A 72,089-nucleotide genomic window follows, 5' to 3' on the forward strand; every position below is an offset into this window, starting at 1 on the left:
GATCCAGATGACTCAGATGCAGACGACTCAGATGAGTCAGAAATAAACAAACATAGTGTTAGTGTTTTAAAGGAGGGGAGATTGTAACATTTTCAAACAAATAAAAACCAAATTAAACTCTCTTGTTTATGGGTGGACGAAACTAAACCGGAAACATCTAAAATAAGGCCAACTCAAGAAAAAATAAATAAAATGGTACCCCTGTTTCAGTGTTTTTTTTTTTGGAAAAATAGTGAAAATGCTCCGATTTCAAAGATATTGTTGGAAAAATGCCCCGAGTTTCCAAAAAAAAAAAAGTTAAAATGCATTAATTGTGAACTTTTCCATCCAAGTTAGTAAATTAGTCAATTTGGCACACATGTGATTTCACATATGTGAGAAAAAGACAATAACAACCCTTCAAGGTTAATGGTCTAGGGTTAAGGATCTAGTGTTTTAGGGTGGGGGCGATGGTGGTTTTGATGGTGAAGATGGGGCCGATTATGGTAGCAGCAGCGGTGGTGGTGGCTGCGGTGGTGGCGACAGTGATGGTGGTTATGTGGGTGGTGGTGGAGGCGGCGATGGTGGTACTGATGGTAAAAATATGGCATGTGTCGCAATGTTAAGTTTAGGAAGAAATGGTCACTTTAACAAGAATTGGGGTTAAAAATAATTTTTGTTTGTATGTTGAAGTTCACATTGTGCAAAATTGACCACTTAACTATTTCTAACGGTTCAACTTACACAAAAGGGTACTTCCACTAATTTTGAAAAATTGGAGCGACACACCCAAATTGGAGCAATTCGTCTCTTAGCCCTTTTCTTTTCTTTTTCTACTGTGTTTTTGTTTAAAATAGGGATTTTGTTGTATTGGTCACATCTCTATTTTGTCTATAACAACTAGTCAAAGGTGGGTTCATTTTTTTCTTAATCAGGGTATAATGTTGTATGTCCAAAACTGTTCTTTCTATCATTTTGTACAAATCCTCTCAATTTGGTCTTTGAGTACCCAAGTTGCCATAAATTATCAATTATCATCATGTAAATGACAAATTCAGTCTCATTCTTTGTTGTGTTGCCTTTACAGAATGAAGCCACGAGAAAGAAAAGGCCATTTTGGCATACAAACCAAGACAATAAACTTGTTGCCTCTAATGGAGATCCTAGATAGAATTAGAGATCATGCATACCATCTGTTGTCTTTCCTCTTTTGCTTTTCCAGTAGACGACGAAGTTAGCGCATGGACCACGGCACCACCATGGAAGTTAGGGCAATTCTCTAGATAGCTAGATATACCTAATCATTTTTAGATTTGTGCAACCACATTTTACATGTTACTATGTTGGCAGGAGTTTGCATGTCACTGTCCAGAGATTCCAGACCAAATATGCATGGTGTACACATAATGACAGAAATGGTGGCCAAAGCAACTAAAACTACGTAAATGTGCCAAAGAGACTAAAACTTGGCCAAGGAGATAATAAGAATCCAAAAATAAACATGAAGATCAAAGAAATGACTATTATAAAAGTTATACTAATATCAAACATAATTAGCAATTGATCACATAGTCTTCTACACAATAATTGCGATAGATAAAAATTGACACTACCTAATCAAGAAGTTCTTTTTTTTTTGTGTTTGTTTTTTCATAAATGTCCTTCACAATTGAACGAGACTTCGCACGTATCCTCGACAGTAATGGAAAAACCATGCCGATTCCTAATGAGAAACCTAGGAAGCCGAACCATTAATCCGCAAATGCACGACGTATCGAGCTCCTTTAACCATTTACAGCAGTTCAGGTTCACTGATGTTTGGTGTACACTATGATGATGTATCTGGTGGCGATGGTGACGTCTATGCCCGTCCTCGTGATCCCTTTCGTTATCATCATCATGGTAATGTCTTGGCGGAGGAGGCGCGGTTGTTAATGGCAGTGATGGCGGTCCGACATATGGCATCCGTGGTGGTCCTTCTTGCATCGGTACCATTGAACAAGCTTGGTTAACTAGAGCAAACTCCGAGATACATAATGGTGGTCGTGGCGCCAAGGGAAATGCAGGCAATGGGAGCAACTCGACGTCGGATATCGATAAAAGAAGAATCATAAGGACAATAATCAGGGGCTTTTGTATTAGTATTACGCTATTCATCACCATGATCATTGTTTGAAATGAAGTTTGAGTTTTTAAGCAGCTAATTATTCTCCTTGCATGCTCATATTTATACACCAACAATTAGAAGCTTTTTCAGGTGTAGAGAAAGAGAGAATTAGGTCACGAACCATGTGTATGATGAGCTTACTGGTTGTTAGTTAGGTGACATACTAGTTATATATCCTTCATATGTTCGTTGCCTCAACTAATAATGCGTGTATAAATGTTCTGTATAACTTGTAAAATGCACGCATGGACATCTTCATGATCTACTGGTTGGAAGTCAATTGTAATTGCAAACACACGAGGATCATGACTCCCAAAAGTTTAGAATCCCATAACTATTTTAATAACCAACTTGAATACAGATTCAAATGGGTCTATCCATAAAACCTAGTAAGAAAAGTTGAGACTCCTCTTCATTTCTTAAAGTCGGCCGAAACCATGCTTTCTCAGCCAGTTTGTTTGACTTTTCACTTACTTTGACTCGTTTGCCAAAATACAATAGAAATTTATAAATTACTATTATTGTTGAGACCACCAAAATCTATGTCATATGCCAGCGAAGAATTGCTGCTCTTATCAATTTTGGGATGCCTTAGTAAGAAATTAGAGTAGTTAGTAGTTTAAATTCTATTAATTTTGTCACTTAAGCCCTAAGTGAATTAGAGAATGTGCGGTCCTGACAAGCCCACATGTAGGGAGTCAATGTATTGTCTCTTTCAATTAGGGTTATTGAGTTGTATATAATGTCGCTTCAGTCTTGTATTGATGTAGACAATGAATGTGAAGAAGGTACTCAGCTCAGTGTGGCTGTAGTAGTTATTATCTTGGATTAAGTTATCACTTTCACTTATACTTCTATCTTCAACCATAACATTTGATATTATCCAGTAGATCTTTGGTACTTTTAAAATGACTGAGGTCTATCTATTAAAGAGGTTGACAACATAACTAAAGAGCTTTCACGTCTAATGACGCAATTCACAGAGATTCAGTTGAAGCTGAAAAAAAACGTGAAGTTGATGCTAAGGCTCAGCAAATCTTAATGAATCGTTTGGGTCAACTTTCAGAAGATACAACTCCAAAATCAACCCAGACCCCTCAGATCCACTTCTTCAAACCCCACTTCCTTCATCTGGTCAATCTAGTCATGCTCAACACAGTTACCAGAGCCAAGGATCTATCATCAATCCACTCAAACCTGGAAAGCTTGATTTCCTCAGATTTGATGAAGAGAACCTAGAAGCTGCCTACTCAAGTGTGATAGATTTTTTTTCAAAAATACACCCTATGGAGGAGTCTCAAACAAGTGAGTTTTCTTCCATGTACATGGATGGGAGAGCAGAGAACTCCTCAGGAGGGATACATTAGTGTGATAGATTTAACGAGCTACTCAAATACCACCTGAAATTCATGAGGTTATACGACAGTATTCAGATGTGTTTGAGGAGCCTACACAATTTCCACCCCCAAGAGCCTTAGACCATAAAATCCCTCTCAAACCTGGTGCGCAACCTGTGAATTTCAGACCTTACAAATATCCTCACATTCACAAGTCAGTGGCCGAATCTTTGGTGCAGGAAATGCTCAATACTGGGGTTATACATGCAGCCATCCTTTTGCTTCTCCAATACTTTTGGTCAAGAAGAAAGACAACACATGGATATTCTGTGTTGATTACAGAAAATTAAATGAGCTTACCATCAAAGATAACTATCATACTCCTATCATTGATGGACTTTTGGATGAATTTGCATGGTTCTATATTATTTGATAAACTGGATTTAAGATCTGGTTATCACCAGATTAGATTATTTGAAGCTAACATCCACAAGACTGCATTCAAAACTCATCATGGCCAATTTGAGTTTAGAGTAATATCATTTGGACTCACTAATGTCCCTGCAACTTTTAAAGCTCTCATGAATTCAGTACTTGGTGCTTACTTAAGAAAAATTGTCTTAATTTTTTTTGATGACATTCTCATCTACAATAATTCATTAGAAGAGCATGTCCAACATTTATCTATTGTTTTGCTCAATCATCACTAGTCTATTTATAACATATAATGATAATCACAGCTGAAGGGGTAGTAGCTGACCCAGAAAAAATAGCTTGTATGCAACAATGGTCCATACCAACTTGCCTAAACATTTAAGAGGCTTTCTGGGATAGCTGGTTACTATAGAAAATTTGTCAAAAACTATGGCATCATAAGTAAGCCACTTACTAACCTTTTGAAAAAGAATGCTTTTCATTGGTCTCCTATTGCAGATGAAGCCTTTCAAGCCCTAAAAAGATCAGTGTGCACCACACCTGTGTTAGTGTTACCTGACTTCAACAAGCCATTTGTAGTGGAGACCAATGAAAATAATGCTTGCTCTGTTGGTGTTGGAGTTGTTTTAATTCAAGAATGCAGAGTCATTAGTTTCTATAGCAAGCCACTTGGTCCTAAATCTCTAGGATTATCTACTTATGAAAAGGAGCTTCTAGTTGTAGTAATGGTTGTTACTAAATGGAGATATCACCTTTTGGGACATCATTTTATCATTAATATTGACCATAATAGTATCAAATACTTCATGGAGCAGAAAATCACCAATGTCCTTGAACAAAGATAGCTTATGAAGTTTCTTGGCATTGATTACACTATAAAATACAAGAAAGTCTTGGACAACAAGGCTGCAGATGCTCTCTCAAGACTTTCTTCCTCTTCTGCTCAATGCAACACCATTTCTGTATCTTCACCTACTTGGGCTTAAGAGATTATTCATAGTTATGACAATGATGAGTGGGTCACTCAGCTTATTCCACAACTATTGGTAGCTTCACAGTATTCCATCCCACATTACACTTATTCTGAAGGAATATTGAGGTACAAGAGAAGAATATATGTGGGTACTAACAACGACATCAGATACTCTATCTTAAAATATGTACATTCATCTGCAATGGGTGGGAATTCTGGTATGCAGGGTAGTTACATAAGAGAAAGAAGATACTTCTATTAGAAAGGCTTTAAAAAATACTTCTATCAAAGGAATACACGGGAACATACATTACCTGCTGGCCTCTTACAGCCACTTCCAGTACCTAATCAAGCTTCGCAGCATATAACAATGGATTTTATTTAAAGGTTTGCTCCTCTCCAACAAAAAATATGTGATTCTTGTTGTGGTTGACGCACTTACAAAGTATAGTCACTTTATTGCTCTAACTCACCCATTTACAGCTTCTATTGTGGCTCAGGAATTCCTCTCTCATGTCTTTCAATTACATGGTCTCCACTCCTTCATTGTGTCAGATAGGGATAATATCTTCACAAGCAACTTCTGGAAAGAACTTTTCAAGGCAATGGGTACCAGCTTACACATGAGTTATGCATATCACTCTCAATATGAAGCGAAAACTGAAAGGGTGAATGCTTGCTTGGAAAACTACCTGAGATGCATGGCCGGTCATTAACCTAAATATTGGTTCAAATAGCTCTCCTTAGCTGAGTTTTGGTATAATACCAACCATCACACAAGATTAAATATGACTCCCTTAAGGGCCTTATATGGGTATTCTCCGCCTAATCTTGCCTTCCCTAATGAAGTTCTAACTTCAGTAGTTGCTGTTGAAGACTACCTTCAACAAAGAGATGCCATGTTGGAACTCTTAAGAGATTCTATACACGAGGCACGTGAAAGAATGAAGGTGTTTGATGATAAAAAGAAAGCCAAAAGAACTTTTGAAGCGGGTGACTTAGTTTTTTCTCAAGCTTCATCCTTACAGGCAATCTTTTATTGCTCTGCGCAGAAAGTTCAATCCATCAGAAATAATATAGTCATTTCTCTGTGATTGCTAAAATGGGTCGGGTAGCATATAAGCTTCAACTCCGTTCTTCTTCACAAATACATCATTTCTTCCATGTCTCTCAGCTGAAGAAGCGCATTGGTAATGCTGCAATCACTGCTCCAACTTTACCATAGACTGACAATGCAGGTGAGATTGTTCTCCAGCCTATTTCCATGCTGGGAACTAGATAAATCTCTCATGGTCACCTTACTCTCCATCAGATGTTGATTCAATGGTCACATACATATGCATTTGATACTACATGGGAGGATGTTGCCAATGTCAAAGCCCATTTTCCAAAATTTTATCCTTGAGGACAAGGATGGTTTGAAGATGCGGGTAATGTCATATGCCAGCAGCGAATGGCTGCTCTTATCAATTTTTGGACGCCTTAGTAAGAAATTAGAGAAGTTAGTAGTTTAAATTATGTTAATTATGTTACTTAATCCCTAAGATAATTAGAGAATTTGTAGTCCTGACAAGCCCACGTGTATGGAGTCAATGTATTGTCTCTTTCAATTAGGGTTTTGAGTTGTATTTAATGTTGCTTCAGTCTTGTACTGAAGCAGATAATGAGTGAGAAAAAGGTACTCAGCTCAGTGTGGTTGTAGTAGTTATTATCTTGCATTGAATTATGACTTTCACTTGTACTTCTATCTTCAACCATAACAATTTATTAACTAAGCGAGATATTAATTACGAATAAATTAATAATCGCTAATATATATATATATATTAATATCTTATTAACGTACAGAAAAATTTATTCTCAAATAATTATTTTCTAAATACTGTATACTCTTCAATCTTCCATTTTGCTTCATTATTCAATGTATATCAATTAAATACCTTTTGTAATAGAAATTATAGGTGAAACAAAGAGAGATAAGGGGAAGAAGAAGGACAATCTTATTAGGAGGTGTTAGTAGAAGCATTACATATTTTCCTTTATATACAACCGTAGGAATCTAATTGGACCGCACATCCATGGGCCGTAGGCCCTGTAACACTCCCCTTGTGCGGTTCAATAACACAACTTTATACATAGTGCTTCACATATAGTTCTTAAAATGTTGTCCTCTCCTTGATGACTTGTGCCAAAATCAATTGCCTCATTAAAACTTTGACAAGGAAAAACCCAGTGGGACGAAACCTTGGTACATCTATTCACATGTAGTACTTCACATGTTGTTTCGTATTTTACATGTATTTCATCACATGCAATACGATCTTAAAAAATTGACGAATCTAAGTTAATTGCCTCGTTAAAACTTCGTCAGGGAAACCCAAAGGGACAAAACCTGAACTAAAGAAAAAGAGTACAATATTACGTAAATGTAGAACATGGCTAGACTTGAATATGTTGCCTCATTAAAACCTTGACAAGGAAAACCCAGTGGGATAAAACCTTGACGAAGGGAAAAGAGTACAACCAGACAGATGCAAGTAAATGTGATCTATTGCAGATGATCACTTTGCTTCGTTGAAGTTGACTAGTTGTTTCACAACTTCTAAGGAAGAAAATTCTAGTGGGAAAGACAATAGCCTTAGCTGGGAAATTACATTCCCGGTGTTTGTTGTTGTTTCATTAAAAACCTTTCCGAGTAACAAAACCCTATAGGAAAAAGTAACCTCGGTATAAGGAAAATAGTTCAACACATCATTAGATCCCCCCCTGTTGTCAGACAATTTTCATTAGTCTAATGCAGTCAAAAGGAGTTTATCACACTTTACTTTGGTGACTTGAAATGTTTATAAGACCATGTTGTTGATTCTAGAAGTTATGTTGCTTAACATACTATCACGTTTCATTTCTTTGATTCAGATATTTTCAGTAATATCCACGTGATCTTTATGTCTTCAATGTTCAACATACTTGATGTTTTTAGTGTTGTCTCGCTAAAAACCTTGTCGAGTAACAAAACCCTTTGGGAAAAACTATTCTCGATCGAAGGGAAAAATAGTACAACATAACTTCAATTTCGAAGTAAAATATGTCGACATCATATCCTTGGATCCTCCCTCTGATGTCGGTATCTCCCCCTGATTACTTTCAAAGTTATTCCAGACAGTTCCTTTAGTCATGTACTTTTCGAAACTGAATATCAGTAATGACTTAGAAAATAGTCTACCATATCTCCCCTTGATTACTTTTGTTGGAGAAGAGATTATTGTTTTTTCATAATCAACAACCTTTGGATTGCACTTTCATTAGCATTCCTTTTTATGTCTTTGCAGGGATAATACAAGTTTATGTCAATGGTTACCTTTAAGTACATGATTACATTCACTATACCATTCCAATGATGTTGCGTTGGCGCTGAGCTATATCTAGCTAACAAGTTCACTAAAGATGTAACATTTGGTCGAGTATATTATGCTAAGTACAATAATGCGTCTATTATACTTAGATAAGGAAATTTTATCTTCCGACACAACTTCGTCATCTTCCTTTAGACGAATTGGTCATTTATGTAAATTTGAAACTCGACTAATCATGGGAGTGCTAGCAGGATGCATATCCTTGTTAAATTTCCTGACAATAAAATATGCAAACTGGTGGAATAATATACCACAACCTCGTTCTTCTAGTACAGAACATAGATAAGATCGAGATTTCCCAGGATTTTCATCTCAAATTCAGATTTTAAATAGCTTGTAAGATCTATTATTCCATTAAGAGTACTTATCATGTCCAAATTGTCGACACAGATAGATATAATTCTGAATCAGGAACTTATTTAATAAGCATGGCACAAAAAACCTTACTTGTTTATCCCTTCCCAATCAGATAGTCACTTAAACGGGTATACTACATCCGCCTGATTGTTTAAATCAATAAGTGGGTGTTCCAGTGTAACTGAAAACACACTCCGTGGTTTAGAGTCATTCGACTTGGGAAGCAAAAGGCCATCATGCACTTTTGCAAATATCTTCTATCTCTTGATTCTTTCAGAGATACGTAACAACCACATACATATGCTGCATTTCAAGTCTTCTTGAAATTACCAAGCTAACTAAGTAGCGGAACACTATAAAGTTCATTACAAGAGAACAATTTCGGGGCTTTGTGAGAAACCTCGCGCCACAAGGCGAGTCTTTATACTTTAAGGCTGCTTTCTTCTCATTATGCTTTTTGACAAATTAATCATGTATGTCCCATAGGCTTTATACTAGGTTGGTTAGAACTACCACACCAAATACCTGTATATTTGTCAAAGAACTAAGTTCTACCTGGATTGCATAGGCCAAATACGCTATTTATTTGAAATTAATCAAAATAAAGCCTGGTTTGATCTCATTGTGATCTAATTCTTGAGCAACTATTTATGGATTATATCATCACTGTGCATGCATGATCCTTCCATTGACTCATGTGCATTCTCATTGTAGGATCCAAATATCGCACAATAATAAGATCTCGCGAGAATGTAGGGAAGATTGCGAGAGAACGTAGCATGTGTGCAAATTAAGATCCAACGTGAGCTTGCGAGAACATCGCACGGTGATTCCGAAATTAGGGGAAATGTTAGCTGTATCCCACCACATATGAGCTGTCATCCACTATGTAAATATCTATATAAAGAGAAAGGTAGGAGATAGAAAAGTAACTGGTATTATTATGATCTTCTTATTCTTCCCAAAAACCAGAGAGAGAGAGGGAGCTCCAAATACTCATTAATGGAGTCTCAATTGTAATCCATATGTAATTACAAACAATCATAGTGAAACCTAACTCCGTGGATGTAGATAAAATTGATCGAACCACGTAAATCTTGTGTCTTATCTTCTATTTTCATTATTTTTATCTTTATTTTCATATCAAATAAGTTTAGATCTAGAAATCATAGTCATGATAATACAAGGGGTGTGTTGTAGGATTTCTTGCAACTACATTTTGGCGCTATAAACAGGGACGAGTAAAGGATTTATCCTTCCTGTAACTTGTTGATTCAAGAAATTTTCATGAAGATTAGCTATTGTTCATATTTTTCTAGATCTACAAAATTCAGGTTCAAAAATGGAAATTTTATGGAAGAAATCACACTTTCAGGGAGTAAACATCATCAACAATTCAAAGACATGAAAAGAGTGAGAGAAAAAATTAGTTGTTGTGGTGAAATTTAAGGAGAAAATGGAAGTTTTAGTGGAAGATTTTCATGTTCAGGAGAAGAAGGCAAATGTGAAAGAAGTTAAGGAAGAACGAAGAAAAGATAAGAGGCAGATGCTGCAATTTCTATCACAAACATAAATTCACACAGATGGTTTGAGCTGGAGCGAGAAAGCGATATGTCACGGGCTCGAATTTCGCAGAGACACATATTTTTCATTTTCTTCTCATTTGCATGGGAGAATAAAAGAATAAGAGAAAAATATTGTGTGTTTATTTCGCAAAGAGATTCTTGAACAGTTGGTCAAGAGAACAATATGTACGTTCGTGGTCACAAGTTCGAACTTCCCTGCGAGCATAGTTTTCTTCTTTTTACAGATAGCGAAAAAATGAATAATTTCGCAATATTGTTTCATTAGTTCGCAAACAAGAGGTAGCACAGTTGGTCAAGCTTCGCTAGAGTGAGTTGTAAGACTCGAGTTCGAATCCCTCATCAAGCTTAATTTTTCGCACATTTTTGAAATCCTAAAGGCGAAGAAATGGAATAAAGTACAGCATTGTGTGTTTCTTTCGCAAGCAAAAAGTAGTGCACATGGTCAGAGAAAGAGTATGCAAACTAGAGGACATGGGTTCGATTCTCCCTACGACCAAATAATTTTTGCTTCGCAAATATTCATTTCGCAGAGTTGATATTTGATTACTTCGCACAGTCTTTGATTATTTCGCAAGAGAGGTTTAGCACAGTTGGTCAGGAGGCAGGAATGCAAGCAGCAGATCGCGGGATCAATTCTTGCTTCTCGCATGTTTATTTTTATTATGCGAAATTTATACAGAATTGCCTCTTACACAGTTGGAATTTGATTACTTCGCAAGAAATTTGATTATTTTGCAAAAGAGGCTTAGCACAGTTGGTATGGTGCGAGAAAATCTAAGAAGCAGATCAAGGGTTCAAGTCTCACTTCTCACACTTCTTTTTGCTGCGCGAAATTCATACATTTCAAGGCATTTATTCACTTCTTGGACAACAACAACGACTCACATGAAAGATAAGTACCACTTCCTTGAACATTTTACTTTATACTAAGAACGAATAAAAAGATTTTTGATTTTATTTACAAAAAAGAGATTCAATCGCACGATTACAAAGATTTCAAGGATTATAAAGATTACTAAGATTTCAAGATTACAAAGACTTCAAAATTACAAAGATTGCGAGATTTCAAAATTACAGAAAACTGAGAATATTTAATTTATATGTTTCTCTAGAATATTTCTTTTACAGAGAATAAAAATATTTTTGATTTGATTTTAAAAATGCGAAAAAATCGCAGAATTACAAAGATTTCACAATTACAAAGATTTCAAAATTATAATGTATTAGAATTTCTCTTGAATATTTACTTTGCTTCAAATGATATGATATTATGAGAATGAAACAATGGATGAAAGAAATGACAGAAATGAAAGAATGAATGAAAAAGTAAAGAAACGTGAACATTTTGCAGAAACAAAGAGACGCGAAAATTTCGTAAAAACGCGAATAAAATTTCACAGATAGGGGCGAACCTTTATGGCGTACACCCTAGTTCGCGAATAAAATTTCGCAAGAGGCAAATGTAAGACCTAAAGTACGTCATATAAGGGAGTACTTGTTGCATGGCTCAGGGAAAGGTTACACCGCCCCCGGAACCTGAGTCATGGAGATTTTGGGTCAATAAAGCCCATCCGGGAGAGGCACATTGGATTCTCAGCTTAAGCATATGACTTAGGTTTGGCGACTAAGGTAATAAGGACTCTCCCAAGGAGTGAAGAATCTGATCAAGGCGCCGAGGTACACGGTTGAGTCAAGAGTGTCAGGGGCGTTTGAAGCGTCCTTGCCATTCTTGACAAGTCTTGGCTTATACTGCACTCGACCCGAAGAAAACCCCACTTGGGGTGCAGTCTCGCAACCATAAGCCCTATAGGTAAAAGGGATAAGAGGCTGCGAAAACAACTGGTTGTTGTTAAGACCAGATGGGAGGAGTTAACCTTGTATCGTAGAAGTACGCCTCCTTGAAGGGGCAACCAGGGGGAGATAAGGGCGGCACCCTCCATTAAGGAGGTGATAAGTGTCTTAAGACGGAGGCTTTTTACTCTCAAGGGTATTAAGGCTTGTCATATTTGTGAAACAATCCTGAAGAGGAAATAATACTAGAGAAAAAGATAAGACGAGATCAATGGGTCATTACATGAAAGTGTGAAGACGTCCTGCGATTTCGTCGCAAGACGACAATGTCATGGGCCTTTATTTTCGCAAGAATATTTAGGCCTGTCATATTGTCGCAACAATCCTGAAGAGGCAATAATACAAAAAAAAAAGTTAAGGCAAGATCAATGGGTTTTTGCATGAAAGTGCAAAGACGTCCTGCGATTTTGTCGCAATGACAAGAGGTGGCAAAATAAGACCTTTAACTAGGAAGGAAAAATAAGACCACATAAGAAAATGAGTAAGCAAGTAAGCTTGCGAGAATGATTATATGTAAGCAAGCAAGCTTGCGAATATGTACATGGAAATGAAACTGAGGCAGTGAAAATGCCGCAGACTTGATATTATGATCATATTGTTATGAGATACTAATAGTGCAGGAAAAAGGAAAGATGAAACACAAGTAAGAACTTGTGAGGAACAATAACTACACGAAGAGGAATGCATACACTAAAGAAAAAGCCAGATAAATGGAGAATGGAGGCAATTTAAAGCTACATCAATTTTAGCGTGCAAAATGAGCTAAGTAACGCAAACATTAGCTATACATTGCAATAGATAAGCATTCTCATCGTACAAACATCATACTCGCATCATAAAAGCATTTCATAAGCATTTCATAGCATAAACATCGCATACACATTTCATAACATAATCATCACATAAGCATTATATTCGCACAAGTACTTTACAAAACTGTACGAAATAATATTGCAGAACTTCGCAATAATATCGCAAAATTTCGCATAATTATTCAGAATTTCGCAGAATTATTCAGAATTTCGCAGAATTATTCAGAACTTCGCAGTATTATTCAGAATTTCGCAGTATTATTCAGAATTTCACAGAATTATTCAAAATTTCGCAGAATGTGTCAGAATTTCGTAGGATTATTCAGAGTTTCGTAGGATTATTCAGAATGTGTCAGAATCTCGCAGAATGTGTCATAATTTTGCAGAATGTGATTATTTCGCAGAATGTGATTATTTCGAACGATATGATCATTTCGCTTAATTATTTCGCACAATTATAAGCAACTTGAAGAGATTATACTATCGCATGAGCACAAACCATGAGACAGCGGCAAGATGAGAATGAAAAAACAATTCGCACATTCAACATTTTCTCAAAGATTCTACCCTCATAAATAAAGAACAGATGCAACTATGGATTACCAAGAAAACATTTTATGTTCTTTATCTTCTCGGCAATAATCACCAAAAATGGAGTAATAATTTCGCATGAATAGAGGTAATACTTATTATTCTCATTCAAGGACGGATACTTCTTATATTTCGAGAGATACTTCTTATATTCTCATCAAGGATACTTCATGCTTCTTATACTTCTTCAAGGATACTTCATACTTCCGCATACTTCAAAAGATGATACTTCTTATTTACTTCGCAACGTTCCGGAACTTCACAAAAGAATAGAGGCAAGTACGTACTTTTAAAGTCCAGTATTCTTTCGCTCGTTCCTTCATCAACAAAGATCAAAGACTACTCCAACGACACGTATCTCTCTCCAACAACTACAACAAAATGGATTTTTCCTTAAAGATCGCTCTTCAAGCAATATTCAAGGAAAAAGAGGCAAGATGTAGGATCCAAATATCGCACAATAATAAGATCTCGCGAGAATGTAGGGAAGCTTGCGAGAGAACGTAGCATGTGTGCAAATTAAGATCCAACGTGAGCTTGCGAGAACATCGCACAGTGATTCCGAAATTAGGGGAAATGTTAGCTGTATCCCACCACATATGAGTTGTCATCCACTATGTAAATATCTATATAAAGAGAAAGGTAGGAGAGAGAAAATTAACTGGTATTATTATGATCTTCTTATTCTTCCCCAAAAACCAGAGAGAGAGCTCCAAATACTCATTAATGGAGTCTCAATTGTAATCCATATGTAATTACAAACAATCATAGTGAAACCTAACTCCGTGGATGTAGATCAAATTGATCGAACCACATAAATCTTGTGTCTTATCTTCTATTTTCATTATTTTTATCTTTATTTTCATATCAAATAAGTTTAGATCTAGAAATCATAGTCATGATAATACAAGGGGTGTGTTGTAGGATTTCCTGCAACTACACTCATAATTCGTTAGAATTTCATTTTTCTCTAGAATCATTTAAAACTTCGGAGTGTCATCCTATTTGATTCATGGACATAGTCAGAGACAATCTTATGAGATGATTTATGATGACATAAATAAGTCGTGCCTTACTCACCTATTTCCTTTCTAGATAAGGATTGATCGAACTTGGTGGTATCTCCGTCTTCCTTTATGGATCCACGGCCTCAACTACACTTCCACCAAGTGTAGTTGCAACACCTAAGTTTATAATGTACCCCGTAATGAGAATTTCTAACCTTGCAGGAATATTTTCAGCTGGTATGTGTAATCTTGTCACTTTAGCGACATCAGTATATATTCAGAAAATCGATTATTTTTTGTCACTTCATATTTACATTTGTGGAGTACAAGAATCAATATGAGACACAGTGGGAACACACCACGACAATTGTTGTCGTTCCCTTAGAAAATACGTTTTCTTATCTCCCCCTAACGACGGGAAGACTGTCTCATTAAAATGACAACCCGCAAATCTATCGGTAAGAGATCTTCTACCAAAGGTTTTAAAAATGCGGATAATTGTTGGGAACTCGTTTCCAACATAACTACTTAACAGTTTTGAAGACCCATCATAGTAGGATGTGGAATCGTAATGGGACGTGTATAGTGCAACCAAAAATGTGGAAGAACACAAATGTCAGGCTTAAATCCAGTTACCAACTGGTATGCAAAAAAATTTTTGACTAATATTGGGGTCTAAAAACTATTTAAGTAAAGATGCGCGTAATATTGCATATCCCCAAAATAATAAAAGGAAGGTTAGTACGCATAACCTATTCCTTAGACATCATTTGTAACATTTGATGGTTCTGTGCGAGACCAATGGGTATAAAGTTATTTACATTGATCATATTAAACATGCAATATTCATAAAATCCTTTTGATGTACACTCGCTAGCATTTACAATAGGTGGTGAGCCCTTACATGTATTTTAAGTGCTAGTAGTTTTCCATACGCAAAATTTCTTGGAAACTACAACTAGTCCAAAATGTCAAAACATCCACGAGAGCCATAAGTCACTTTAATGGTCCGCATTCTGTATGGATATTTTTATAAATATCAAATTATTTCCTTGTAATATGGATTGTTTACCATTTGCATCTTAGGACGGTCTCGATCCTGTTTTACTGAAGGCTTTATAAAATGAGTGATATGCTTTCTTATTTAAAAGGGGGGGGGGATCTAGTACTTTAGAAAATACTTACTGAGAGATATGCCGTCACTTTGCATTCTGTCAATATGTTTCCCATTTTCATTCACTCAAATAAAGTGATATTTGTATGAGTTCCTTCAAAACAATCATCATATCACAACCAAAGTTGCTTTATGGTTATGCCCAAAGCCTGTATGAGTCAGTTCCTAACATTTCATCGTCGGAGTCAATATGGATTCAATAATCCAAATATTATAGTGAATTACATTTCACTAGGTTAACTAATTAGTTTCTCTAAAATATATTTTCTTCCAAATATATTAGAGAGTATGAAAGATGCAATCAATTACATTCTCATCATTGTGATGTTCCACATGATATCCATTTGCACGGGTTACTTGAGAATTTAACAAGGTGTGATTATCTCTTGGTACATATAGAGATTTTGAGACGTCTTTGTTCTATCTTGAAAACAAATTTTTGAGCAATGTTGCGCTCGATGATCTAATCCTCGTAGTCACATTATAAGGAGATAGTTCAACAACTAGTTTAAATTCCTTAAATTAGTGGAAGAAAAACAACTATCAGGTAGACATTTGGGTCTTGAGAGTTTTAATAAGTTGTGTCGCCTTATTACGTAATAAAAGTGGGATCCAACTCAAAGTAATTTAGAGTGAATATATATTACGTTTCACCCAATATATATCAAGTGCTTTAGAGAATTTATGTCTTGTGTTTTCGTTCCATAAGTGCACACATTGGATCTAGTTCAACTCAATAAGATAGTCAATTGGCCCGGCAGAGTTCTTATTGCCATTAAAGTTGGGGTGAAAATTGGTTGTTACTATGATACACACATTACATTGCTTATACCAGTACCTATGACCAGGTGCATTTCCAACTCTTTCATTTATGATGGGAGCTACAATTACATTTTAGATAATCCCATACTCGGTTGATACTTGTGTATTGGTGATATTACTACCGAAGACAAAAGTAAATATTTGTCTCATGATACATATGTCCCTTTTCACATGCTTTATATGATTCGATACGTCTAACCCTCATTACTTCGGGGTTCTTTCCATTTTTAATTTTGCTACATTTAGCTTAATGTGAGAAATTTATTATCTCAACAGGCCAAGAGAATCTCATTTTGAATGTCAACCATTTACTTTAGGTTGAATAGCTTACTAAATATAGTGAATCTCTTGTTGATACTTTAACATATATTGGTTCATTAGTTTTGATGAAATAGAAAAAATGGAAGAGGGGGAAAAAAATCTGACTCATATCACTTTTTGTGAGTTCTTCCACAAAAATTGGGATGCATGTGTAGACATAAAGTTGTATGAAGGAATAAATTCCTTTTTTTTTTTGAAAGAAATGATTTCCACCTCAAATACACAATAATGATGCTCAAGTACTTCTGAGTCGAAAATGTCATTTTTGAGTCGAGTTGGGTCCAACTGGAAAAGACCTTACTAAAAGAAAACCATAACCCGATTAACGGCCAAATTACGATGATCCAGTTAGTAGTGTTAACTCGTTAATGTCATAACGTGTTCAGGGCCCATGAAGAGTTACATGCCAATTTTAAAAAAAAAAGGTAGTAGTGCAGTTTAATGTTTTGGTTTCACAGGAAATAAAACAAACAATTAAATGACACCATTTTTAAATAAGTGTGATATTTATACGATGTAATTATAATTATTATTTTAATTGTATATGTGCATGAATGTATTTGTGGAAACTAAATTGACTTGCATGAATATATTTTAATTATTATTGTTTTAATTGTATTTGCATGTGCATGATTATATTTTTGGAAACTAAAAGTTATCTCTATATTTAACTTTGCATGAATGCATGAATATATTTTAATTATTATGTTAATTGTATTTGCATGTGCGTGAATGTATTTAACTGAATATTTATGAGTGGAAGGTAATTATGGTTACTATATATTAGTTACCATTAATTAATCCATTTATTTATTTATTTTTCATTAACATGTATATTATTAATTAACTATATTATTATGAAAAATCTTTTAATTACCATGTATATTATTAATTAAAATTAATTCATTAATTAGTTCAAATTGTATATTAATTAATATTGTTTCATTTTTATGAAGTTAAAAAAAACGTTTCATTATAATATTCATTTTTATAAGAATACAGACATTACAAAATTAATAGAACAAAAAATTTATGAGAAAAATGTAACAACACACAATAATTATAATAAATAAATATCACAAAATCATAACTATACGGAATTAAATGAAATCTAACCTATTTGGCGTTACACAAAACAGTTTTTAAGAAATCAATTAAAACATTACATAGCATACAAATACAAACAACATCTCTCATATTAACAGTACAAACATCGTAAAAATTAATAAACAAATAATACGTACATAGTATGAATATGGCATATACATGACTAGATAAAATTTAACTTATTTCATTAACACACAGACAGAAGACTTTCATATACTGATAAAAAAAATTAAAAAAAATGTTAAAGAAATGAGTCTTTGTTGCTATTATTATTTTAAAATAATAATGGAATGAAAAAATATGATATTATTTATATACACCAGACAACATTATAGGTGAAACGTATTAATATTATTCTCAAATAATATTATTGGAATGAAAAACAGATGATATTAATATTTTATTAACGTACAAGAAAATTTATTCTCAAATAATTATTTTCTAAATATTGTATACCCTTCAATCTTCCACTTTGCTTCGTTATTCAATGTATATCAATTAAATACCTTTTGTAGTAGAAATTATAGGTGAAACAAAGAAAGATAAGGGGAAGAAGAAGGACAATCTTATTAGGAGGTTTTAGTAGAAGCATTACATATTTTCCTTTATATACAACCCTATGAATCCAATTGGACCGCACATCCATGGGCCGTAGGCCCTGTAACAATACCCATTTTATTACACATAGAATAATGTGTTGCTTAGTTGTGAGAAGATAACACCAGAAATTCTTACGATAAGAAAAAAAGATTAGAGATGAAATTCAACGTGATATTTATTTTAGCAAAAAAAAATGGAAGATAATTGAATCATTCTTCAAAGAAATCCTCATAAATCATTAAGGTATAAAATTTATATATAATGAACTATTAATTTATATTTCACATGGGGTCTATGTAGGTAATCAAAAATGTATTATTTTATAATTTTAGCGAATAATTAATTTGGCACGTTTTCCCCGATTCGGGACCAGATAAAAATATTATTTAAGAGAATTTACAAAATAATCGAGTATCAATTAATGGAGTTTCTACCGTAAAATATCACGGCTATGTAGCGGGGAGCTCTTAAAATGATGTAGATGGTCAATTTTAGACAAATCGAGAAATGGTCATTTTAAGGTTAGTCCAAGAATTGCGAAAAAGTCAAGACCTTAGAACATGGGCAAGGCTCGGTGCTAGATTATACGACCACAGCCTATCGCGTGTAGCCGAAGTTCAGTTTATGCGTCACCATTCCAAGCCCAACGTCGGAAACTAAAGTGGCCAAAGCCGAAACTGTCTTGGCATTTGTCACCGACATCTTCCTCTTATGAGCGAGTCTTTGGTCATCCTCTTATGAACAAGGCTCAGCTCGCCTTCTCATGAGAAAGCCTCCGCAGTTGCATACGATTAAGGTTCGTTACTTTTTTCATGAACAAGACTCAGCTCTTGGTCTCTCAAGACTCATTCCTTAGCACGACTCTTATTACAACAACCCCACGAAAGATACTGACCATGCCTACTCATAGCCCTCATGACACATCCGTGGTTGATTCTATGAGCATGAGAGAGACTTAAGTCTCCACCAAGCACGACTCATGCCTCGGCCTCACGAGCATGACTCAATCCTTAAGAATGATTTTTGGTAACATCCATATGCACACAATGTTCACATCCTCCCTGGGCCTTGTTATTGATTCTTAGTAACATCCACACGTGATACACTGGTCATGTCCGCCCCATCCCTCTCCCCGATCCTCGTGGCTGACTCGTTGTATATCTGCATGCGATAAACTGGTCATGTCTTCTTCATACATGAACATTATTTACGGCTAGATCTTAGCACATCCCGCGACATACGCTTGCTAATTAAAATGGTATACAATCTCATGCAAAAGGAATTATTATGCATCCAAGCCTCACTCTCACTCTCTCAAACACTTTCACGTTGAATCTATGAGACTTTAACTCCATGATCATTATCCAGTCGGCTTCATGCGACCTGAGCTCTACTATCTCATTTTAAAACTCGTACCAGACACGAGACTAAGGTACAAGCCTCACCAAAGGTAAATAATCCTTCTCAGCCTCTTAGGCATGCTCACGGCTAATAACTTGAGTCTGAATCATACAGACTTATCCAAAAACGTGGCCAAACCTCTTACATCTCCATATGCTCATCAGATAAACCCACGAGCACAAAAAAAAAAAGTCATCGCGAGCCAATCACACATAAATGAGGCCCTCTCGTGTTTTGCACACAATTTCTAAGTCATTTCTCATCTTTCACATGACTCATCCTTGTCACGGCCTACTAATACATCATCACAATAGATGACTCAACCATAGAATAACAATTAAAGTTTTGATCAAAGGTCTACGATATTTGTGAGAAATATCAGATTATATTTCTCACCACTAAAGAGAATAACCGGTCAAGATATTATAGGAATTTAAGAGCTCAGCACAGCTTGTCTTTATCTATTCCTTTAATCATGTAATGAGGGATCCTCATGGCAAGTAATCCTTATATCATCGACTTGAGATCAGAGAGATATAGCTATAAATACATCATAAGTAGACGGACATCTCCCAGAGCATCTTTCTACAAACTTAGAATTACTTTGATCTCTCTCTTTCATCAGCTTCCCACCTAAAACAAACCATAATCCTTCATTCATCTGATTGGAGCAGCCCTTGTACTGTCATTCCTTTTGGTTAAGACGAGGATTGTTCGTGCTCAACCTCTCGCAACTCACACTCAAAACCTTAAATATTAATTCTACCACTTCACCTAATTTAATATGTATATAGTAGGTGTTATATAATTTTAATGTTTTTCATAACCTAGTTCTTGACTATCCATTGTTACAGTAGATTGTAGTTGTGCACTACATCGTTATTCGGGTTATTCTGGACTGACCCGGGGGCTTTCATATTATTGAGAACTTTACTAGTAATTTTTAAACAAACCTTTCATTACCTATTTCTCTCTATTAAAGAAAAAGAAAAGAAATGTTTCGCGTATCAACCCGCATCTAGTCTATCCACATGATATTCATGGCTGACAGACTAGACGTGGATGGAAATCTAGCATCCGCCATTTAGATGGACTGGATGAAGGTGGTACCAAATCCATGTAGTGAAAACTACAGGGAGACCCATTCTCCCAGACTTTCCTACTATGAAACCCACGCTCAGAAAAACACAGGCGCGCACCAATTTTCTGGAAGAAAATTATTCTCAAACCCATAATTTCTGAAATTATGTTTTGGTCTTTTTTTTTCTTCTTCTTCTTCTCAGATTTGTATCTCCCTACATCTTTCTTTCCTATCTATCGACGGAGTCCAAAATCTCGATTGAGATTAGAAATTGCAGCAACCAAGTTGGGTCCGTTTGTCAACTGGATTGGGTGTATTCAATGGTTCGTTTGTGATTCGAATCATCTACAGTTGAGGTAATGTTTGAGAGGAAGAAGTTAGGGTCTGATCTGTTGATGTAATTGATTATGAATGAAGTTTTAGAAGATCAGATAAGGAATTTGGTGAAGTTGCAAAACTGAAATCAACAAAGAAAATGGGATCTGGGACTGATTGATTAAATGGGTTTTGGTGGTTGTGTTCGAAGAATCGGGAGCTCGAGATGATGTAGAAGTTTGGGTTGTATTTTAACTCAAGAGAGCCAGGAAAGAAGAATTTCTTACATCCCCTCTTTTCTCTGTCCAAGATATGTTGTTGTTGTGGTTGATTGTGACAGTAAATGATGATGAATGAGTCTAGTTTATAATTCCTGGAAGAAGTGGAGTTATTGGGCTGTTTTGAATGTGAAATTGCAGGAATTGGAGAGCTGAAGGAGATGGTTTCTCAACATACAACAACACCATCAGGTAGTGTATATCAACTGTTCGACAGAAAAGCTGAACCACCATCTTATTACCACCTAGTTCGCAGCTGTTACAATGGTTGATGCTATGGGCATTGTTGATTATCTGGGTCGTGTAAGAAGAGGAGAAGAAACAAATGTTGTTGCAGATGTTTGTGTGGGTGTTGTGTGCTGTTGTCGTGGGTTTGAAACCAGCAAGATATCGAAGGATACATGTTATCTATGGTGAGGGTTTGATACAGTTCTGGCAGCGAGAAAAGAAGGAAGAAAAGGGTGCAGAGTGATTTTCAAATTTGGTTAGTGCTGTGGAAGATTTGGTCAAGGCTAAACAACAAGAACATAACCAGCTGCAGCTGCTTGACCGCACTGTTTCCTTGCTAGTTTGCTATGCGTTTGTGGGATGAGTACAAGGGTTGTTTGCAGCGAATGTGGCGTTAATTAGAAGCCAGTAGGGTGAGTTAACTTGGGTACCAATTTGTTTCAGCATCGGACAGAGTTTGGGTCCTTGAAAATAGCTAAGAAAGAGTGTAGCTGCCGTCAGTTTTATGAGATGAATGGTTGCATATTGGTGGTGTTTAGTGTTTGTGTCGAACAAGGATTGTTGGAGGCGGTTTATGGTGCGACATTACAGGGTTTAGCACATCAGGTTTTGACAGAAGAAGCATTATCAACGACAGCTTGGTTTGCTGCCAGGATTTGACTTGAATCTATGATGTTTTATTCTACGTCTGCAACAATGGATATGAGGGTGTGCTTGTTGTCCGAGATTGAAGAGTATGATTTTTGTCGAGATATAGATGGGGAGTTGTGAAGTTGGTGGCTAGTTATGCATGACACGTTGTTATGACTGCATAACATGTCAAGATCAGATTTGGTTTTTAGTCTGTTGGGTGTTGTTTTAAGTTGTTATGCATCTATGAAAATGGATGCATAACCTGTTATGCATTTACCAAATTTGTTGCATAACTTGTTATGCAGTCCAGAAAACGGTTGCATCGCACGTTATGCATCAACTTTTTCGTCAATATTGAAACCAACAAAAACAAAGACTGCACAACTTGTCATGCACCTACAATAATATCTGCATAACATGTTATGCAGTCGTGAAAATTGATGCATAACCTGTTATGCATCCGAAAATATGGCTGCATAATGCATTATGCATCGAGAAATTTGTTGCACAATCTTTTATGCATCGAAAAAATATATGCATAACATGTTATGCATCCGAAAATATGTTTGCATAATGCATTATGCATCAATTTTTTATGTACGCACTAAAATCAACCAAAACAATGGCTACATAACTTGTTATAGATGCATAACTTTGTTATGCAGTCGAGAAAATGGTTGCATAATTCGTTATGCGTCTGCAGAATGTGTTATGCATCTTTTTTGGTGGCTGCACGATGGTTATGTAGTCAGTTTTCGAAATTTTGCCTAAAATTATGATCACCTCCGATTTTTTCGTGAAAAACAAAAATTTAATATTGTTGTTTGTACTCGTTGCGTAGCTCTCTTAAAAAGATTTCCAACGATATAAAATTTGTAAAATTCCAAGGCGCGGATTTTTAGATATGTTATATCCAAGTTGTGTTGCCAATTATACCCCTGATGCATAACCCGTTATGCGGATGCATAATCCGTCATGCATACATTTTTAATAATTTCATATAATTATGGGTGTCACGGTACCTAAAATTAATTGTGGGCCTGAGAATGAGAATTTTTTTTTTTTTTGGGTCTCCCCCTAATTTCCCCATCCATGTATTTCACACTCACCCCTATCTCCTAATGAATCTTGGGCTTGATCGTATGCCCCAATGCATAGCTCGTTTCAGAAAATTTCTCCAAGAATTTGGAATATAGACTTTTCACTACATTACCTAAACACCAACATAAGGTATATTACCGACCAAAATTATACATCTGGCACAGTATATTATAAATCCCACATATCAATTTTTGTGAAAAGAGTACCAAAATTCAAGGAAGAAGAGAAATAGAAAGAAACTTTTGTTTCTCTCTTTCTCTCTTTGAGTTTGAAGAAAGAGAGAAGAAGAAGAAATGTTGGCTGATAATAATGTGTTAGCCTTAATGACACATGGATTTTTACATGAGACAGAACCAATCGGAACCATAAAATGGTATACATACATCGGTATATCATGTTTGCTTGTTTTCTTTGCAGGTATTATGTCTGGTCTTACTCTTGGATTAATGTCATTAGGCCTTGTTGATCTTCAAATCTTACAATCAAGTGGTACTCCTTCCGAAAAGAAACAAGCAGGTTCGCGTTTTCCCCTCAAAAAGAAAAAAAAAATGTCTCTTTGTTGTTCATTTCCATTGAGAATCCATGAAAACATAGTTTTTCTCATTTTTGGGATGGATCTTAATGGTGCCAATTAATTGGTTTTGCATTACATGCCTACAAACTTAACAATGTGTTAGATCTTATTCTGCAGCTGCGATCCTTCCGGTTGTTCAGAAACAACATCAACTTCTCGTGACTTTGCTTCTTTGTAATGCCTGTGCCATGGAAGTAAGGAACTTTCCTGAACTTTTTCATTCACATTCATGCATGCTTGAGTTTGTCTCATTTTCCTTGAATTCGTTTTTGCTGGCATTGCAGGCCCTTCCTTTGTACTTGGACAGGGTTTTCAATCCGTTCCTAGCCATTGTGCTATCTGTAACCTTCGTTCTAGCATTCGGAGAGGTAGTGTTTCATTTTTCTGTATCTAATTGCAGTTCAAGTAAATGGACTACAATAAGCAAACTTGGGGTTCTTGATCCTTCATTTATCATGTTGTTGTATCAGGTTATTCCTCAAGCAATATGTACAAGATATGGACTAGCCGTTGGGGCAAATTTTGTGTGGCTTGTTCGTATTTTGATGATAGTTTGCTATCCGATTGCGTATCCCATTGGGAAGGTAAAGAATAATCTCTTACATTTCAATAAAAACTTCCATTCACCAGGAAGATTCAGTGAACTTATTCAAATGCAAATTTTAACTTCTCATTTCAGATTCTAGATTTGGTGCTAGGACACAATAATGAAGGACTATTTCGGCGAGCTCAATTGAAAGCACTTGTATCCATCCACAGCAAAGAGGTACAAACTAAAGCTTATTGCATTCTAGGAGTTGTACACACCATTTGTGTAACTTTATCATGGAAAATTTTCAGCCTGAATCTTTTTTTCTTGCACTTTAGGCTGGTAAAGGAGGCGAACTCACGCATGATGAGACAACAATTATTAGTGGTGCACTGGATTTAACTGAAAAGGTATTCATTCTAGTAGCTGTTTGCAGTTTGTGTTGCAAAAAGAGGACACCTTTGGAACTAAGATTACTCTTCTGGTTCTTATCATCAGACGGCAGAAGAGGCTATGACTCCAATCGAGTCAACATTTTCGTTAGATGTAGACTCGAAATTGAACTGGTGAGAGTAGTTTCCCTTGCACAACCACATCTCTGCGTAACCAGATATGGCTAATCTTTTTGATGCCTCAGGGAAGCAATTGGCAAAATCCTTGCGCGCGGGCACAGCCGAGTACCTGTTTATTCTGGAAATCCAAAGAACATTATAGGGCTTTTACTGGTTTGTTTATATTTCAATTGTTTCAGTATAACTTGAATGATTTACACATCCGATTACTCGGACCATGACTTCTTTTTGTTGTAAACTTGGGGTCCTTAGGTGAAAAGTCTTCTGACAGTACGCCCCGAAGAAGAAACACCAGTAAGTGCTGTTTCCATTCGGAGAATTCCAAGGTATGCTCATTCAGCAGTTTTATCGACTCCTCGGTTTTATTCCTGAAAGTTTAGTCATTGGTTGGGTTTTTTTTACAAGGGTTCCTGCAGACATGCCTTTATATGACATTCTGAACGAATTTCAGAATGGAAGTAGTCATATGGCAGCTGTGGTGAAGCCTAAATGGAAACGAACAAATCCTCCACCCAGTACTGATGGAGCAAAACCTGAAGAAACGAAGGCGGTTTTAACGGAATCAAGATCAACAACTACATTGATTTCAAAAAACGAGGTTTACTCAGAAACTGTTGCTATTGACATTGAAAAAGTTCCGAAACCAATCAAAGTAAACAGACAAATCTCCTTTAAAAAAGATCCGGCATCCGTTTTCTCAGAAGATGTTGAAGATGGAGAAGTCATTGGCATTATAACCCTCGAGGATGTTTTCGAAGAACTTTTGCAAGTAACCTACATTTACCTTGCACCTTCTAGCTCTTTTATAAACTTTCTGCTTCTTAAGCAGCAAACAGTTCACGCTCTTTCGTTTCGACTTTCCAACAATTACAGTATTTTCATTCTATGATTTTACCATGGCAGGAGGAAATTGTAGACGAGACTGACGAATTCGTCGATGTACATAAAAGGTGAATAACATCCAAGTATGAATTTCTGTAGCATGAGAGGTGTCTACTTTTATTCATAAACTTGAGTTTTCTTTTGTAGGATACGTGTTGTTGCCGCTGCTGCATCAATCGCAAGAACTCCATCATTTAGAAGATTTGTTGGTCACAAGGGAGCTGTAAGTAAAAATACTTCAAAATTCTGCTCAATCTAATCTCATTATACTAACTCCTAGGTTAACATAAATTCCAGTGGATCTCAGCTGAAATACTGCATTTTTTTTCAGGGAAGCACAAATAGGCTAGGGCTAACGCCAAAGGCAAGCAATTCATGTATGACAAAACCAGATAATCTCGAAGAGCCGCTACTAGCAAGAATCAGTTAAGAACGTATTGAGTTCGAACCAGAGTCTTCCCCATCCATACGGTTTCCCATCTCATCTCGAAACTGTTTCCCATCTCATCTCGAAACTGAAGCAAACGCCACAGTTGTTTTATATCCATGTTACCACTACTGTAACATTGGGTATTAAAGAAAACCCACTGTGTCTTATTTTCACGATAATACAAATTTGTTATAGTTACAAGAGAACACAAATCGAGAATACTATAATATAGTTAACAAAACAACAGCTGAGCTTCCACTTTATTCCAACTAACCATCAGGCAATGGTTCTCTCTAAGTTTACGCATAACCCCTTGATTTTTCTTTTCAACAATCAACTAAGGACATGCTAGAAAACTGATAATGACCCAACTCTGAAGGATCAGTAATGAGTTTGGGAAAGGATAAACAGATTTTCATTCTCCATATCTGCAAATGGCGATCTAAAGGATACTAATCTGTCCTATTTGATTTTCATTCTCCATATCTGCAAATGGGATATTAATCTGTCCTATTTGATCATTCTCTGCTTCATTATACCCTGTCGACGTACTACTGAACTCATCTGCCCTATTAACATCCTTCAAAATACCGACGCATATGAATATCAAAAGGTAAAACTAAGATATACTGTAGAAGAATTTACGCCAGCATCTTTCGTAACTCATCACAGCATATTGGAAATGTAAGCATAAAAATAGCATCACTTCATAATATTGTCAGGCCCTAAAATGTACTTTCTGCAAACCATAATTCATCACTGCAACTGCACAGATCATTTTTACTACTCATAGGTCCATCAATCAGATCGAAGATTACTAATGTTTCTTACTTAAAATTTAAGCTGATCAAAGATTATGATATACAGTAGACAGTATAACATCCTAACCGTAACGAATATTATACTTAACGTCCCTAAGCTTTCATCTAAATAATCATGTCAATGTCCTTCAGGAAGATAACCTTCAATCTGATTAAGAGTTTGAGGGGAAACTTCAAACCTTTACATACTGGAAGTTTAGAACTGCATTCAGTATGCATGCATGTATAGTCAACTTTTTGGCCACGTTGGCCGACTTCTTTCAACAGAACTTTAACTACTCTGACAAATTATATGACACGTATTGCTATTCTACGTAGCCCTGAACTGTCACCTAAACACACCAACATAGGAAATCTCGCTTTGAGAGAGAAATGTAACTGACCAACTCTACAGTCCAGGTAAGACAACTCCGGAACGCATTATCCGAAATCAACATGAACATCTATACATATATTGCATACTTACTACAGTAAACATGAATGCTGGCATAGGTTCCTCTATCCAGCTGTTCATACACATTTTTTCCATATATACTAGTATATAAATATATTTCGAAACTTTACACCAGCAGAATTTATTAGTTTCTATCTAATATATCCCAGATGAAGTCAGGCTCCATCATTATCGGCTCATCCAGTAGAAAATTTTCCGGTGAAAAAAAGTCGGATTCTGACTGACCGTCATGTGCAAAGTGCATATCACCAGCTTCACATGCGCTTCCTGTTTCACCACCACCCAAAACCAATGCATCGCCCTCAAGGTTCGGTGAGCTTGTGGTGTTCATAAAGGATGATGTTGATGACAAATCTGATGGAGAATTGAGCGATGCGAATCTTGAAGCAACTGCTTTAATCTCACTTTTAAAGAAGGAGGTTGACAATCCATCAGGAAATTCTGGACGTAACTCATTAGGAAAATTAAATTTTCCTTTTGAGCCATGAATACAGTAAAGTGCTGCATCATAAGCACGGGCCGCCTTCTCTGGAGTTTCATATGAGCCTAACCAAATACGATATTTGGTCTGTGGGATCCTTATTTCAGATACCCATCGCCCCCATTTTCTCATCCTTACACCCTTGAACTGTCCTCTAACCCTTTTCTTACAAATCTTACCAGTTTCGCTCTTGTCTGATGTTGTAGCCATTGAAAGCACACTTCTATTACTCTGAGAATTAGAGAGAGTGGAGAGTTGGTGAAAGGGAAGGTTGAATAGGGAAGGGTATTTAATGGCAAATTAGAGTAAGTTCTTCTGATGTGGATGGATAAGTAATGTGGATCACGTGACCAGAGATCTGCACGTGGAGATGACTTGAGCATTGAATGTGATAAATAGAACCGCATGTGGCAATGGCGACATTGTCTCATAGTGTGTTGTGGCCAGCAAATATAAATGCAATATACATCATCTAGAATCCTCAGCCCTGACATGGATCTCCGATAACGCGGAGCAGTAAATAGAGAGCCACGAATCAAATACTCTTGACGCTTGTACAATCCTTAATGAAACGTAAACTCCTCTCTTAAATGATGCTATATGTATTTTATATATGGTAATTCTACTAAATTCACTCTCAGCAATTTATAAAGGAAAAAAGAATATTTATCATAAATTTTTCCACCTTATATATTTAACAGAGTTGACGTTCCTTTGCTGGTAGTACTTGTTTTCCTAGTTGATTTATACTCGTACTAATGGCACATAATTACATCTCACGGTTAAGCAGTTTAAGGTTTACGCCACTAGCATGAAAGATATATATCATATTGAAGAGCTATTAGGTATCTATTTTTCTGACAGGATAATTTTCAAGAAAAGAGTACACTCTAGCCTTTACTCTGTTGCAACTTAATGTGCCTATGCTTCTGCGTAGCAAAAGTTATTAGGTGGGTGGACTGGCGCCTAGATGGACTACTAGGGAATTAGCCGAGAGTAGGTTGGTAAATATAAATACAGATAGAAATGTACATGTTATTGGTAATTAGCTTTTCTCATGTAAAAAATCTTACTTTATAAGGTTGTAGTCATCTTTTCAAGACATTTCTTTTTTACTCTAACTAAACCCTAGTGTCATAGGGTTCCCTTATGTTTTTACGCCGCCTCCTCTTTTGCCTCTGTCTCTCTCATACTAGAACTTCCTTTCCTTTTTCTGCTTTCAATAAATCACCGAAAGAAAAGAAAACAAAAAGTATCTTATCAATCTCCCCTCTCTCACAATTCCAAAACTACCAGCACCAAACAAACAAGTAGAATTTTAAGCAACACCGACACTTCTCATCAACACCACATCTTATCATTATAACATTAGTTAGTTCAGAGCTATAAGTAAACAGAAGAAGAAGAATCAAGATTTAAAGGATTTCTTTACAATAATCTCTCTCTTCTTCCTGTTTTTACTCACTGAAACTAAGGCGGTGCCCAGGCCCATGCTGCCTAATAATAAGGAAGGCACCCAAAATTGCTGCCTAGGTGCACGCCAAATTTTTAGGCACCCTTCAGCCGCCTGGTGCCGCATTTTACTACACAGCAATGCTTGTGATACTTGTTCTCCTAGATGATTTGTACTCATAATAATTGCACTTAATAACATCTCATGGATAAGCAGTTGGCCACTAACATGATAGTCATCCTATTGCAGAGCTACTAGGCAGTCATTCTTCTACTCAGATAATTTTCATGAAAAGAGTACTTTGTAGCCTTTAATCAAGTAGGGGAGAATCTTCTAACCTGAATAAACTTTTCTCAACGGGGAAATTTCTAACCTGGATCATTTATCTAAGAACATGTGAAGCTCCTAATCTGAAGAATATCTTGAGGATGGGGGAAGCTTGTAGACCAGAGTCAAGAATAGGGACTGTATGAAAGGCTCAAGAAACTCATTTTTAATGGGACATTCCCCATATAAGAGAGTCTGGCCAATGTTCAGTTTATCTTAGAAAAGATTAAACTCTCAAATGGGAACGGCCCACATTAAATTTCTCACGCGTCATATCTGCAGTTACCATAATGCTGACTGCATTTTGAACAGAACTACAGAACCTTGAATTATGAAGGATTTTTCTGTTTTTTCTTATTTTCTTTGAGAAACTATGAAAACAAAGCGGTTTTGGACGAAGTTTAAATCATCATGTGATTGCAAGTTTATACTCAGCAACAAACGAAGAATGGAAATAAAAAGAGAAACTTTATTGTAGGAAAATGCTAATCACATAACAGTCAAAACATTTGTCTTTTTCGAGAAAAGGAAAAAGAACCGAGTTTTTATCTCTTTGCCTCTAAACAACAGGTCACAACTTCAGCAAACCCCAAAATACTAAAGTATATATCCTTTTTCTAATTTATGCTAACCTGGATGAGAAACAATTTTCTGATAGTAGGCTCTGGAAATATTTCAACTGTTCCTGGTGTCGACCAATTCAAGAAATTTTAAGGATATCAGATCTGCTAACCTGAAAAACAACAAGCAAGCAAATGTAAGAGGATATTCAAGGATTTCTAATTGTGAGTTGTTTTAAGGCTTCTAACTCTAAGTTAACATGGCAAGCAAACAAACAAAAGTCACGATCTACTTGTATTATTTTCATTACAATTTTCATGGAGTAAGTACACATGTAAGAGGATATCAAGGATTTCCAATAGTAAGATTTTCTTTAAGGCTTCTGAAATAATGGAAAAAATCAGGGTGTACTAGCATGGCTACTGTCACAAAAAAATGGAGTATTTACACATGTAAAAGGATGCTCAGGGATTTTTAATTTTGAGTGTTTTTAGGCATCTAATCATATGTTAAACATGCCAAACAAACAATAAAAATCTGCAGGATCCACTTGCATTGCAGCCATTACAATATAGATGGAGTATGTATGCGTGCAGGATATAGAAAATACACCGATGGAGTAATTGCTAGAAGGTCATCTCTTCACTCATGACATTGATCTAAGGGAGCTCCGCATTCGCACAGCTAGGTTTGCTACCAGTCTTCTTAGTTTGATACATAAGTTAGGTTTCGCATTTTTTATCGCCTTAAGTCGTGTGGTTGTTTTCATTCAAATTTATTCTAGATTATTTCTAGTTACTCTTAAATTGACAACTTGTGAAACCTAGCCTATGAAGAAACAAATATAACTCGAGAGAGTTTTAATCCTCATACCTTTAGAAGCTACAGAATCAGCAGTAGGTTTAACATTCTTAGTGCTAGGGTCCACTGGTGGTGCGACATAGATTTGTGCTTTCTTCAAAATTTCAGCAACAGTCCAACACTTTCTTTTGCTAATTGGTCTTGATGGATCCAATCTCACCTGCAAATGGAATTCAAAATCCACAAATCAAACCCTAGTTCATACGCCCCAAAAGAAAATAAGAAATCACTGCATTTCCAATGAACCCTAATTATTTCTCAAAATCTAATCAGAAAAATGAAATTGAAAATACAGAAATGAAGAGATGAGAAAAGTGGGATTACCCTATCACCAATGTTGCATTCGTCTTTTTCATCATGAGCCATAAATTTACTGGTTCTTTTGATATACCGATTGTAGAGTTTATGATGAAAGAGACGATCTACAGCAACTACTACTGATTTCTGCATCTTATTCGATACCACTACACCTATTACTGGCTTCATCCTCTTGATAGTTTTTAGGGTTTCTTCTGCAGAAACAGAAGAACTCCGGCAACTCCCCAAATGAGAACTGGAATCGGGGGTTTAAACCCTAAAACCTTAAAAGGGGGATATAGAAGACTTGGATTTGTTTGATTGTGGTCTGTAGGTGGCCGTGTTTGGCTACGGGTTTTGTTTCGGTTTATTTGACGGAAAAAATACGGTTTAGTCTAAAATCTCAACCAAATATACTAGTTAGTCCACACCCATTCAACTAGGTACAAATTAGTCCCTTATTTATTTAAAATATGGAAAGTACAATAATAATCCTTAATATTTATGATTTAGTCCAAATATTTTCAGTTTAGTCCATACTGACTTATGATGACGTCACCGATTTTAAATAATATAAAAATAACTTTAAAATGTTTTATCTTTCGAACCACTCATCCAAAATTCACAAACTTTATATATTCGGAAAGCTCTTTTCGAGGGCTACAAAAAGAGTACCCATATGACTATATAATTTTCATTTTTTAAAAAATCTTAGTTTATATTGGTTTACAAACACTACAAAAATCCAAAAGACAAGACAAGGTGAGCCAGTTTGTACACCACATACAATTTTCCACCTAAGCATCACTAAGGAACATGCTATTAAAATCTAACACATAGCAAGTACCTAAACACATAGTAAGTATGCTACTCAAATCCAGAAAAGCGTCCCTCTACAGAACTTGTCCATTGTTCTTCTCCATTTTCTTAAGCTCCCTTGAAAAGTACCTAAACACATAGCAAGCATGCTATTAGAATCATCATGATATCGAAAAACAACAACTTATGGTTTCATCAGAAATTAGTTTTTCTATTTTTGAGAGAGCACAATGATGTATAATTATGTACACACCTACAAAAATCTAACATCCATACCCACAAAACATACCATATATTACAATGGTGTATAACTATGTACACATAAAAAAATCCAACTAATCCAACATCCATACATACAAAACTGGTCATATATAATACTGAGATTGTACAATGGTGTACACACCTACAAAAATCAACAAATCCAATGTACATACCACAAAAAAGGCCATAAAATCATGAGAGAGCATAATGGTGTACAACAATATACAGACTTACAAAAATCCATCATCTATACTCAGAAAACATGCATATAGTGTTGAGATAGCACAGTGGTGTACAACTATGTATAAACCTATAAAAAATTTAAAACAAACAAACATCCATACCCACAAACAACTCATATATATTGTTGAGATTGTACAATGGTGTAAAACTATGTACACACCTACAAAAACCCAAAAAACCCCAACATACATTCCAAAAAATCCATAAAATAATGAGAGAGTATAATTGTGTACAACTATGTACACACCTACAAAAATTCCAACACCCGTACACATTAGTGTTTTCCCTAATTTTTGGTTTGTATACATAAAATATAAGTGCACTCTATGTACACGCCACTAAGCCCTTTGATGCTTATAAGTCCCTACATTTTACTACCTAACTACAACTTGGGGTGATAATACCCGACATTAGAAGAATTCTATGTTTGTTGTGTATAGACAAGTCTAAATGAAAATACTAGTTTATTAGATTTCAGGTTCATAATCAATGTAGAAATGAAGTGCACGACTTACAACAAGTACGTATGATAAAACTAGTGCACTAAAAAGTACACTGCGCATAACTGGTGTACAAACAAGTGCACCTTGTGCAGCGGGTATAATATAAAAATGCACATAAATATTCTACCAGTATTTAACCTTTCAAAAGAATATCTTCACAGATTTCACAAGGAATAAATGGTTAGAGGGGGCACAAGTGAGGAATTTACCTTATCAACTTCACTATTCAGGGATGCAACTTTTTTTCTTGTTGACGATATCGTTATCTACAGAAAGAAAATATATGAAATCACGACAAGCCAAGATAGAACGAAAAAAATATAAGACAAATAAAGTAGAAAAACAAGGGTAACGAGAAACATTTATCAATATCAAAATGATAGTACTTGGTAAAAATGAAAGTATAGCTAACATCACTCATAACTTATTCAGTCACAACTAAGAAACCATGTCTACACAAAAAATGAGTTAAAATATCTTAAAAGTTGAAAGCATCACATTGTTTCCTATTTCTGAAATTACAGCTACATGTTACTATCGAATGTCGATATTAACGTAATCTGATACTTAATGGGAAATCAAACTTGAATAAGAAAAATTATTAATAATCAACATGTGTACAACTATGTACACATTAATAATCAACTATATGCACATTTCAACAGGTGTACAACTATGTACACGTTAACAATCAACAGGTGAACAACTATGTACACGTTAACAATCAACTGGTGCACAACTATGTACACGTTAACAATCAACTGGTGCACACTAACAGCTTTGGCTCACGTATTTCCTTACATAAAATATACTTCCAATGAACACACCACAACAAGCTCCTATATCAGTAAGACATTGCCAACATCAATTCTAATTTTACTGTTTCTTTTCCTTGCTGACTATAAAACAATGATATCTTATTTTCGTTAAATGGGCTACAAAAGATTATCAAAAGTGAACCCTGAGCACCGAAGCAGTACGAGGCCATAGACCCACCCATACTGGTGTAAATAAGAATGTGAAACCAGAAAAATTAATCAAAACAAAAATAAAAGAAAAGTAACACCCACACTGTGAGCATTTCATATGGTAAGTAGCCACCCATCAAAGTAGGCCATGTTTCTTACCTCGTTTTCACGAGACATCTAAGTGATTCAGTGAACCTAAATTTTCATTTCTTACTACATAGATCAAAATTGAAATGCTTAAATAGTTCTCCTAATTTATATAGTCTCATTTTTATCTTTCTAAGAAGCCAAGGTTTATTTTCCTTAATACCTAACTCTCAATCAAATAAACCTCCGTAATGTTTTCTACTAGCAACAACAAATAATTTGCATACAAAATAACGAATAGCTACACAAGAAAATTAATTAGAGGACTCAACTTAGGAGGGGCCATCTGCACAAAATTGATTTTTATCTATGCTGATAGATCAATTCATTAATTCACATCAAAAGACCGAAATTGGAAAATACAAGCAGATGCAATAGATCAACTTGAACCTGGAAAATCACTACATCCACAAACAAATTCAATATAAAGGTATAGAAATATCACCTTTATAACTTAATTCTCCTCAATAACCAGAAGAAAAGATCCACCTAATACCTGCGAATAAACAAAACACCTAAAACTAAATCCAATAGAGCCTTCCTCCTCATTTTAGCCACATCTCAAGCTTGAATTCCTCGACGAGCGATTCAGATACAGAGACAATCCGAAGTAAAAAAAAATGAATAATAAACGAATTTCCATATGCATTTCGGTATTAGAAAGATCAAAATCGTTTTCGAGTTCATCAATGAGATTGAAAAATGAATCCCAGCAGAGAGGCTCATCGACAGACTTAGGATTTGCAGCTGAGAAGAAACGAGTTAATCCAAGAAATCTCCTCAAAAATCTCTCTCAGTCTCTCTCTATCACTCCCTCTCATTCTCTCTAAATCTCCCCTGAACTTTGAGATCTAAAATCGAAGCAATTCAAAACGTTTTAACTCTGAAAGGGTAATTTTGGTACTGCGAAAATTTGGAAAATTTTGAATCGGTGTAAATTTGGACTAACTCGTCTAAATTTTGGACCAAACTGTTTACACGGGGATAATTTGGATTAATGAGTACTAGGCTTGAAAGCATAGGACTAGAGCGTCCAAATCCCACTAACTTTGGGACTAAACGTCAATTTCTACTTGTTTGACTCGTACAAATTGGCATGTTTCCGGTATAGTACTAGGTGTTGCGCCCGTGCATTGCACGGGTTCAAATTGTTCCATCTACCGACTAAACTGATACATGTGACATATCCTATTTTGTATTAAATAAGTTATTATAACAAAAACATTTCTATTGCATACTGCAATTGTCTGGACAAACTTCGGTAAAAATAAGCTAAATATATGTTTACTTAGTTTGAGGATTTACTGTTTGTTACAGAATAAAGAATTTTGACATATCTTAGTAGATTATTCTCTAATTCGATTCCCTCTCATGGTGTAGGCTAACTATGTCCTCGAGCTTTGTAGCTGCCTCACTATTGCACAGATGTTATGATTCCGTCATTGCTGAATTCCATCTCCTTGTGATGCTGGCTACACCTTAGACCACTATAAATTTCCAAGTGATATCGCTTTTGAAGCTGCCCGACTGTTGCACATATGTTATATTTCCGTCATTAGTGGCTTCACATCCTGAGCAACTGGCGACAGATACTGCTTGGAGTCTAAAATAGAATGTGTCCTCATCATGTATCATCAATTCTTGGGATGAGAGTGAATCCCCACCAGACAAAGAATCCACCACCCACTTTCTAGCAGAGTCAAATACCAGAAAAGACAGAGCCTGGTGCCAATAAAAAGAAAGAATTTGTTTTGATCAAATATCTCCATACATACTTGATGTAGTTTTGAAAGTGGTAGTAAAGTTCGTTCAACTCGGACTTGATAATATTGGGTTCTAGACTTAAAATAAAAATAGAAAATATATATACAAAAGGTTTGTCACAATGTCGAGAGAGACTGAGACTGAGGATTCCACCAAATTTCATTCATGTGATTCAAATAATAATTCCAATCAATTATAGATCAAATATTCAAAATATGGACTCTTATTCTTTGCCAAAAAGTAGATTTTTGAAAAGCAATGATTGTAAATCAAAAGCATGATGTATCAAAAATACATAGACCAAGCATACACCATCAAACGAAATCACACCCATTCAATAAAAATCATAAATCGATTAAAAATCAATGCAAATAGTCATAAAAGAATTATTAGAATTACCACATGCGTGAAATAGAGCTTCCTCTGTCATCCCAGTGTTTGGGTTTAGCTCCTCATATTAATCAATTGCTCAAAATACATGTTTATAGCCCAAAAGTTGATTAAAATATGAAATAGTGCTAAAGCAGTGAGTGTAAGACTGCCAGAAAGGGTCACAGAAGAACGATAAATTAGAAGTGCTGCTACGCTGTTGTTTTAAGACCGTCAGCCGCTGGTCGTTGTCACTGTTGAAGAACGACTGTCAGTGAGGGTCTGTTCTTCGTGTTTTTCAGCAACACCAGCAGCAGAAAAAGAGTTGAAAAAAAAAGATGAAAAAATAAATGAAAAAAGAAAAAAGAAAAAAAGAGAAGAAAAAATTGAGACCAGACCATTTGACCAAAAGGAATAAATTCAATAAAGTCGACCACTGGTACCCTTGTATATGCCAGTTGTGTTGACCTAGAGTTAGGTTATCGACCACTGGTTCCCTTGTATATGCCAGTGTGTTGATATTAGTCAGACTAGTATCTCAATCCATTAGGATAGGTTCATTTTGGCGGAGGCCTTCAGACAGATATGAGAAACGCCGTTCACTTAGTAAACATCAACAACATCTATGTTTTTCTCTATATCCATCTTCTTGATCTATCCATGTGATTAGTTTTGACTCCGGATATTGATGTCCATAGTGCGACTATCTGAGTAGAGCTCTGTCACTTTATATGAATTTTGGTATGCTTGAGTGCAAACTCGTGTACAACAATTGGAATTTCGCATCAGGGTACTTCTTCCTGTAGTCAATAAGTATGCCAACCAAGGAGATTCTTTAGTGCCTTCCAAGGTTCTGCGTAGATAGCTAGGGTCTGGAGTAAAGGTTTTGTGGGTATATCTCTTGTAAGCCCTCCCGAGACTATAACTCGGCCACTAGGGACACCTAGGGGTTTAAAGGCTTATTGCATACGCTAAATGCAATCGACGATGCCTGCGACAGTGAGTTAAGATTTTGTGTTTCTATTTTAGTTTTGCTCGAGGACTAGCAAATAATAAGTTTGGAGGTATTTGATAGACACATTTTTGTGTCTAATTTGTCTCGATTCTATATATTGATAGTTTTCTTTCTTGTATTTATTTTGGTATTTTATCTCTTTGTAGGTGTTTTTGGAGAAATAAGCTTTTGCGGCGAAATTGGCTCAAAACGTGGCATCTGAACCTCCGTAGCAGACGTACCAGTGATATCCCAGAAATACCTCGGAGGAACCCTGAGAAAAGTGTTGAAAACATCCCAGAAAAATTACTAAACGCACCCAAGGGACAAGTGTTATACGGACTCCAGAAGCGGATAAGGGGAGACCACTGGATAAGGGGTAACCTTTCCCCTTCATGTTAAAAAACTGAAATTGGCGGGAAAAAATGGCAGCAACGAGCGAAACTTGGTTCGAATTTCTCGGCTGTTTTAGAGAGATTCAATCGCTGGAATTTGTTGGGATGGACGTGATTAAGCATAACAGGCTTGGTATGGGCGCTGGAATGGATTGAATTGGGCTAGAAATCGATTTGGAGCAAAACAGAGGTGGAGTTATACACGGGACCCTATTGAGATTATTTTTAGAAGTTCTAGAGAGACTAAAGACCTAAAAATCTTTCCAAAGATACATATCTATCTAAGGAAGAGTTTGAGACAATCGGGAAAGCTCAGAAACGCGTGGAACGATTTAGAGAAAAGATTATTGTTGTAACTGCCAAGAAAAGAAAGAAGATATTTCGAGAAGATTTTGGAGAGATTTAATCGGCCTTTTTGATATAAATAGATTGGTTGGGTCATATAGAAGGGGTGTCGAAAGTTTGGGAACCTTAGGAGAGCCATAGAAGAAGAAATCAGAGTTTGATCAAAATATTTTTCTGCTGCTGGTGCTGCTGAAGAACACGAAGAACAGACCCTCACTGACAGTCGTTCTTCAACAGTGACAACGACCAGTGGCTGACGGTCTTAAAACAACAGCGTAGCAACACTTTTAATTTATCGTTCTTCTGTGACCCTTTCTGGCAGTCTTAAACTCACTGCTTTAGCACTATTTCATCTTTTAATCAACTTTTGGGCTATAAACATGTATTTTGAGCAATTGATTAACATGAGGAGCTAAACCCAAACACTGGGATGACGGAGGAAGCCCTATTTCATGCATTTGGTAATTCTAATAATTCTTTTATGATTATTTGCATTGATTTTTAATCGATTTATGATTTTTATTGAATGGGTGTGATTTCGTTTGATGGTGTATGCTTGGTCTATGTATTTTTAATACATCATGCTTTTGATTTACAATCATTGCTTTTCAAAAATCTACTTTTTGGCAAAGAATAAGAGTCCATATTTTGAATATTTGATCTATAATTGATTGGAATTATTATTTGAATCACATGAATGGAATTTGGTGGAATCCTGAGTCTCAGTCTCTCTTGACATTGTGACAAACCTTTTGTATATATATTTTTTATTTTTTGATCTATATTTTCTATAATTGATTGGAAGTTTTTTTTCATGGTATCTCAATCACTCTAATTCACCCTAACATTGGTAAAAACTTGAATCGTGGGCCCCACCAAATCACTTAGAAACATATTTAAAAAGAAAAATAAAAACAGAAGTGAAAAGGACTCAACGAGATATGGTGAAACTATCATGTTATTTCTAACACCTGAGCTCTGTGCTTTTATGAATAGACTCTTTAGATGTTGCCATCTAATTAGATTGGTTCCTCAACTCCTACAACCAACATGCTTCCATCCACTTAGATTAGTTAGTGCAATCCTAAATAGGCATAAATTTCTAAGCTCTGGAGTTTATTTATTCATACTGCAACTAAAAAGTTTCTCCCATACCCCCAAACTTAAATCTAACATTGTCCTCAATGTTCTAAAGATAAAATTAAAAGCATGAACAAGGAGAAACTGTTACCATTTGAAGCAAAAGAGATAAGGAAAGATATTACCGTGTTGCATGAGATTGGGTTACCTCCCAAGAAGTGCTAAGTTTAAAGTCTTCAGCCAGACTAAGAAAGGATTAGTCACCTCATAGAATCATAAATTAATAGCCTAAAATTCTGTGGGTCATCAAAACCAAATAGAGCTATCACAAGTAAAAGGAATCTGCAACATGCCAAGAAAATTAACAAATAAAGCGCACCCTTGTCTAGTTTCCTATTTAAGACAACTACATCTAGCTGTGGTTCAGGTTCGGGCTTTATGAAAGGGTCTAGATAAAATATTTTCATGCGCTGGAATTCCTCAAAGCTAAGGCCCGGTTCAGGTATTAGAGTCTGGAAAAACTCAAGTAAAAACTTAGAAGCACATAATAATAACCTGAATAATTGTGGATCCTTAAAGTCAATCAGTTTTGACTCACACAGCTGACCACAATGAGAGTGGTGGTCTTCCGTAAACAAATGTGTCGACCCTAGTCTCTTAAAGTAATTAGGTTTAGTCTCAAAACTAAATAATTGACACATCTGAAATTTATACGTTCCCACAATTGGTTGAAAAATATTTGGTGGGAAAGCAAAGTCGATCTTGGTATCATAGCCTGGTCTAACCTCATCAACCAGAGGATGGGTTTCTAACAACTGAACTTCCTTATGGACATCACTAGGTTCAGGAAAACGTGTATGAAGATAATCTTGTAAAATGGTTGAGGCAGATATGTCAAGTCCTAAGTGAGGGACCTTTGTAAGAGTTAAATCACATAGAGAATGATAATCACCCCGAAACTTAGATTTTTGGGTATCTCTAGATAGACTAGCTACAATTTCCTCAATTTCTAGATCGTTGGAATCCTGAAAATAGTCAATTGCTTCTTCCAGGTTATACTCAAGTGACGCATCCTCACTCATATTTAATAGTTGTACGAGTTCATTTTCTTCGTCTAAGACCAATGTTTCTAAATCGCTAGACTCTAAAACAATATTCTTAGAAAAACTCGTTCCTCTAAACCATTATTAGCTTCGTAATCAAAAGGAAATACTACATCGTCTAAAACTGGGGTATCTCTAGTCAAATCCTCGTCCTTTTGAATAGGTGAATAATTATTAAAATTATTTGGATTTGAACTAGAAACATTATTATTATTAAGCTCAATTGGAGTAACAAATTCATGATCACTATGCCTACTTATTTCAAATTCTTCATCAACACTATCCTCATCATAATCATCATTATAATAACATGAAAATGGTTGAACCTCATCTAAACAAGTAGTGTTACCAATTTTATCCTCGTCATCTTGATTATGTGAATAACTATCTTCATTTTCAAAGGTACTGTTGGAAACACTATATTGGAAATTAAGAGAAGTTATGTTCTGGGCCTCTAACAAAATATTTTGAGTCGACTCACATGACTTCCTGATTGAATCTAGGAAAGAAAGTTCACTCGTTGCATTGCTTTCGTCCATAACTAAGTTATTCATTTCTGCTAACTTACGTGTCGACTCAGCTAACTTACGTGTTGACTCTAGTATAGAGGAATTTTGCTCGTATGACCGGTTGGCGTGTCGATAGTAATTGGGCTCACCATGGTATGGACCATAACCTTCAAAAGGATGATGTTCCCAATTACTATTCACACTATGGTCAAAGTAATGTCCATTTTGAAACTCAGTCTGATATTCGTTGTATTGCCTATTGTAATACCAGTTCGACATTCTATTGCAGGGGTGTGAGTTGTCACACAAAATAAAACCCACTGACAGGGGATTCGTGGGTGGATAGAATCTTACCTCCCGTACCAGACGGGCGATGAACCGTTGAAGTCAACTCAGGCCACCGACTCCGATGTCAGTGTACGAACCCGAGGGGCCGAGACACTATCGTAACTGTTGTCCTTCCCTGCAAACAGTTTATATTTAATCTTAACCCTTTCGTAGGGTTTTAAAAAATAATGTCCAATCCAAAAATAAAGTCCAAAAAGTGTCCAAAAATAAAAAGAAAAATTACAAAAACTAAAACCCTATTTACAGTTTCTAAAAAAAACAAAATAACTATATACAAAATATTCTTCTTCACTCCTTTTGGATTCCTCTCTTCTTTCCTTCTTTGGCGATGCTTTCCTTTTATAATACTTTTTTCTTTCCTTGTAGCTTCGCTCCAATCTGAAAAGAATCGAAAAATACCAAAGGCGTAAAAGAGAACAAAAATTCTAAAAGAAATAAAATAAATCTAAAACCTAAAACCTAATACAAATCCGCGTCGGCGGCGCCATTTTGTTGTAGAATTTCGATTGCGGTAAATAAGGATTCGTTGCTCGGACTTGAAAAGATTTTTAAAACAAAAATATATACAAAATTTTTCACAGGATCAAGAGATACTAGGACTTAGGATTCCACCAATTCTTATACTCATGCGAATCAACTATTAATTCTAGACAATTATAACTTATAATGATAACAAATATCGACTCTTTTCTTTGCGAAAAATAGATTTTGTAAAGTATTAGATGTAAATCATAAGCATGATGCATCAAGAGTTCCTAGACTAAGCATACATCATCAGATAAAATCACAAATAATCAAGAAAAATCATAAATCAACTCATAATAGTGCAAATAGTCATAAAAGAATTAAATAGAATTACTCATGCATAAACAATGGTTTCCTCCATCATCCCAGTAATGGGGTTTAGCTATTCATAATAATCATGTTCTAAAAATATATATTTGATGCGCAAAATATGATTAAAAGAGTCAAAAGTTATAAAACAATGATTCTAAGACTCACAGAAGGCGTCCAGAAAGAAACGATAGAACTAAACTGTTGTTAAAGAACGATAGAACCTGAGCGCTGTAAACAACGAAACTTCCTTTCCGCTGCTGGAACTGTTGAAGAACGACTGTCTTTAAGTGTCTGTTCTTCGTGTTCTTGAAGCTTTTTAATGGCAGCGGCAGCAGCAACAGGTGAACATTGCTGCTGGTTCCATTTTCTCGCTCCTCCTAGCTCTGGATCGACCCCAAACTCTTGACACCTCTTCTATAAGACCCAACCAATCTATTTATATCAAAAAGGCCGATTAAATCTCTCCAAAATCTTCTCGAAATCTCTTCTTTGTTTTCTTGGCAGTTACGGCAATAATCTTTTCTCTAAATAGTTCCACGCGTTTCCGAGCTTTCCCGATTGTCTCAAACTCTTCCTTAGATAGATATGTATCTTTGGAAAGATTTTTAGGTCTTTAGTCTCTCTAAAACTTCTAAAAATAATCTCAATAGGGTCCCGTGTATAACTCCACCTCTGTTTTGCTCCAAATCGATTTCTAGCCCAATTCAATCCATTCCAGCGCCCATACCAAGCCTCTTATGCTTAATCACGTCCAGCCCAACAAATTCCAGCGATTGAATCTCTCTAAAACAGCCGAGAAATTCGAACCAAGTTTCGCTCGTTGCTGCCATTTTTTTCCCGCCAATTTTAGTTTTTGAACGTGAAGGGGAAAGGTTACCCCTTATCCAGTGGTCTCCCCTTATCCGCTTCTGGAGTCCGTATAACACTTGTCCCTTGGGTGCGTTTAGTAATTTTTCTGGGATGTTTTCAACACTTTTCTCGGGGTTCCTCCGGGGTATTTCTGGGATGTCACTGGTACGTCTGCTACGGAGGTTCAAATGCCACGTTTTGAGCCAATTTCGCCGCAAAAGCTTATTTCTCCAAAAACACCTACAAAGAGATAAAATACCAAAATAAATACAAGAATGAGAACTATCAATATATAGAATCGAGATAAATTAGACACAAAAATGTGTCTATCAATACTAAAATACCAAGATAGTGATTATTTCACAATAAGAGCGCACCAACCAAGGTATCCCAATAAAAGATAACAATGGAGCCAACATGGCAGGCAAATATGCTTGTATAAAAATAAAGTGATATTGCAGTTGCACCTGCAAATTGGTAGAGAATGCAAAAACATAATACAAAACATGAAGTTCAATTAATTGTTCTTAGCATGAAGTGTGTAAGTCCTCTAGAGAATCTTCCACTGAATTCTGAAGTCTCATGTTTAAATTACTTGGAACAAGTTTAATGAAATACCTCTAGTCTTCAAATGTTGGTTCAAATGCAGATGTTTAATCTTTCTACTCTACAAAGCAAACCACCTACAGACTATTGGTAGTTCCTTCTATTGCTATTTAAATCCTCAGTGCTAAAATCTTCTTGTGGATTGTCACCTCAGTCATAGCTACCATTTTCCAAAACACTATTCTACAGGTTAACATCTAAGCTCCCGAGTTCAATTAAGCAATGAATTTCTTTAAGTTGCATATTTTGTGTTTAGTATGAAACCAGTACATTATTTTCATTTCCTATAGGCTTTAGCTACACTTTCACTCAACTGTGGACCTTCAAACACCAATTCTATTTTGAGTTCTCAGAATGTTAAATTTATAAAATTAACCTTGACCAATAACCAATCCAGAAGGAAGGTCGAGCTTAAATGACCCTGCTTGGACAAAATTTTAATTTATTACTATTAATTGAGGTTGTTGAACCTACAACATTCGATATAAAGTGTTATAAGTAACCACTCATCTATCACCAATCAAATTTACATCTATGGATAAATTTCTATTCATTTTAGTATGCCCAGAAACACATATGATTCTTCAATGCGTATTCATCATACCTTTCAGAAGTAGGTTATTCATCATCTATTGAAACACATGTGATAAATCTGATGCCAACCTCCACCCACATCACCTATTAAGCAAAGGCACAACAATCAGGTTCATGAATGAAGGCCCTAATAGACACATATAAAATGTTCACAACAGTTACCTCTCTGTGGAGAGTCTCATCAAGTTCCTAACTATCATCAGGATTAGTTTCTTTTTCCTATAACTGCGCCAAACAAATAATCCTACAAAGCATATATATTAGAATGAAACATAGAATTGACCAAAATAAACGAAGCTCAACGCTTATCGCCAGGGCCCATGAGATTTATCTAATTAAAATATAACTATAATCAATAGGGGTCATAGCCTCCAATAACATACATATTGCCATTAGGGAGGTCTAACAACAGAACCCCATGAATACTATAGTGACCTGTAGATCATATGAATCACAAATATGGTTTAGGACCCGTCAAGATCACCTTCCTTTCTTTTCTTTTTTTAACAATGCATCATTTGATCATTTTAACTTTTGATCAGAATCCAAAAGGAAAAAAAAAATACCGCATTTCTGCACCATTAGTTTACAACCGTCTCTTCCTTCTGTTTGGGATCAAAGTCATCGAACATCAATTGTAATTCAGCAACTAAACACATCTAATTTCCATAAATGTTTTGGGTTCTATTAGATTCTACTGTCACAATTTCATCATAAGAAACATTAATACCTTTAGACTGCGCCAACCGTCTTGATTCCTGGTTATTGTTTCTATCAAACAACATAAAATCAGAAACCTTAATTTGAATGCAAAAACATGGAGTGAATATCAAATAAAATCATTAAAACCACGATATTATCAAATACCTAATTATAGATTTTGATTCTGACAACCCCTACTGTATCAAAAATCAAAAACTAAAAATCAGTCCGAGAACCCAAAACAACGTAGAATTAAAAACTCTAATTCGAATGCAAAGACATGGAACGAATAATCAAAACATTTCCTTGTTCGTTCTGCTAAAAAACCATTACCTGGTTCGAACTGGTAGACCTCATCTGCAAATCAAAAATACCGGCGAGTTAACCTCATCTGCAAATCAAAAACACCGGCTAGTTAATTAAAATCCGCGACTTAAAATCCCCCGAATTTTATAAGTTGAAACGGTAGCAGAAGAAATAGTTTTATGAGAGAAAGAGGAGGGAATGCTGGATGCGTGGAGACTGGAGAAGAAAGAAACAACAATTATTAGGGTTTGGTTATATGAAAGAAAAAATAGGTAGAGATGTGGATGTGGTGGAAAAGAAAGGCAACGAAAGAATCGGTGGTTCGGTAGAGAAGTGGTGTTGAAATACGAAATATTGGTGGTGTGAAAAAACAAAAGTTTCCTATTGACTGAAATATACTTCAGTGGGGCCAGAAGCTCTAAGAAGAAAGCTTTGTTCAGCTTTTAACCACAACCAAGGAAAATCACCTGAAATCATATTATTAATATGCTTGAATGGGTGATTTGGTAATTGTCTAGCGTGCCTTGCCAGCATGTTTATAACGAGTAGGGGTGAGCATGGGACGGTATGGACCGGTTTTCACCTTATCCGCATCCAATCTAATACACTACGGATTTCAAATTTAGCATCCGCATCCAATCCAACATCCAATGGATGGACGGATTGGATACAGATAGTCCAATGGATTTGTTATAGTTAAAATTTATAATAAGGAAATAAATCCAACATAAATAACTTCTTATAGAACCTACATATCCTATATATATATACAAATATATAAGTGTCATGGATAATATCCCAAGCAAACTCATTAAAAATTCCTAATTTATTTATAGTATTTTCTAAAACTATATAAATGCCCTTAATTTAACGGATTTGGATGCCTAACGGATTTTCAAGGTTGTATCCGGACATAATCCGTGAACTGTTGGATTTCAAAAATTTCATCCACGCCCAACTCATTAGTGAACGGTCCATGCCTCCACCCGCAAAAATACGGTTGGTTCCGGTTAAATCCACGGATTATGGGCCAAATGCTCACCCCTAATAACAAGTGGTAATTGAATACACATCCCTACTTTTGATAGGCTTTATAAATATCCTTATCACACAACAAATATATCTCTCTCGATCTATAATCCCATCATGGGTCCACTAACAAATTAGGGACTTCAAAATATACCCCAGTATATATCCGAGTATCTAAATCAAATTACAGTTATTAAACGGATTTTAAAACTGAAAGAGAGAGAGGGGGAGAGAGATTCTAGCTGCAGAGAGCTGAGATCGTGAAAAAAAATTGAATTTTTTTCTGTTAATCTACGGTTTCTGATCGTGAATTCTTCTTCACCTCCTTATTCTTCTTCATCTTAATCAACAGAATCGTCGATGTTAGCAGTGTTTTTCAATTATTATTAATCAACAAAATCTGCTAGATATGTTTTGCTGAAATAAATTGGTAATGTTGATGCTTCTTTGAAGATTCATAGAGTTATTTTTGATGATTGCATGTTCGATTCATCTATTTTATTTCAACATTTGTTTTCAGTTTTTGTTTTTTTATTTTTGTCGTTGCAAATATCGTGATTTTTGTAGGAAGCTTGATGTCGTGGTTATTCTTTTACATTGATTGGTTGGTCTTGATATAATTTGATCTTGAGATCGTGATTCATTAATTAAACAGGTACGTTTTAATTTTTTGATTTGATATTTATGTTTTTTTAGATCTGCTCATCAATCAAAAAACAGGTTTATGTTTTTCTTTTGATGAATATAGAACATATGATAATGGTGAATGTTGAATTTGACGAACTACTGATATGAATTATGTTTTTGTTTGTGATGAAATGTAGACATTCTTTTGGATCAACTTTGTTTATTGATACAAAAAAACTGGGATGATTTGTAGATTATTTGTGTCAACTATTGTTGTTGATCCAAATTTCTGAACACAATATGTTTTTATTTCTTTATTATCTGGTAGAATGCACATAACTATGCATTCATTTTTTTTTATGATGTAGCTTTTGTTTTAGGTTTTTCACATTCTACATTGAATTTAACTTTCACGAGGGGACGTAGCCCCCGAGTGAGGTGCGGCATAATACTATATGTCGATAAGGTGAAGCTTCTAAATGCTTTCGGGTGATTTCATGGATAAGGTGAAGTTGAGAAACAAAGTCTTCCGCCTTAGCATTTGGCCTTTTCAAATCCGGTACTAAGGATAAGTTAAGTGGTACTCTTGGATTGAACCCGTACACCACCATGAATGGTGAATAACCATTACTCCGGTTCACCGCATGGTTGTAAGCAAATTCCTCCTTGCATAAAACTTGATCCCATGTCTTCAAATTCTCCTCAACCAAACAACGAATAAGATTACCTAGGGAACGATTTACCACTTCGGTTTGTCCATCCGTTTGAGGGTGATAAGCGGTGCTAAAACTAAATTGGTCTTGAACAAATTCCATAAAGTACGCCAAAAATGCCCCACAAAATGACTATCTCTATCCGAGACGATGGAAGAAGGAATGCCATGTAAACGATAAATCTCTTTAAAAAAGAGTTGAGCTACCATGACTGCATTCGTTGTCTTTTTACAAGCAATGAAATAAGACATTTTGGAAAAACGATCTACCACTACAAATATTGAATCCATACCTCTTTGAGTATGTGGTAATCCCAAGATGAAATTCATGCTCAAATCTCCCCATGGACGAGAAGGAATAGGAAGTGGCATGTATAATCCCGCATTAGTGGCCGTTCCTTTAGATACTTGACATATATGACATCTCTTCACATATCGATGAATCTCCTTCCACATTGCCGGCCAAAAGTATGAGCTATAAACCAAGTTCCAAGTACGAGTAGTCCCCATATGCCCCTCATCGTGAAGATCCTTAATAATTTTCAATCTCAAGCTTGATTGCGGAATGTAAAGACAATTTTTCCGATAAAGGTACCCATCGAAAAGAACATAATCACCATTTTGGAGTGAACTTTCATCAAACATAAGAGGACCAAAATAAGTATCATTTTTAAGAGCTCCCGAATATCATCGAATCCCAAAATACGAGCCCTCATTTGTGTAAGAAGATAAGTACATCGACTCAAGGCATCCGCTACCTTGTTTTGTACACCCGACTTGTGCTTGATGGAAAAAGTAAATTGTTGCAAATAAGGAGACCATTTACCATGCCTAGTAGAAAGCTTGTCTTGAGAATTGATGTGCTTCAATGTCATGTGGTCCGAAAATAAAAGGAAGTCATTAATGATTGCACTACTTCTCTTCTTGAAAACTACTCGACCATGATTTCTTCCTATATAATTACTCACCAAGTCTAACCTCTTGTGGTGATAGTCAAGTGCACACTTAAGAAGCAAAGAAACACCAAGTAGTTTTTCCAACTTTGAATGGTGAATAGCGTTATTATACTTGTCTTCAAAGGAAGCCCAAGTTGGATCAACATAAGTTAATTTCTCATTTTCTTTGCTAATGCTTGATAAAGAGCTTGTTGTTGGGTGAACTTTAGTTTCAAATTTCATCTTTTTAATGACATCTTCGGATACGGCATAAACAAAACTATCAGAATCATTAAAAATCTTGCTTACCTTTCTTCCCATGCTACAAGTAGTTTGGAATGTGTCATGCCTTGTCCCTCGATCACCGTCGTCAAGTTCAAGCATGAGTATTTGTTTATGACACCCAATCTTTGTATTTGATAATCCTTGGTAAACTCTTCTTCCATTTCTTCATTAGGTTCTTCATCAAATATGGGTGACGACGTAGGATCAAAGTAAACATCACTACCAATCTCACCTTCCTCAAAACTTGAAAAACTATCAAATTTTGGTGGAGACATTTTATCAAATACCATGTGGTCAACATCATTACCAATTTCACCTTCCTCACAATTTGAAAAACTATCAAATTTTGGTAGAGATATTTTATCAAACACCTTATAGGAAACTTCTAGATTCTCATACCCACCAATGGAAATTGAATTCTCTAACTCTATTTCATCTTCATAATCATTAGAGAGTTCAAAGGAGTTCATATAAAAACTTTCCAACTTCTTAAATTTCTCTTCTACTAATTGATGCATTTCATCAAACATCTCATATCTCATTTTATTCAATAATCCCATCACTTGAACATTACTTACTTTTACTTCCCCATCCATTTTCATTCTTCTTGTTTATACCATAATGAAATCATCATATAATTGAAATATCCAATTTGAACAAATTATCAAGCAAATTAAACACAACCCAATGTAATTGATTATCAAATAATTAGTATCTACTAACAATTAATATCTTCACTAAACCTCCCCCAAAAACCAAACCAAAGCTCTGATACCAACTAATGTAAAGTAATACTTATAATTGAAATTGAAATGTTAAATTATAACAAAACACCATGAAATAAAAGTAACCAACCTTCAAATGATGCTTCTTCTACCCTTGGAACAAGGAAGATACAAAGATTTGAGGTTCTTCTCTAATAATCTTCAAATTTCTACCCAATTCTAAGATTGGAAACTAGAAGATAATAGATGCATCTCTTACAAATTGAAATTTCTACCCAATTGCAAATTGGAAATAACAAAGTGTTGGAGGCTCTTCTCTTAGGAAGGATTTAGGGTTCTTACACCACTTTTTTAAACAAACCAAACTTGAAACTAGTAGAGCTAGGGTTTAAACAATAAGTAGTAAACAAAAAGGACAAAGATGAGAAATAAGGGAAAAAGAGGATAAAAGAGTAATTGTGAAATAAAAGGGCATAAATGGTATGTTTGAAATACCATTATGCATCACTTAGGGTAGTTTTAGGCTGATTTCTTTTTGGTTTGCAATGAAATTCATGCTTTAACTATCTCTTATTGGATCAACTGTGATTGTTTACACATATTTATTGGATCAACTGTGATTGATGACTCAAAAAACTGTGATTATTTTCAGAACATTTTTGTCAACTTTGGTTGTTGATCCAAATTTATGAACACCTGCAACGTAATACTATATGTAGCTTAGGGTAGTTTATATTGCTTTCTTTTTGGTTTACAGTGAAATTCATGCTTTAACTATCTCTTATTGGATCAACTGTAATTGTTGACTCAACAAACTGTGATTATTTTTCAGAACATCTGGGTCAACTTTGGTTGTTGATCAATATTTATGAACACCATTATATGTTATGGTTGTTCCAGAGTTCAGATTTTGCAATCAAACCATCTCGCATCCTGTTTCGGGATCAATTACTGTTAAGGAGATGATAAGTGTGGTGAAACAAAATTGGCCTTATGTTCCTGAAGTCCTCATAATTTTTGGTTGCACTATAGATGGGATTTCAAATGTCATCAATCACGATTTGGATTTGAGGTTTTTCATTCACTACTGCAGCTCAGAAGGGATTGACTTGTTGAAGTTTAGCATCCAGTTAAGGACTTGTATTGATTCTATTTCTTCTTCTTCTGCTTCTTCTTATTCTTTATCATCAAGTTGTATTTCAAACGATGAGGTAGTTGTTGTAGAAGATTCCACTGATGATGCGTGTTTGATCAAAAAGGTCCCGAAGAAGTCTGATGCTTGGGTCAACGTCTTAACGGGAGTATGGCAGTTGTTTGAATGAGGTATTAAAGAAGTTCTTGATGCTGTTACAAAGTATGAAATATGTAGTGGTTACAAATATAAATTAGTTAAGAGTGACCTAGAACGATAAACTGTGGAATGCAAGTTCAAGGTTGAGCAAAATTGTCGCTGGAGGTTTCATGCCTCTCTCCTTGCCAAATCAAATGGGGTATTTAAATGCAAGAGATATATTGCTGAGTATTCATGTGACTTAGCGTGTTCACATCCATCAAAAGTTAGAATGAGGAAATCGTTTATGAAGAATATCTTGTTATATGATTTACGAGCATCGAAGAAGACTGCTTCTGATGTTATAGACTTACTCCGAATGGAATATGGATTTGACCTCACATATAGTCAGGCATACCATGGTTTACAATTCACTAAGCAATTTTTTTGGGGTGACGACGTCAAGTCCTATTCAGACTTTGTTTGGTATAAATATGCCATTGAACAGTACAATCATGGAAGTGTCGTCAATTTTGAGTATGATAGTGTAATGCGTCAGTACAAAGTTTTTTTCGTTGCTTTTGATTGCGGTTTGTAGGTGGTCGTGTTTGGCTATGGGGTTTTGTTTCAGTTTTTTTGACTCGTAAAAATGGGCTTGTTTCCGGTACAGTATATATGCTTGAACCGTTAATTTGGTAATTGTCTAGTGTGCCTTGCCAGTATGTTTATAACGAAGCACCACGTGATAAAATTTGAGCAGAGCACCTAACGGGTAAGCATAAAACACAACACAAGTGTTTTTCTCTCCTAATTTGAATGTAAGTCTTTTCAAGATTTTTATTGCAAAGGAAAACTCTGAACAACTACAAGAGATAAAAATTGGTAAAGACACTGAATCAATATCACGTTTTTTCTTTTCGGATGATTGTTCTTATTTTCACAAAGGAAAATGTGCAGAGTTTTAAGAATCTGTTAAATGTTCTTCATGAATTTAGTCTAGTGTCAGGTCAACTAGTGAATATCGATAAGTCTGGGGTTTATTTAGTAAAAAGACTCGCCCTAAATTAAAAAGAATGATGGCTAAGCTTTTAAAAATTAAAAACATTGACATAGAGGAATCCTACTCAGGATGTCCTATGTTTATTGACAAATAAAATTTTTAAACCTTTGATGTTATTGTGGAAAAAATGGAGGAAAGAGCAAAAGGAAGGAAAGGCATTTTACCTAACGAAACAAGTAAAATGATCCTTAATAAATCCATCGTCTCCATCTTGCCTATATATCAAATGGGACGCTTTAAACTACTAAAGAAGGTAACTTAGGAAAATAACCAATGTCCAAAGGGACTTTTGATGGGGGAAGGACTCAAACTCTAAAGGTATTTATGTTATTGCTTGGACTTTCTGTTGGAAGCTAATAAGTATGAGATGTTTAGGTTTCAAGGAGGCAAATAAAAAGAATTTTGCAATGATTGCAAAAATTTCTTGGAGAATAGTTACACAGCCAAATGCTTGGTGGGTGAATTTGGGAGGAAAATATTTCAGAAACAAATCTATTTTCTCTATAAAATATAATGTTAACTCTTCTTGGATGTGGAAATGTGTATTACATGGGGTCAATTTGATTCAAAAGTATTTATGTTGGGAGGTAGGAGATGGTCAGTAGATTAATATTTGGACTGACCACTGGATTCCTAATTTAGTTATAACTCTATATCAAATTTTTTCTGAAAAGAACAACATGTTAACACTTGTCTCAGACCTAATCAACTATAAGACGAATAAGTGGAATCAAAACCTGATTAATGTTTCTTTCCCTCATATTATATCTCAATCAATTCTAAATATTCATTTGTTCACAGATTCAACTCAAGCCTTAAAAAAAAGGATAAAACCTAGATGGACTCTAGCTAGGAATGTTATATTTACTGTTAAATCTTTATATGACATATTAAATGGTACAACCAATGCATACGTAAAAATGGAAAATTTCTGGAACAAATTTTGGAAATCTCAAATTCCACAGTCAATAAAATTATTCTTGTGGAAATACATCAATAATGCCCTTCCTGTTAGACAAATTTTAAGTTGCTATGTAGAAACAATAGACAATACATGTATTTTTTGTAATCATACCAATGAATCATTTCAAGATCTTTTGTTTGATTGTATGTTTGCAAAGACTATTTGGTTGTTACCTCATTTAAGTGCAGGAACTGGTACTAATACAATAAATATATCTTTCAAAGAACACTATGACTCTTGGCTTGCGGTGAATGAAAAGATGGCAGTAACATGTGCAACCAAATGCTGGTTTATTTGGAAAGAAAGGTGTACCATAATATTTCAGGAGAAAAAAACAACCTCTATCCAGATTTCAATTTTTGTCCTAAGATATTTGAACTTATAATTTAACTTTCTCAGAAACCTTTCTCAATGTCTGAGAAAATTACTAGGCACACTCCTTGGTTTAAACCAAATGTTGACTGCAATAAACTGAACTTGGTGCCTCTTGGATTTCTGCTACTTCAGATGTTGGTTATGGACTAATTATGAGAAATTGTGCAGGAAATGGAAAACAGGCTAAGTCAGGAGTATTCAAGGCTCAATGTTCAGAAAATGCAGAAGCTCTAGCATTGTTTCAAGGAGAAAAATGGGCAAAGGAGGAGGGCTTTCAGAACTTTTGGATGGAGGTTGATTGTGAGAGGATAATCATGTACTTACAAGGAAACGAGTCATTAGTGGTTTGGCAGAATGAAGGTATAGTCAATATGGCATTAGGTATTTTGAAAAGTTGTCAAGTTTTTTAGGTTTCAATTTCACTGTTATAAGTGGAAATCAGGTGGCGGATAAATTAGCCAAAGAAGAAAAGAAATCTGGATTTTTCAGTACGTGGAATGAGGATATGCTTAATTTCTTATGTTAGTTTGTTTTGGTATACGAAGTAGGTAGCGATAAATCATTGGAAGTAGTCTGACTACAACTTCATTAAATGTGTTGTTATTCCCCGTTTATGTAAATAATACTAGGAACTCTAATTTACTTTTTAGTTTCAGTTAATGCCAATAAAAGTATGTAGCATGAAGATCACATTAGGGAGCATGTTCCCATAGTGATACAATAACAACAAAATGATTTTTGGTTGGTTGTTTAGTTTTTGTATCTGTTTGGTTTTGTGGAATGAATTATCTTTATGCTAACAAAAATTGTTATTCTCTCTTTGCACTCCTTTACTCTATTGGGAATCGTTATTTCATATTGCTGATCTTTCAAATTTTTTATAAATATTTCATTATGATTAGAATCGGTTGGATTTGATCTGATTTTTTTAATCATCTGCATAGATTTGGTTGGAAGTAGTATTTGTATATATTATTATATTATTAAATAAAACATCGTTGATTCAAGTTATGTTTATGTTTTCTATTAACAGTTTCTATTTTAGTTTCAATATGCTTTCTTCGCCAACTACTTATAAATGCTGGTTAGATGTTTCTAAAGCAGTCTCTCATAGTCCTGAAGGTGTTTCAATCGATTGGGGCAATCTTTTCATGTATACCAATATGCGCGGTTCTTCCTGGCATGATGTGATTCTCCATTTTCTGATGAAGACCAATGGCTACCGAAAGCAATCGTAATGATGTTGTGCACATATTACTCCCTTTGGGACATTCTATCTTAATGAAGAAGATAAGTTCTTCAAATCCTCCAAATGGACGAATCTTAATTCAGTTCTCATCCCTCAAAAATCATCGGATATTTCTTTGAAGTTCATGTTCTTAGCATAATGTTCTTGTTATTGTGATACAAGACACTTGTATTTTATCATTTATCTTACTTTTTATGTATCTGAGATTGTTGTATCCAAATTTATTTTATCAATGAAACAGGGGGTTTCCTTTTCCTTCAAAAAAAAAATCGCAACACATTATGTATATTTCGCCAAAAGAAAACTTTTACTGAAAAGGAGAGGGTACCAAGTACACCACCAACTTTTTTGTTCGGCAACCTGTATGGACAAAACATAATACAATTGTAAGTAGACCAATTTAATGATCCTTGAAAATATGTATATATAGTTTATATCTTTATTCCTTCTCAATCAAAAAGTTAAGACTCAAGAATCTGTGAACCTGATTGTTAAGAAGAGTACTTAGATGATCTCAAAAATAAATATCCAAGATCAATATTGTCGTATCTAATATATTCAGATCCGAGTTTTTCCAAGTATAAAACTTGTTTTATATCTTTTAAGATACGAGTTCTACAAGAAACAAGTTTTTTAGTTGATCTTAATTATATGAACATAGTTATTAGATATGACTATGTACGACTTGTGTAAATCTTATCATAAAGATAAACAATATAATACAAAAAAGGAAAAACACAAGACACCAGAAGTTTTGTTAACGAGGAAACCGAAACCGCAGAAAATCCCGGGAAATCGTCCAGATTTGAACACCAATCTTTATTAAGCCACTACAGACACTAACCTACTATCATACTTCAGATTAGAATGTAGTTGAGACTGGATCCACCCTCCAAGTGATTCAGTTAAAGTCGTGTTCTTTACGTCTCTTGAACCTCTCAAGGCTCGGTGAAATTGATTCCCTTAGCTGAAGTTCTTTACAACCTGAGAGTTGTTTCAGCCTAATTAAGTGAAGACTTTTGATACCAATCTTCCTATGACTAATAAGCCTATTGATTTACCTTAAGATCAAAGATCAAGACTTGGAAATTTGTTTGCAATAGACAAAGGTACCAAACCTCAAAAATCTGGAACACTTACACTCAGTTAGCTGAAAAGTCTGGATTTTTAATCAGCTCTCAAGAACAATCGTGAATTAATCAACTAAGAATAGTTTTCAGATATCTATGTTGAGGATTCACAAAGTCTGAGACGAAGAAAACTTTGTAATTTCTATCTATCTTGCCTGAAAGAGATTACGAAAACCTCGATAACAGAAAATTAAGATACACAAGGTAAAGATAGTCGGACCTGGCTTCACGAATCCCCCAAGTGAAGTCTTTCAGTCGTTGACCTAATTACGTTTCTCAGAGAAAACCTAGGTCAATATAGGACGACTCTAGCAATCAAGTAGGACATAAAGTATCAATGATTGAATGAGTGTCTCTATTTATAGATGTCCAAGACTGAGGGTTGCTTAGAATTCAAGCTAAGATAACTTGAGATTCAAGCAAACATTTTCTTTGTTTAGATGAAATCTAATTATAGTTTCAAGTAAGCATGTGAGAAATTTGTCTTGAAATCACATGGAAGAATATACATCGTGGTCCGAGTATGTGAACTATGCATAATGATAGTTCTTGGGAAAATATGCCTTGCGAACTAATAAGCAAAATATCGTGTTCATTTACAAGACTATAATCAAGATGCATATACACAAAGTGCTTTAGTGATCATAGATGTCTTAGAGGTGTTTATGAGAGTCATGGGAATGCTAAACATATTTAAAAAAATAAGTCTTTGAGAGCATCTGCTAAATATTCACTACGACCGTGGTGAAACGGTCCGTGAAACGTAAGGTAGTTCACGAATTCAAGGCACTTCGGTTCGTGAACCGTTCAACGACTCGTGAACACAGATAACGGTTTGTGAACTGGGTTGCCCAATCATTAGCCTTATCACTAATTTTATATCACCACGGTTTGTGAACCAGGTTGGTGAACTGTCCCATTCTGAACTTACGATTGGCGAACTGGTTCACCAACCTTCTGGTATTCCAGAAACTTAGATATCTATGGTTTGCGAGAGGGTTAGCCAACCTATCCGTAGTCCAAATTACAGCAGTTTTGAATTTATCTCTTTGATGTTTGAAATCTTCCCAAAATACATAGATATAAATATTGGGGAATTTTCAAATGATCCACAACATTAATTTGAATCGAACTAATATTTCTAAGGTCCAATGAACATCCATTGCAAGACAAGCTTGACTCGAAATTTCTTCTTTGCGATAAATCTACTAGAAGTCTTATGAAATAGTCCCAAATAGATATAGTGGTAAAGCTTGTGAGTAGAATCGAATTTGGCTAATAAAATGTGGGACAATATGGTCCCAGACTGAAGTTGAGCGGTTTCCTGCTTGACTTTCGTCAGCCACGTAGTTTGCCAGACCGTCTGCTGCTTGATTACCTTCTCTATAATTGTGTTGAATTGTGCGGTGAAGAATTTGTCGCATTCTTTGTTTTATTTCTGTAATCATTTCAGCAACATACCACGGAGCTTCAAGTTCTTTTTGAACAAATCACATCAGGTTTTCTGAATCAATCTCAAAGATGACTTTTGGCCATTGTCTCTCCATTGATGTCCTTGAAGCTAGCAGTATCGTCCATGTTTCAGCTATTAACGTCGTAGTGATACCTAGAGGTTGCGCTAGAGCCATAACAGTTTGAGTCGTCGAATCCCTGTAAATAAAACCTGCTCCCGCCATTCCCGGATGTCCTCTAGAAGCCCCATCCGTGTTGATCTTTATCCAATCCGGATCTGGTCTGGTCCATCTCGCTAATGTCGTTGTTGTTTCTCCGGTATTTGTTGGGGGTGCTCTGGATGGTGTATCCCCAGGTAAAACTTGTTTTGCCCATTTGAAATCATGTTGTTGTTGCAAGGTAAGTGCACATAGCATTCGGTATAGCAGAATTCCATATAATTACCCATATATTAGCATCAATTATGACACATCTTCGGATAGAGATACTAACAAGAGCAGAATCGTTGTGATTGCACGTGATTATGCGGGGAGCCTTAATGGATGCAAGTCCAAGTTCATCAATTACATGCTGAGCAGATTGAGAGTTTAGCAGTACTTTGGGGTATGAGGCAGTATTTAGGGCTAGAGAAAAGAAATTTCAACAAATTCATTTGGCAATTGATAATCCAAGAGGAATATATTTCTTTAATTATGAACTAGCAAAGACGCACGTGCGATGCACCTGCCGACTTTCCTTTACTTTGCAAAATATATAAAACATTGGAGTAAGAAACTAAAGTAGTTTTGTGGAAAAGTCTGCCATTAAAAGCAACACAGTATAAGTACCCATGCACCAAAAGACCACCAAACGTATCTTTGGTAATGCACTCCAAACTATGATTGGCATTTTACCTCATGTATGTAGCTATAGTTTATACAATACCCATTAGAACTTCAGTTAGAGGCTCGTTTAAAGCAATGCACTATATTATTGAAAACTAATACTGTATATACAATCAAACATTGCAGCAGAAACAAAAGTGAAAGGGTACAAATGTTTGTGGCTTCTACATAGGGAAAAAAATGTCAACAACAGTAAAATTAACCGAGGGTTCTTAATGAAATAAAATCTCCCAGTAGTGTTTTACTAAATTTTTGTTTGAAAAACTTTGACAAAGTGTGAAAGAATCAATGTCACTCCAGTATCGATATCTGACAATGAGGACTCAAATTATATAAAACTGCTTTCGTGTTTCATACTGACGGGTACAAGATGGCTGAAGTTAGCTTCAGATGGTATGCTTCCAACGACTAAAATTGGCTTGAAATTCCAAAGCTTAGGTATAATGGGGCCGAAGACAGACCTACATATTGTTTGACATATGCTGATGAAACAACAATGGCTACATGTATTTGCTAAACTCCATGCCAGCTCATCCAGGTTACGGCTAAGCTCCTTAGCCACGCCAGCCCAAATTGTTGACGAAGTGAGGTTGAAATATTTCAGGTGAACAGAAAGAACTTGAATGGGAAGCTCATGTTTAGTTCATTAAGTTTAACCAAATATGCGGCGACTCAGAACAAATGGCTTTCAGTAATATTACGTTTTCAATAGTAATGTCAATACTGGTTCAGTTTTTTGTTGGCATTTTTTTGCCTCTTTCAATGAATGTACCTGCTAATGCTTGATGCTGAAGTTGGTCTATGATTCTTGTGCCCCAACGAATATTTTGATACCCTACTGCCGTGACCATCCGAGATGTGGCAAGTAGCTGATCATCTGCATATATAAGCCATAACATCACTTAATATTTTTCTAGAGCAACAATGACCAGAAAGTTGATCAATTAGTTTTGGTTCTTAATGAAATCGCACGCGCGATGCGCTTGCCTACGGGCCTACGATGCACCAAAAATTTAGAAAATACAACTTCATATTGATATAGTCATTTCCATTCACGGCCTGCTTAAAAGTGTGGAAACATGGGTAGGCTAAATTCATATCATAGACAATTTATTGCTATCATTCTTATATATGCTATCAAATATGCTGCACAATCCTTCTCATTTATGTACTAAATCCACTACCATTTATGTTCATATGCATCCTTATTAAAATTAGAAGAGAAAAATGATTGAGGATGGTTTCCTGAGAAGAGATATGTGGTTCGAAATGTTGAGCAAACAGCATCCCCAGAAACAGAAATTCAAGACTCTTTGATGAATCCTTTATGAGTTTGATTAAATAAAAACCATGATTTTTAGTTGAAACTCGCAGAGATGTATGATATATTACCTTAACAAATTGCTTAAATAAAGTTCAATGTGTCACACCAACTGCAACGATCTCTCAAGTTTTAGTGCCGCAACAATTTCTCAAGCTTTGGGAAATCACAAAGTAACATTCTTTGTATAGTTGGGATCACAATGAGAAGCTGAAATTCTCCCGTGGCTAGCTATTTACACCTTGAAGATGATTATGCATTTCAATTTATACCTAGTACCAGTATCATTTCACAAAAGTACACTATTTGGTGTAACATGATAGAAAACCACAAATCTAGTAGTAGTATAAAAAAGTCATTGTGCTTGCCGAATTATCAGTTGCATGAAAATGACCCTTGTTTAGGACTCCAAAGTTTAATAATAAAATATCAACTCCATTAATATCACGACAACAACTATGTAAACCTGTTGAACAACACACGACAAACAGAACGATAGAAAAAATTTCATTTACATGAACAGAAGCATTTAACTGAAAAGTGAACTTGCATATGGCATATGTATATGCAGATACATGTCAATGTATACTGCTTAAATAAAATTATGACTGGAAGCATTTCGATCAAGCCATCCTTATACAATAGAACCAAATAACTTATCAAAGCAAAAATTTCTAAAATTCTGAAACATGAACCCAGTCTATAGTATATGCGAGTTTAAAGCTACATATAATATCTCCATTTGACACTTGATTCCAACATAGCTATATTGCATGGATATTTATTCACCCATAATGCATATTAGTAACATTTTCTTATAATCAGGTTCACCCCATGACACCGGAAGCAAGCACATATTCATAAGCTCATATTCCTTGCTCTTTTATTAAACATGATAGATAATCTTCCATAAACTTCTTTATACACTCTGTGTGCCAATTCAGAACCAACAAATAGCCACTTCATTCGAATTTTGTATGTACATAATTTAAAACTAACAATAACCCAATCATTTAAATAGGTTATTCCAAATAAAAATCTGAAATTCGTAACTCGATTGGTTTAATCTTACTAACCTGATCCGGGGGAATAAAAACCTCAACTCTATCACTATTAATTCAATTGAAAAGCTGAACTTTAACCCAAACCATTTATTTAGCTTGAATATGTTCTCCAATTCTCCAATTCTGCAATTCAATTTTTGTTCAAAATATATCGATGTAGAGTGGCGAAGTTTTTAGTGTTCAAAATAAGTCAATTGAAACCCTAATTTGAGAGTGCAATTGAGAAATTTGAATGAATTAGATTGTTATTCATAGTTGAGTAATATCGATTGCTGGAGATACATTGGAATTGGAACGTAAGCTCTGACGATTTGTACTTTTCTATTACGCAACTAATGGTGGTGTTGGAAGAAAAAAGCGGAGCGAGAGAAAAACGAAGATGAAAAATGGTTTCGCAATTAGGCGATGAAGGTAGGGGTAATTAGTAAAAAAGGGGGGCAACGGTTGAGAAGTCCCCCTTTTCTTTATTATAGTAAGATGGCGCAAGGATCTCTTGGTAGAAATCCAACATAAAAAAAGAAACCAAAATATCTAACAATTTCCAAGATCGAAAAGTTATCCATACGTTCTTGTCAAGTTTACAAGAAAGTTCTTGTCAAGTTTACAAGAAAGTACGAGATTTTAAAGGATTGGAATACAAGATCAGCCAAATATTATTAAATCTACAGTATTAAAGAACAACTTATCGTACAGATCGAATATCTCATATTTTGTAGATCAAATGAATGGATAAAAAAAAAATTAAATACCTAAAGAGCAAGATCCCCTCACACTCTTAAATTCACGCTATCTCATATTTTGTAGGACATTTTTCTTAATAAAACTCGAATGGTAGCGTATTGGAATCTAAAATTTTGAGACAAAGCTCTACATATCCATAAAAATGAGCACATTCTGAGATACCTAAATAACCTCACCATCTAACAACCTTAATTTTAACGGTTGAAAATTCGTTGATTTTCGACGTGGATTTTCAAAGCAGTAAATGGTGGGGTTATACGTTTCGAAACATGCTCATTTTTTGTGGATATCTAGAACATCGTAAGGCAAGTAAATCCTCAAAATATTAGTATCTAATACATTATTGTTTGGTTTTATAAAAAAAAAAATTAGTCCAAAATGTGAGAGTGTGTGAATATTAGTTTCAAATACGTTGTCGTTTGGTTTTTATAAAAAAGTAATTAGTCCAAAACGTGAGAGTGTGTGAGAATAAAAGTGCGACGGGATCCTCCCTCATACTTAAAAACATACATAATTACAAACAAAAAAAAAAGCCTGAATACATAAAATTGCTGGCTATGGGGTTCGAACCCATGCGCACTTATGTGCAGAAGATCTTAAGTCTTCCCCCTTAACCACTCGGGCAAACCAGCCATGTGACAACCTCCAACACTTATATTCTCAAGATCGTAGTATAATTTCCCTCTCGCTACAACCTTCGCCTGCAAAATATGATAGTTTAAAATACAACAATCATCACACAAAATCTGATTTTTTTTCCTTCTAAATAATGTCTAATCTTATATTTCTGGTAATTAAAATTCCATTGGAATCCGTTAATACCATTGGAGCTGACCCTGCATGAATGCTCATTTTAGCTGAATTTTGGTTCATTATATGCTACCCATGCGGGGAAAGTGCTCGCTTATGATATTAGGTGGAATCAAAATAGAGACCATGTGTTCAGAAACTCATGGCGATCTTGCATCGTGACCGTCATCTACGAGGATCAATGGTTTCTGCTATCTTTTTAATCTAGCCCACATCTGGTAGCAGTAGCTCCAATAAAATCTGTCATGCAGAGAAAATTTGAATGCCAAGGTGGTTAGTCGTTACATTTATGTGGACCCAGCTAGTTACTCATTCCGTTTTAAACAAAGAGTATCGCTTTTTCATTTTAGCCCAAAAATAGATCAAACTGAAAACTAATAGTATCGTTCTTTAAAAAATGGAGATAGTATAATTCTCATCTCCAATCTACATGCACGGCTGGACTCTCGAACTTATTGCGTACTTGACAACACAAATTTGAATTTACTCATAAATCTACATTTGTGTGGTGATTTGATATCTGCAAACCGAAATTGGCAATTGTTGAGAACCAAGAAATGATATTTTTAGGAACTCTATTATTGGGGCTGTAGGGGATGAGTTTTTGGGGACTAAAATGCTATGTGTAGGTAAAAAATGGATAGGAGACTCAAGGTATATGAAAAAGTCAAAAATACCCTTACCTAAATTTCACTATTCATTAAAAAAATCTTAAATCTTAAATCTATAATCTTCTCCTTCTCCTCTCATTTACAAATCATGATGAAGATCATTAAAAAAAACTAAATCTACTATCCTCTCCTCATCGTTCTTTTCTCATTCATAAATTGTGATAAAGATAATGATCATAGTTTCATCACGATGAGAGCGATGATCATAAAGAAAACCCAAAATTATTATCTTCTCTTTCTCCTTCTCATTCATAGGTCATAATAAAGATGGTAATCATCATAAAAAGAAAAAACTAAGAAACCCCACCATTTATTTTTGCTTTTAAATGGTTAAAAATTATGATTGAATTTCGGGTAAAAAAAAAGAAGTTTATGAATGTGGTTACGGCTGGGAGTTCTTAGATTCCCAGCCGAAAGTAAATGTTTCGTCTTGGTTATCCCAACCGAAATTATTTTTCTGATTTTTTTGGATTTCCAGAATCAGTTACGGCTAGGAAAAACCAGCCGAAACTGTTGTTACAGCTAGGAAAACCCATCCTTAACTGGATCTAAAAACAAAAAAAATCAGAAAAATGATTTCGGCTAGGAGTTCTTTATTTCCACGTCGTAAATAAAAAATACGGCTTGGAACACCATCATTTCCCAACCGTTTTTGCGTTCTACGGTTGGGTCGACAGATTATCCCAGCCGTAACTACACTTACGGCTAGGTTTTCTCAGCCGTAACTGGTTCTGGAAAAAAAATCGAAAAAATCTTTCGGTTGAGAAAACCAAGACGAATATGGACTCTCAGTTGGGTCGATAAACTATCCCAACCGTAATCTTGATTCACGGTTGGGTATTTAAGAACTCCCAGCCGCAAACATCTTCAGAAACTTTTTTTTTTACCCGAAATTCATTGAATTGGATTTTTATAACCTTTTAAAACAAAAATAAATGGTGGATTTTCTTTTTTTTTTCTTTTTATGATGATCATCATCTTTATCATGATCTTTGAATGAGAAAGAGAATGAGAAGAAAGTAGTTTTGGGTTTTCTTTATGATCATCATCCTCATCATGATGAAATTATGCCCATCGTCTTCATCTTAGATTTTTAGTTTTTTTTATGATCTTCATCATGATGAAATCATGATCATCATCTTCATTATGATTTGACAATGAAAAGAGAAGGAGAAGATTATAGATGTAGGATTTTTTATTTTTTTTTATGAATAATGAAATTTAGGTAAGGGTATAATAGACATTAGGATTATGATGTGATAAGGGATAACTTCATTTACTATTTCATGACCCTAAAAAGCCCCCAAAAGACCATTGACTTCAAAGCCCAAATAATAGAGTTCATTTTTAGAGACCAACTTGTTTTTGGTGTTGTTTGTTAGGGTCTTAAAGCTTTTTGTATTGTACTCCTTGTGTGACGAATGCTCTTGTACACTTCAATTTTTCTACCAATAAAAATATGTCCTTCGATTCAATTTTTGTACATTAACCTTGTTATGAGTTTGGAGGTTATTTTCTAAAAAAAATATTTTTTTGATAAGTCACATAAAATTTCATTCATAATAAAATAGAGATTACATGGACTTCAAAAAAATCAAAATCAAAAATAGAAATACAATCAAAATGTACTAACAAAGAGTAATTCGTGAAGAGAAATAACGAACTACCAACAAGAGTGCCAAGCAATCCGAAGATTGAAAAAATGGTTTTGGGATTATAATACAACCAATTTGATAGGGTTTTTTCTTCTTGAAAAATAAATCTTCTCATAAAAATAGGAGAGTAATATGCCCAAAGTCTTAAATCTTGATCGCCACACTTGACCTTCCACCCAGAATCTCCATTAAAATTACAAGAAAACGCCATGAGAGCGCATAAAGAATCTCCTTAAAGGAGAAGACATAAACAAAAAGAGCAAAACACCCAAGAACACCATAAAAATCTCCTAAAAATAATGGAGATGCAAAACAAAAACTTAAACAAATCTAACCTAAACAACTAGATATCTAAGAAAACAAGAAAACTACTCAGATATAGCCCAAAATGGACTAGATATGAGTAGCAAGAGTAAGGTTTCATTATGGTGAGGGTTTTTCTAGGTTGTCAGAAGGAACTAGGGATGAGAGAGAAAGCGCAATAGAATGAACTAGAGATGAAAGAAAGCGAAATAGATTTTTTAGGATTAAGGAACAAAAAGTTTTTTTTTTTTATTTTAAGGTTTGGAGGTTATTCTGGTTTGTTGCAAATTGCAATCATTCTTTGTCAGATTGTTGTGTCTAGCGAATAATGTTGCTTTCACCTGGTCAGGTGAACGTTCCCGACACAAAAAACACATACTACAAGAACAAGGAAAGTCGGAAAGATTGAATGGTCGTTTGCTTATGGTTATTATTGGTTCGGTTCAAATAAGTCAAACGGGAAACATATGGAATGAGTACAATAGCTGGAGTTTAACGGTTCGTTTGGATTGTTGATAGCCCAATACACCTGACTCCGATATGATTTATAGGGACTGGGTCATATAGCCGACTATTCTTTTCTAGTTTTCCATTACCAGGGAAAATGAAATCAAATATGTTACTCTAGCCCTCCATCACGATGAAAAAAAATCAACCATTTGGAAATTAAAATGCATAGTTATTACTTAAAAATCAGGGGTGAGTAACAGATGGGTGGATTCGAATTTCGCCTTACATGCGTCCAATCCGTTAGTATTGATTTTAGCCCGCGTCTAGTTCATTACCTGGATGATTTGACATCCGCGGTGAATGGACGAACAAATTGAGTGAGGGTGGATTGACTATTTTTTGAGAACATGATATCTGCAAAGAAGATGTTCCCTGCACCTTAGTTTTTCCAAAGAAAACGCGAAATTGCAATTCATATGTTCAGTAACTATAACACAAGCGAAGTTAATGACAAACTCTTCCTTAAATTACACTGAACCAAACCATAAGATAGCAATTTCTGAGAAAGGATTTACCAGGGAATTACTTTAATTCTTGTATAATTAGCTTAGTTTTATGTATTCAACAACAAAACTGTATATGTGAAGATATCTAGGCTGAAGAAATGAAGTACGAAGAAAGTTGAAATAAGGTATAATATTGAGCCGGAAATTACATATATATATAACCTACCAACTTCTCATAATAACCTTTATATATATATCTTTAGGATCGGGTATCCAACGGATGGGTGATTTCCACCAGCGTTCTATCGGTGAAATCTGCGGATTTCGCAAATCCACCCGTGTCCAGTCTACTGAAAATTAGATCGGGTGTCCACTCGTCAAATTGCATATTGGATCGAGTGAAATCTGCGAATTCGAGTGTTATTCTCATCCCTGCTTAAAACACATAAACCGTGTAACCCAAAAAATCTGAATAATATCTGCCTTGTGCCCTGAAATTTACATTATATTTCAAAAGTTCCAATTATGCCATGTTCTTATTGTTAGGACGAAGGGAAGTTGTGGAACTCATGTATTAATATTAGCATGACAACCATATAGGTCAAGAAGGTTATTGAATTATTTAATAAACTATCTTCTCCCCTAATTTTTTTTATTTCCTCTTCGTTGTGTCTTCTTACCCTGATAATCCTTTAATTTCACTTCATTTATTCTAATAAAATCTTCTCATCCGAAATTTGATTTGTTCCATGTAACTCTTAAATTGCTTCATGATATAAATTTACAGTTTGCCTAACATCTCCATTAATCACATAACTAAACATATATCGCATGATCTAGAATTGACTTGATGATTCGAAATATGCATGTCTCATCATTTTTAATATTCCCACATCCCAATATATGTATTTTATGGACTAAACGTTGTTACCATGACCTAGAACATATTTACAATGGCGAGAAACCTGCTTTGTTATCATAATGCTCTTAGACAAACCATAATGAGTGACTCAATTCCCCGGTGATCCAAATTTTCCATAAAAATGAAAATATGTTGTTCTGAACCAAAGCTAATTACTGTAATGTTAAATCCGTCATATGACCCTAAAATTGGTATTGTGATCCCAAATTTCTCATTGTCACATAAAAGTGTCATTTTGAAGAAAAATATGACATATACCAAAAACATTCGCTCAGTGACTCGAGTTTGAACTCGAAATTTGTTGTGTCTCCCAAGTTTTCGTATGTGATCGGTAATTGAACTATGACTTCTAATATAAAAATGGGACCTAAAATCATGGGACACAAATTTCTAAGTGATTAACATAACCTAGAAATCTCCCTGCGATATAAATTTCTTTAATTTCCTTTAATCTACCTTCGAGCATTTTTTTCCTAGTAACCCAAAATTAGGGTTGCACAGAAACTAACCCAGGCCAAGATAACCGTCCGTTAACGAAAAAACCAGAACTGATCCGAGTTGAACTTTGGAAACTAGGTTATCTCGCACTAGATTCTGCTAGTATTATAAAGGTAATCAAACACTGTTATTTCATATTTCTGTGCTATCGGTAGTTGTTTTCGATGGCATGAGCTCTTTCATTTATGCAAGCGTCAAATTGTCATTTTCTCTGTGTAATTCAAGATATAATATACATTCGAACTAAGAGAACTCATGTAATTCTGCTGGGAATAACCATGAAGTAATTTAGTAGTTCAAACAATAAATGTGTAACCGGTAGAAGAAATTCAAATATTGAAAGTTAATGTTGCTAATGGTATTGAGGAGTCCACTTGTTAATGAGCCTCTAAGTTGTTGATGAGGATATCACTTGCTAGTGAGGCTCTCAATTGATTAATAATGTGCATCATGAATATCATAAGATGGTAATATTTTGAATTTATATGGCTCAGCTGAGACTAGATATGGATATGTTTGATAATAGACTTCAGTTAAGTCTAGAAAATGTATACTACAAATAAAATAGATGGGATTCTAAATATAAAATCAGTCTATTCTCCCACATTAGCGATAACATATCCACCAACATCTACCACCTCCAGGACCAATTCACCAAGAACAACCCACCACTACCGACATTTTCTACTTTTTATTTTCATGATTTATATGATTAATAAGATTCATTAAAATAATTGATAATGTTTGAAAAATTTTGATCTTTAATTAGGTACGTCTCTAGGAATATCTTTTGTTTTGGATTTGGGTTTTGGTTATTGTTTTTTCTTATTCCAGTTGTAAAATTTTATTTGGTTTTTCAACTGATTGATCACCAACAGGAATGTAACTGCAATTATATTTTTATGTATATTTGAGTGTAGTTACATATGAGCCATATAAATGGGTTTGTGATTAACAGATCTATGTATATAATCTTAAAAAAGAGATGAAATGAAAAAGAATTATGTTTAAGAAAAAATTATTCATAGATTTTTTGCCAGTTAAAACCGATGAAAAATCCTTTGCAGCTCAACTGAAGCCAATGCAGTTCGCTGACGTTTTTGAAAATGAAAAATTGGCATATTGCAGTTCAATGAATGGTTTTTCTTGGATACCAGATTAGCCGAATGACGTGCAACCATACCTAAAAATATGCCTTGTGAACGAAAAACCTATGTGACATGAAGCATATAACAGTGACTACTATTGATGTCCAAAAATTTGTAAGTAATACTAATATGTGATATGAATTAAAAAAAAATCTATCTATTTATCTATCTTTCTACGCATCTACATATTTGACCCAAAGTTTGTATTATGAATTGAAACATCACCTTTACCAAAAATATGATAACTTTCTTGTCATTCAAATTAAATATTATAAGATCGATTATCTTACAGATTTGCACTCAAGGATACAAACACATCGTATCCCTATTATATCTTTCTTCACATAAGTTGTTCCATTTGTAAGGGAATTTTGATTTGATCCGAGACAATTTAATTTAAGTTATTTCCTATAAAAAAGCGTTAGCATCTTACCACTTATTTTCCGAAACACATAAAGATAAAGAAAAATAATGTCAGTGTCAGAATATAAATTTATGATACACAAAAAAGAGAAAAAAAAATTAATTTTTCAGATCTTCACGGTTATGTAGTATTCAAATTAGTATGAAATATACGGAAGATTATGTCATACAAATTAAGGTACGTCATAACTTTGTAATTACTCCTAAACACCAAGTTGATAGGTTTCTCCGCTCTCAAAACCCCTAGTGATATCCGGTTGCTCATTTAAGAACCTATTTAAGGTCATCATAAGTGTGTAAGGTTCAATTATCGAGCATTCTTGAAGTATACTTTCCTTTTTCTTCGTTCATACCTCCTTCTTGGTAAGATTGATCTACCTCCCTTTCCATTTATAACTTTCAAGCTAGGCCAGGTTTTCTACTCCATAACACATACAAAAAAGGTCTCATGCTTGCTTGCTCTATTATCCCATAGTGTTCATTTTTATTAACCTTTAGTACTTAATCGTTATGTTATAATTTAGTTTCTCATTCGAACCATGAAGTATATGTCCCTGGTGTATTCAACAACTAGAAAATGTTGGCCATATTTATTTATTTTTGGCAAATTAGTAATTCATTAAAAGACTAACTTGAGGTGTTAAAAACCTGTGGTACAAAAATAGTAGAGCCATCTAATGTGGGAATATTGTGCTCTTTCCTAGCATTAGATTTATTTACTGAAAGGTTGAAAAAGAAAATACAAGGATGGAAAGTACTATCTCAATTAAAAATACAATTAAATTTTTTTTTCCTTCTTAGCTAGAGTGTCTGCAGTCATATTAGCAATTATCGGAATGTTGGTTTTATGAGTCGGCAGATTTGTCACTGCGTATTTTGGTTTCTTATAGAGTCCTATCAAAAACCTGACATTCAAACTCAAAGATTCCTTACCTTTTATTTTTTGCAACATCTTTTGGCCCTTGTTAATCATTACTTAAATGTTATTTCCGGCGTATATAGGTATATTGTCGACTATCTGGAATGACATTACCTATTCAACCTAACATGAGGCCTCATCTTTTATCAAACACAAATTGGTTAAAAAGACCAAAATCAACAATCCTTGGGTGAAAAAGACATTTAGATTTTGATACTATTGAAATGTACAAAAACTTAAAAATAGTCAGGATGTAAACAGTTTCATCCTACCCATTTTCAAATACTTCTTCTTATTTTTAATTTACATCAGGATGCATCCAGTTTCATCCTTGTTATTTTTTAAGTTTAAGTCAGGATGAATCCAGTTTCATCCTTGCTATTTTTTTGATGTCCATTTCACCCATAATAATTTTTACTCGTCCATTTGAACCATATTTTAATAATATTTGGACAAATGACCCATTTTCCGATTCTCAAATGACCCGAAAGATTCATTGCCATCTGTTGCAATCCTTCGGGGTGCAAGCCCGCGAAAGGGTTGGAAGCAGTGCAACTCTTGAAATCAGGGATGGAATTTGATGTAATCCTCATGGATTATGAGATGCCAATCATGAATGGGGCTGAGGTAAGCAACAAAGATTAAGTATCCATTAAATAGAGGTTTATTTAGCTTCCAAGTTCCTTCTCTAATTTATTTTTATCCTATTTAAACCATTCAATTTGCAATTGTCTTCCAAAACTATAAAAATCTAAACCATGTGTTTTATTACAATAATTCTGCTTCATTTTTTTTGTTTTTTAATTTTAGGTAACACAATCGGTACGTGATATGGGAGGTACAAGCATCATCTTAGGAGTCTCCGCAGTACTGAATAATGTAACTCGCGAAGAGTTCATAAATTCGGGTTTAGATGACCTTTTTGATAAGCCTCTGACTCGTTCCGATCTCATTTGGTGGGTTACCATCTAAAGAGACTGGGAACTCACTTCAACATTTGCTCAATAATCGAGCCTTGCCCCATGCATTCCAATGTTTGTAATCACAAGTCTATGATCAGTGAGAATCAGTTAGGAATCTTCAGTAGTATGCAAAGAAAAGTGAAAATAAGTGTCAAACATATTTACTCTTCACTATTAATAATATTAATTTAGTTGAACTTAATTAGTTTCTCTCACGTCTTTTATTTCTTTTTATTTTTATTTAACAAGCCTCGTCGAGAGGTATCAAGAAAGAGTCTTGGGTTGTTTTTTCTTTTTTCCTTTCAATGCCATCCGATGTTTTTACTGCTATTCAGGATTGGCAATTGAAATCTTTTCCTTTTATTTCTATGGTATGAAATTTTATTCCTGTATGCATAATTTGGAGTGTTCGGATTGAAAGGAATGTATGATAAAGTCATTAATGACGTGGTTGTGATAATCTACTGTTTATATTATTGGTCTTTGATCGATAAGAGCTTTGAGTCTATTTCCCATGCTGAGGTCATGAGAAATTGGAAAAATGTATGTTTTGATTCTGTTTAGCTATGGTGTAGGGTGGTGTAGGGTGTCATAAGCCTCTTATACCCCTTTTCTTTATCAATAAATATTTTCTTTGCCGATCGAAAACATGGAGGCACCAAGAATTATGACAATGACACAACCAGTTTCCTTTCTGAATCCAAATAAGAAAAATAATAAACTTAAGTTATTATATAGCGTAATATATAAGGGAAGATACTAGAAAATATGTTTACGAAATAAAAAACGTGTTCAAAAATGTGAACCGGTGAAATAACTAATGGGTGGAGTAACTGGAGTTATATGGTTAATCTGGCAACTAGATTTTCCTGTCTTTGGATTGTGTTGGGAGACTTGAGTTTTATTGTTAAAGCACTGCTCGGTCGAACTTGCAAGCAGTACTGTCTCAAACTTGTTTGTCAAGTTTAATTGTCAAAAATATAAGTCTTGATTTCTAGTCTACTTATAGCAAAGTCTCGGATTATGATAGAAAGTGTAGTTGAGAATTAGACTTCACGGTACGCGTACTGGCATGAGGTTCAAGTTTCGGGACTTTACTGAGTTTGGTGGTATGCGTACCCATTCGCATACTGGCGAACCCAAACTTAATCCGGCCAATAAGGTATGTGTACCCGTTTGCATACTTGAGTGGATAACATTCTTGTTTGAGGGTGAAAACAGTTTCTGCTGGTTTCGGTAATTTCGTGTGTTGTGGGTGAGAAACGAGCTTAAACCCTAAACAATGTACTGCAAGGGAGTATTTTAGATTCGAGAAATCAATCTGTACAAATCCGGCCTAAACCAATAAATGGCCGTTCCAGACTTTCTTTGGTCACAAAGTGAAGGAGAAGGGTTGGTTTTGGGGAGGGAAGCGAAGAGAGTGTTGAGACCAGAATAGTTGATTCT

At 35.1% G+C, this 72,089-nt stretch overlaps 3 protein-coding genes and 1 non-coding gene across 4 annotated transcripts; 1 reads left to right on the forward strand and 3 right to left on the reverse strand.

Annotated features, from left to right (window-relative positions):
* Nucleotides 1-23,751: 23,751 nt before the first annotated feature.
* On the forward strand, nucleotides 23,752-26,825 carry LOC113360920 (DUF21 domain-containing protein At4g14240-like). Its single transcript, XM_026604344.1, has 13 exons — nucleotides 23,752-24,085; nucleotides 24,261-24,337; nucleotides 24,428-24,511; nucleotides 24,614-24,727; nucleotides 24,823-24,909; nucleotides 25,011-25,082; nucleotides 25,171-25,238; nucleotides 25,310-25,397; nucleotides 25,497-25,570; nucleotides 25,650-26,013; nucleotides 26,148-26,194; nucleotides 26,274-26,349; nucleotides 26,458-26,825. Exons 1-13 carry the CDS (start codon nucleotides 23,863-23,865, stop codon nucleotides 26,554-26,556), a joined length of 1,473 nt encoding a protein of 490 aa, XP_026460129.1. The 5' UTR covers nucleotides 23,752-23,862; the 3' UTR covers nucleotides 26,557-26,825.
* Nucleotides 26,826-27,955: 1,130 nt separating this feature from the next.
* On the reverse strand, nucleotides 27,956-28,522 carry LOC113359007 (ethylene-responsive transcription factor ERF015-like). The gene has a single exon (XM_026602705.1). The coding sequence runs from the start codon at nucleotides 28,520-28,522 to the stop codon at nucleotides 27,956-27,958; it is 567 nt and encodes a 188-aa protein (XP_026458490.1).
* Nucleotides 28,523-30,541: 2,019 nt separating this feature from the next.
* On the reverse strand, nucleotides 30,542-32,161 carry LOC113360922 (30S ribosomal protein S17-like). The gene is made up of 3 exons (XM_026604345.1): nucleotides 31,839-32,161; nucleotides 31,527-31,674; nucleotides 30,542-30,825 (listed from the first exon to the last, which is right to left on the reverse strand). Exons 1-3 carry the CDS (start codon nucleotides 31,998-32,000, stop codon nucleotides 30,821-30,823), a joined length of 315 nt encoding a protein of 104 aa, XP_026460130.1. The 5' UTR covers nucleotides 32,001-32,161; the 3' UTR covers nucleotides 30,542-30,820.
* A 29,764-nt stretch (nucleotides 32,162-61,925) lies between these two features.
* On the reverse strand, nucleotides 61,926-62,008 carry TRNAL-UAA. The gene has a single exon. It is a non-coding gene; the product is annotated as a tRNA-Leu (tRNA).
* Between the last annotated feature and the right edge of the window lie 10,081 nt (nucleotides 62,009-72,089).

This window comes from Papaver somniferum, chromosome 3 (assembly GCF_003573695.1).
Source record: "Papaver somniferum cultivar HN1 chromosome 3, ASM357369v1, whole genome shotgun sequence".
Lineage (NCBI taxonomy): Eukaryota > Viridiplantae > Streptophyta > Magnoliopsida > Ranunculales > Papaveraceae > Papaver > Papaver somniferum.

What these genes read in the sequence shown, in the direction of transcription:
- LOC113360920 (XM_026604344.1), top strand. Translation starts at nt 23,863, where the DNA reads ATGTTGGCTGATAATAATGTGTTAGCCTTAATGACACATGGATTTTTA. An exon ending in GTAATGCCTGTGCCATGGAA is followed by an intron (nt 24,338 to 24,427) that starts GTAAGGAACTTT and finishes CTGGCATTGCAG; the next exon opens with GCCCTTCCTTTGTACTTGGA. An exon ending in CACTGGATTTAACTGAAAAG is followed by an intron (nt 25,083 to 25,170) that starts GTATTCATTCTA and finishes TCTTATCATCAG; the next exon opens with ACGGCAGAAGAGGCTATGAC.
- LOC113359007 (XM_026602705.1), bottom strand. Translation starts at nt 28,522, where the DNA reads ATGGCTACAACATCAGACAAGAGCGAAACTGGTAAGATTTGTAAGAAA.
- LOC113360922 (XM_026604345.1), bottom strand. Translation starts at nt 32,000, where the DNA reads ATGAAGCCAGTAATAGGTGTAGTGGTATCGAATAAGATGCAGAAATCA. An exon ending in AATGCAACATTGGTGATAGG is followed by an intron (nt 31,675 to 31,838) that starts GTAATCCCACTT and finishes TTCCATTTGCAG; the next exon opens with GTGAGATTGGATCCATCAAG.